We start from the raw sequence: 72,089 nt of genomic DNA, 5'->3' as shown, positions 1-72,089 counted from the left end.
GACAAGACAGGAGACAGAGCAGACAAGACAGGAGACAGAGCAGACAAGACAGGAGACAGAGCGGACAGGACACAGAGCAGACAAGAAGGAGAGCAGACAGGACAGGAGACAGAGCAGACAGAACAGGAGAGAGCAGACAGGACAGGAGACAGAGCAGACAGGACAGGAGACAGAGCAGACAGGACAGGAGACAGAGCAGACAGGACAGGAGACAGAGCACACAGAACAGGAGACAGAGCAGATAGGAACAGGAGACAGAGAAGACAAGAAGGAGAGCAGACAGAACAGGAGACAGAGCAGACAAGAAGGAGAGCAGATAGGACAGGATACAGGACAGGATACAGAACAGGAGACAGAACAGGAGACAGAGCAGACAGGACAGGAGACAGAGCAGACAGGACAGGAGACAGAGTAGACAGGACAGGAGACAGAGCAGACAGGACAGGAGACAGAGCAGACAGAACAAGAGACAGCAGACAGAACAGGAAACAGAGCAGACAAGACAGAGCAGACAGGAGACAGAGCAGACAAGAAGGAGAGCAGACAAGACAGGAGACAGAGCAGACAAGAGACAGAGCAGACAGGACAGGACACAGAGCAGACAGAACAGGAGACAGAGCACACAGAACAGGAGACAGAGCAGATAGGAACAGGAGACAGAGAAGACAAGAAGGAGAGCAGACAGAACAGGAGACAGAGCAGACAAGAAGGAGAGCAGATAGGACAGGATACAGGACAGGATACAGAACAGGAGACAGAACAGGAGACAGAGCAGACAGGACAGGAGACAGAGCAGACAGGACAGGAGACAGAGTAGACAGGACAGGAGACAGAGCAGACAGGACAGGAGACAGAGCAGACAGAACAAGAGACAGCAGACAGAACAGGAAACAGAGCAGACAAGACAGAGCAGACAGGAGACAGAGCAGACAAGAAGGAGAGCAGACAAGACAGGAGACAGAGCAGACAAGAAGGAGAGCAGATAGGACAGGAGACAGAACAGGAGACAGAGCAGACAGGAACAGAAGACAGAGAAGACAGGAGACAGAGCAGACAAGAAGGAGAGCAGACAAGACAGGAGACAGAGCAGACAAGAGACAGAGCAGACAGGACAGGACACAGAGCAGACAGAACAGGAGACAGAGCACACAGAACAGGAGACAGAGCAGATAGGAACAGGAGACAGAGAAGACAAGAAGGAGAGCAGACAGAACAGGAGACAGAGCAGACAAGAAGGAGAGCAGATAGGACAGGATACAGGACAGGATACAGAACAGGAGACAGAACAGGAGACAGAGCAGACAGGACAGGAGACAGAGCAGACAGGACAGGAGACAGAGTAGACAGGACAGGAGACAGAGCAGACAGGACAGGAGACAGAGCAGACAGGACAGGAGAGAGAGCAGACAGAACAAGAGACAGCAGACAGAACAAGAGACAGAGCAGACAGGACAGGAGACAGAGCAGACAGGACAGGAGACAGAGTAGACAGGACAGGAGACAGAGCAGACAGGACAGGAGACAGAGCAGACAGAACAAGAGACAGCAGACAGAACAGGAAACAGAGCAGACAAGACAGAGCAGACAGGAGACAGAGCAGACAAGAAGGAGAGCAGACAAGACAGGAGACAGAGCAGACAAGAAGGAGAGCAGATAGGACAGGAGACAGAACAGGAGACAGAGCAGACAGGAACAGAAGACAGAGAAGACAGGAGACAGAGCAGACAAGAAGGAGAGCAGACAATACAGGAGACAGAGCAGACAAGAGACAGAGCAGACAGGACAGGAGACAGAGCAGACAGAACAGGAGACAGAGCACACAGAACAGGAGACAGAGCAGATAGGAACAGGAGACAGAGAAGACAGAACAGGAGACAGAGAAGACAAGAAGGAAAGCAGATAGGACAGGATACAGAACAGGAGACAGAGAAGACAGAACAGGAGACAGAGAAGACATGACAGGAGACAGAGAAGACATGACAGGAGACATAGAAGACATGACAGGAGACAGAGCAGACAGGAGAGGACACAGAACAAGAGACAGAGGAGACAGAGCAGACAGGACAGGAGAGCAGACAAGAAGGAGACAGAACAGACAAGACGCAGAAGACAGGACAGGTCACAGGGATGGTACTGGTCCCATGAAAATAATAATATTTATCTAATAAGTGAAAAACAGCATGATCAATTATGGGCCTAGATAATACATTTGAGTAATTTGATAAAAGGTACTATATAGCTTACACCCAGACATAGGCTAGACAGCACCAGCAGACTAACATGGAATACCTACCCTGCACACCACACACTGCCAGTTGGATCCGCTGTCCCGGGGCTTGTACTCGTCAGACAGGCATTTGAGGTGATAGACACGGAAGCAGTTGTCACACACCAGCACGTCTCCGGGCAGGTGGCACTCAAAGCAATACCAGTCGTGGCTCTCTGCCTCCCATTCCTGAAACATACGGAGCACAGTGATCGGTGCCCCCCCTCCGCACCGACCTGACGGCTGGGCTGCTGGAGACTAGTCTACACCCCCAGCCAGGGGGCCACTCCTGGACCCACTTCACCAGCTGTTCCACAACACACATCACAGTTCTTTGATCTATGCATATTTATCTTATATCCAGGTCGCCCTTGGAAAAGAGGTCTTCTGACCTCAATTGGACTTCCTGTATAAATAAATGTTAAATAAAAACGTTTTACTGGTAGCCTATACAAACATTATCTCACAACAACAGTTATTGAATGTTTAGTTAGTGAATTCTGACTGACCTCCTCCTGCGGCTCGCTCTCCGTCTGCAATTAAACACCCCCATCATTGATTAATTAACTAGCAAATAAACAGTGTACGTACAGTGGATTGTGTAGCATAACCCCTGTGCAAGCCAATTATTTAAAGGGCAATCTCTTAAATAAACCTCTTGGGAAGGAAGGATGAGAGTATTACAGGCCTAAGGCTGATGTATGACCATTGCGGAAGCGCTTGCTTCCTGGAATGTAATTATTAGCACACATATCTAAGATATTTCGCATCAACTAAAGTTCCCCCTCTGTGTTCTGAGGCTAGATGAAGTATGCCTCCCAAATGGCACCCTATTCCCTATATAGTGCCCAACTTTTGACAAGAGCCCTGGTGGGCTGTGGTCTAAAGTAGTGCACTATAAAGGGAATAGGGTGCCATTTAGGAAGCAACCAAAGTTCATATTAAACCCTGATGTGGCCGTGCATGCATGAAAGGCTGATGGAAGCTCGGGAAGGGTGGGGGAAATTCCTGCCAACCTGAACCTGCTGCTCAAAGCATTACTCATGATTTACTATAGTCTAGTTACAGGTTTCACTAAGACGCATAGAGCTAGAAACCATCTGCCTGCCTGGGATTCAAACCAACAACCTCCTCATAGTCTTGAGTGGTAAAGGAAGTGAATAAGGACTTATTATTGCAACTAGCCTACACCTTCCCACAAAACCCTTTCTTTCAGATGAAGGAATAAAAACATCCTAGTTGAGGTGGTTAACACAGGACAACCTAACCTACGACACTCCATCAGTGCAGAATCCTTGTGTCCTTCCCTCCAACTCTATCCAGCCTCTGTTGCACATGCTCTGTTTAAACCTAGTGAGCTGGAGAGCACTCCATCACAGGGGAGCAGAGAGGAGGAGCCCAAACTAACACACAGAGCCATAAATAGTCATAAAGGACAAAAGGACAGTGCATAGACGCAGCAGTGCCACTGCCAGCCTAGAGGGAGAGCCTGATGTAAAGCAAGCTCTGCCAGAGGCAAATCATTTTTATTTAGGCCTCACCCCACCAAGGCCTCCACAAGGTCCCTCCATATCTTTTCCTGTCCAGGGCTATTTTGGATGGCTCTTTCCAGTTGAGACCTAGTCTGCTGGTGGTGTTCAGCCCTGCTAGATGTGCCTGGCCCAGTCAAGTGTAGAAGGGTACTTCACGGTCCATGCCGTGTCCCTGTCCTATTGTATTCTGAATGAAAAGGGTGAGGCCTATGGGGAAGCACTGTCTGATGATGCTTCCTACAGTGTAACATTGCCTACCTCACTTGGAGTGATAAATATCCCCACCACACTGGCATGATGTTACAGTGTGGTGGTTATTGCAGAGATTAAATCAAGTGAAGGACATCCAACATCCTCAAGTAAGAAAACAAAAGGCTGTTGCACATGTATAATAACACAAGGGAGAGTTCACATTTTTTTTATACAAATATATCATACGTTATTGACATTGTTAACCAAAGCAATTATATCTATTTTGAATTTTTATAATTGACCCCCTAAAACAGCAGAGGGGGAACTTTTAGGAGGGAGAATGAGCCTTGTCTAAAACGGTCAACAAAAGCAGAGGGGTTGTGAGGGGAGGTGCTAGCTAGTACCCGTAGGCCCGACCCAGTTTGGCTCATGCTGTCTCCCAACCCCAATAACACTGTCAAGAGTCTCAAGCTGGGACACGCCAGGCAGAGAGAAAGCAGGCTGAGCAGAGATGTGCCTGGAAGCACAGGTCCATCTATTACATAAGCCAGCCTGGGGATCCATCTTAAATAGCACCCTATTCCTTACATAGTGCACTACCTTTTACCAGAACCTTATGGGCCCGGGTCAAAAGGAGTTAACTATATAGGGAATAGGGTGACATTTTGCAGGCACCAGCACTCTGCACTGCAGCAGGCTAGCTGAGCCAACCTCCCTATAGACACACCACATACCCATTCCTCTCAGGAGAGCTGTAGAGATCATTACAAATACAGCCCACACTGCCCTCCCTGCATTCACAATACATAACCATGAAGCTACTAGCTAAGGCCAGACATGAAGACACTGTATGTGTCCCAAATGGCACCCTATTCCATATATAAAATAGCACTACTTTTGACCAGAGTGCTATGGGCCCTTGTCGTGCTTTAACAAGGGGAAAAGGGTGCTATTTGGCTTTCCCCACTGAGCTTCACCTCAAACACATCCATCAACAAGCCATTCTGCCACTCTCTTCTGATTAACTGAACAAACCAGGATATGGAATATCATAAACAAGAAGAGTCTAAATAATAACGATGGGCGTGCCTGGATTAAATCCACTCTGACTTTGGTCCATCATCTATTTACTTTGGAACGTATTTATCAAGGGTTGATCCTCGAACATGCTGACCAAACCGGCCATGTTGCGTGAGCGAGTGTTGCAAGATAAATTTACACAAACATGTTATTCAATCATTTCTTCCAAACTGCTGGGGCGCGTCTGCATAACCAGGCGCTAAAATAGAATTTGGTTCTGTTTTAGGCACTTGACCCGCTTCAAGTCCCACCACTCTCATCTACTCATTGGCTTCTACGAGCAAATACCCACGTGGGTATAAAAAATTGACCAAAAACGAACTAAGTTTCTCCTTTTCATCTGTGGATTAATTATCGGGAGTAGAGAACACACCATTTTGTAACACTCAAAATGAGTCAGAATTCTACAAAGATCCAGCAACAAATAAAAAGGACCATATGAATTTCAGTTAAAATAACAACCCAAAGTCTCCCAAGACAAATTAGCTAGCAACAGCAAGCTACCTAAATGGCCATGAATGTTTCATTTGTGTTTTGATCTGTCCCCAAATGAATATAGTTGGTTTTGGTATTTTAACCTGCGCGTCATGAACACATCTGGTGTGGATAGACAAAAGCAGCATGCGTACACAGACACACGCGCGGTGCCGGTTTGGTCAGCATGTACGTTTATGATCAACGGCGAGGAATATCAACAAATACTGCTGCTGTTGCGGAGGAAAGAAACATTCTTGCGTCTAAAATTGCACCCTATGGGACCGGGTCAAAAGTAGTGCACTATATAGGGAATAGGGTGCCATTTGGGATGCAATCCCTGGTCACTTCCAAGGACACAAACATGACAGTTGGATTGAATCCAGGCACTTGAGACAACGGAACTTCATAATGTACTGTAATTACGTCGACATTCTTCAGATACACAATACAAATGCGATGCTGACCTATGAAATCAGTCAGCTAACATTTCTAAGGACAGTCAGGCATAAATAGGCTGTATCCCAAAGGCCCCTATTCTATATAGTGCACTACTTTTGATCAGGGAACCCCATAGGCCCTGGTCAAAAGTAGTGCACAACATAGGGAATTTGAGTCCATTTGGGATGTAACCATAGTATAGACAACACACCACCATACCCCCTTGTTCATCAAACCAAATCATGCTGGAGTCACAGAGATAATAACACACAGAGGAATGAAGGTACACACCCCTCCCTGAGGAGTTACTACTGCTACCACCATCAGCAAAACTACATCTACTACACACATCATATATGCTTGCTACAAACCTGCGGCTATGCTGGCGTTGCTGGTCATTTCACGCAAAAGACATGACATTGAAATGTGCTACTATGATTCTGAAACTTTTTCTTCAGAGACTCTCTCTTTGGAGAATTGTTTTGAAGTATGTGTCAAACAAAGCCATGAAGACAACAGCTTTCACTGTATGGAACCCTGGCAATGTTTATTAGTTTTTTTAGCTGTTTTTAAAGCAACGTTACATGTGTAGATAAGTAGCGAGCAAATATTTAAAGGAAGTGACTGATCCATTCCGCAAGAAATTGGGCCACCGAGACAGCGCTACACCGGGCTTTCTGGAAGCTTTTCACATGGAATATCAGCATCTCTCGTGTTAAAACTACTGGCTATGACGTAAATGGTTAACCATTACAACTGAAAATACTTTTGATATCATATTTTTAAACAGATAATTCAATTAGTATTTTGTTGTCTGATTTTATGTTAAAGAGTATGCAGCTCTAAAAAGATTCCATCAAATCCCAGATTGCGCTGCAGAAGTGGCAAAAGTGATTTGAAGCGGAATGATGTTAGTAAAATAAATTAGAGATTTAAAAAAATTAGAAAACAACGATCCACCCTTACCTTGCTTCCTTCGGCCTTCGGCTCCTGTGTGATTGCAAGTGATCCAGAAAGCAGTGTTTAAAGTCCTGCTGCTCTAGTCAATTGAGTTCTCTTTGAGTAGTGCTAAATTTGACTGTACTGTGTGGGGCCAGTGTGTTTGGTGCATAGCAGAGCTACAGTACTAAAGGAATGTGTGCATGGTCATCATACCTATGACTTTAACAAGTCAGCCTCACATACAAATTGGTAAGGGAGCAGCATGACTTGAATCACCAGGTCGTTATAATCAATGCTGAATTCAGTGCTATAGTTCACAGCACCTCTGAATGACTGAAGTATTACTAAGTTGTCTAGCATAGCAGATATACAAACAACTCCTTACAAATAAAAGATGTAAAAACATTGAATAAAAGGGAGAATTCCTTGAACTAAGTACATTTTCTTCTGAACCATAGAGGTGTTGCTGAGGGAGATAGGAGAAATAGGTGTTGATGATGAAGAAACCAGCAAGGACTGCTGGGGTTTGGGTTATCACTACTGGGTAAAACCCCTCTCTTACCTGCTCGTCTCCAGGCAGCCAGTAGCCCTCCTGCTCAATGCCGGCCTTGGAGCCCTTACAGCCCACAGTGAGAGTCTCCACCACCAGGCCATCCTTCACTGCCAGACTCAGCTGCCTGGCTGTCTCCTTGGGGTGCATGCCAAACACACGGCTCAGGTACCTGCATAGGTACAACACACCAACATCACTGCCTCTGCCTGCATTCTCTAACAACTCAACCAAGGATAAACCCATTCACCTCAGAAGGAGCTGCCAAATATGCAATTCACAAGGAAATGGGCAAGAATAGAACAAAACAGAAGCAGACAAGAGTGCCAAAGACATCCAATTTTAAATCTTGAAGTAGGGCCTAGCCCCCAGAAAAATATTGCTACCTGCATTGGGACCACCACATCATCACAGTGCAACCCATTACATGGACTAGTTGGGACAAAACCACTAATGACTGTGCCGCCAACCGTTTTATGTTCTGCAGACAGACTAAGTCTTTCCACATCTAATGTAAAGAGATAACACAACCTCCCCTCCTGTACCAACTGCCTTCATTTTCATATTAAACTCTATTTTCCTGGACTCTCAATGTCACCACCTCATCCATTCAAATACAAAATGTATTTTAAGACATTAAGACAGTTCAGCAGTGCCTGCCATTGAATTTCATCGCTTTATCTCCATGACAACAGCCACTCTGTGTCATTCATTCTGCTCGTGGACAACTTCCAAGGCTCTCTGTTTGCCAGAGGATTCCAATTAGCCCTATTCCTATTCCATTAACTGAAAATAAGGACTTATCAGGCATAGGTTTCAGCATGAATTAATTTAGATTAGACTGTAAGAATATTACAAGATAATCATAAAACAATATAATAGGACCTAAATCAGTCTAAATAAATACAAATATTCATATAGGTGCTACAATGGAAGCTGCAATATAGCTTGGTTGAAATAATTTATGGTCTGAATGGCATTAAGCAAAGGGAATTTAATGTCAAGTATTGAACGATGAAACCATTTCACCTATTGATCAAGCATGACCCTGAACGCAGTAGCTAAGACCCACCACCATTCATCCATCGATCCAAACTCAATATGTATTGAAAGTGAATATGCATAGAAGGTGCATCACAAATGTAAACAACTGGAGACACCTTATCATTTAGTCTACAAAACGGCCGGGTGACTCCACTAATATTTAAGACAATTTTTGGGGGCGTTTGTGACGTCTCCACTTTCTAAGCGTCTTGGAATAGAACTAGAATGACTGGAATACTTACTTTGAGATCCTGTCCATGTTGGCAATTTGTTTCTGGTTGCGGATGACCTCAATGGCAGCCCACACGTACTGGACCACCTTCGGATCCGCCTGCCTCTTCTTCACCACACGCGACATGATCTCTTTATTCATGACACCTGCAAGGAATGGGAGAGAAGTAATGTTTCAAACCATTAGGCTACTTCTAGAGACACTGCGGAACATAGTTGAAATGCGTCAATTTCAAATCAGGAAATGAACAGCGAAAGTTGTTTTTCTTCCCCCTCTCAGCTCAAGTGAAGAAATCCTCATCATGCCGCACCACCCAGAGGGCATGGGTAAACTACACCTCCAGCCTAGCCTGGTGGAACCATCCTGATCGCTACGTTCACCATTCTATTTCACTGACGTCAACAGAACGGTGAACGCAGCGATCAGGATGGTTCCATCAGGCTACCTTTAACCATCTTCCTAGCCTAAACAGCCAGGATAAGAAACAACAAGAATCTGCAGGTTCCAAAGCCTTCCAGGACCAGGATTGGTCAACCCAATCAAGACAACAAAAACGATGTCTATTCCCATGTCAGAAAGACCTCAGAAACGTGCTTTGACTGGCCTAATAGATGTCCATTGTCCATGACACAACATTGCTCCAATGACCATGCGAGTGACACAGGGGGCTTCCCATGGTCAGCAGGTAGCCTATCGGTTAAGAGCGTTGGCCCAGTAACCAAGAATTTGCTGGTTAGACACCCTGAGCCAACTAGGTGAAAAATCTGCTGCTGTGCCCTTGAGAAAGGCACTTAACCCCAATTGCTCCTGTAAGTAGCTATGGATAAGAGTGTCTGCTAAATGTAATCCTAAAATACACTATTATGTATGGCCAAGTCTAGTTCTATTGGGCTTTGTTTATCATTCCCTTAAACACTGCAATGTAACAGGAATCAGCACTTAGGGAGCTGTAGTAGAAATGGCCAACATCTAGATTCCAGGCCCGGGGTAGGCAACCCTAGTTCTCGAGTGCCGCAATTAGCGGCACTCCAGGAACAGGGTTGCCTACCCATATTCTAGGCTATTCAGTGGAAGAAAAACAGAATACCCCCCCAAAAAATTTTTTTATTTTTTTTGCAAAAGAAATGAAGAAAGCTGTGCCATTTCACAGAACTATCATAGAACAAGTCTACTGTGAGGGAATACAATATTACTCAAGAGATTTTAAGGAAAGGAACAATAGCAGTTTGCCTCATCCTGTTATTAATAAATAACCTTATTTTAACTAGGCAAGTCAGTTAAGAACAAATTCTTATTTACAATGACGGCCTACCGGGGAACAGTGGGTTGTTCAGGGCAGAACTACTGGCTCAACGCTCTAACCACTAGGCTACCTGCCATCCCGTTAACTATGTTTCAAATCCAATTTTGCACATTACTCTTCTTAAAAGATGTCCTCCAGCATTTTTGTTTTTACTTTGAAATGTAAAATGTCAATTTAAAAAACTTCTGTTCCAAGCTAACCATATGCTAATGTTAGTCCACAGACTTCACAAACAGAATGCGAATCCATACATGTTTTAGTTCAACTAACATTTAAAGACCAAAGGACAAAATTATGTGTACGGTTTACTATCCGTTCACACCAGTTCACTGAACATTTTGGCACCTCATTGGGCCAGACAGGAGGAAATAGCCTAAATAGATATCATGTAGCCACTTCATATTTCGCTTCAATTCATCATAGTCAAATTAAAAAGCATGTGATATTGAAATGTGAGCCAAATTTCACAAATTAAGGTCTCGCACATCCACTACTTACAATAACCATGTCATCTTGTACGTGAAGCCTACATAGAGTTTACATTTTTATATATATATATTTTTTTAAAGTGATTTAAGCAAGCGAATCACTTCTCTAAAAATGTAGGCCTTCTAGTTAAAAACCTATAGCAATCATAGTTCAACACTTAACCTAACCAAGAGATTTTAGCCTATTGGAGGCTCATAGTTCAGCTATAATCCAAGAGGAAGTTGAAGGAAGAGGAAGCGAGACATCCCACTTGCAAATTTTTTATGGTTCATATAGAGTCAATAAACTAAGCAGACCAGATCAACCTGCTATTGCATTGGTGCCTATGGGAGAGACACACCTTTAAGACTGGAACTGACCATTTTTTTCAATGGTGTAAACAGCCTTAGGAAGACGTCTTCATTTATCCACCACCTAATGGTTGAGTATCTCTTTACAGGAAGCTTGAGAACATTATGTTTCCTATAATCACACCTTTAAAAAACAAACATTTTAAAATATTTTTTTAGAAAACAAAGAGGAGCATCTGTTAAACATTTAATTAAATGTGTACGCCTTAGCAAGACAGTAGAATATCTCAATTTCAGGCCTATACCACTCCCGCAGTAGGCTTATCTTGGGGCAAACATTTCACAAAAAGAAAATCACATTTCCTTGCAAACCTGAGGATTGACGACAGACTCTAAATCACTGTAATATCATGTCTCTTCCCATGTCTAACTTGCAGCCTGCTGAGAGAAGGTGAATAAGAACTGAGAGGAGTAGAGGTGACAGTGAGCGATGTGATATCCCATGCAATGCAAACCAGAGTAGGTGTTAATAAGAGTCACCAGTGCCTTGGTGCCAGGGCACTACTTAGTGCTCCAACTCCACATCCGCTGCCACCTTACAAAGGCAGCGTCCCAAATTCTACCATATTCCCCATATTTATTTATCTATCCATTATTTTACCAGGTAAGTTGACTGAGAACACATTCTCATTTGCAGCAACGACCTGGGGAATAGTTACAGGGGAGAGGAGGGGGATGAATGAGCCAATTGTAAACTGGGGATTATTCTGGTTAAAAGTAGATCACTAAATATGGAATAGGGTGCCATTTGGGATGCATCCAGAGGTAACAGCAACCGCTCACAGCTGCTACCTGAACACACCCCTATCTAGGGACTGACACTACATAATGTCATGACTACAGAGGTTCTACACTCCCCAATCAATTAGGCTGCTAGGTGTCCAGGAGCACAACACTCCCATCATCAAAATCCAGAGCTTAAAATCATACAAGGTAGGTCTAGCAGTGGCAATAAGATGAACTTTATTATTTAGAGTCTTTGTTTATCAAATGTAGCTATGAATCATGAATGTTGTCTTCCTCAAGGTCCAGCTGTGACTCTGTTTCCACTTTTACAACACAATCAGTGCTCAACAGAGGCAGACAAATTATATCTACTGTGTATATAGTATGGGCAAATTAGCCAAACAATCAATCCACTAATACGCGTGTCAAACTCAACATGAATAATAGTATGCGAGACAGACATCCTAAAGGAGAGGTCCTGTGAATGAAAATTCTGATGGGCTATTTTGAAGATGTAAAAAAAACAACAAAAAAAAACCAGCAGGATTAGCTTATTGGATACATGAATGAGCTTTTTCGTGGCTGTGTTTTAATTTTGTCTGACCAACTATTCGCACATTGATAGTGTAGTTGGGGCAGGCGGGTAAATGTGCCTTCTCTTCCCCAGACCAATCCCTGGCCTGATTTCCGGATTAAGTATTCAGCACAGTCCGTGGATATTTCAACAAAGGCGTCCAAGGCCACACGACCAAACTAGCTAACTGGTAGCTCCCACTCCCAGTTTGCTAGCTGGCTAATGTTGTCAGTTTGATAGTTAACTAGATAGCTAGTACTAGGGAGCTAGCTAACGTTTGGTTAGGGTAATCTCCAAAGCGAGTGTCAAAGAAAGCTTGTCAAAACGTTAGTTAGCTGGTTCGACAACATAATTGTTAGCAAGCTAGCTAACGTTAGCAGGATCTGGAAAGCAAAGCAGTTCTGTAGCAGCTACCTAGCTATTTAACGTACGCTTTCAAACATGCATTTATTAGCCACGTAGACAAATAAAATAGTTGTTAGACGGTAACAAAGCAACTACCAAAACGTATACAGAAAATATGAATGTTAGTTAGAATCGTTGTTTTCAGAACGCGCCATGTTCATAACAGGTACAGCTACAGTAGATAGCTAGCTGTTAGCTAACCGTAATATGTTAATTTCAGTAATACATTTGATATTAAATAAATGTCCAACTTACCGTCACTACAGTATTAATAATATATGTCACTGTATAAATCCGCAAAGGATTCAATGTAAGAAACTTTACATTTGTATTTCCGGGATAGTTTAGACTGTCTGAATTATGGTCAGGTTTACGTCCAGCTGGCCTGGCCACACAGCACAGGATTGGGGAGAGGTAAACACAGCGCCAACATTAAAATAGCAGGACAGATTTTTACACAGGAGAACTCTAGTGGTGGAATTACGATTTGACACGTACTCTTTTGTTTATGTTATTTTTGTGAGGCAATTTTTGAGAGTACATTTATTTTTAGTATTAGAACGGGCATCTGGCCAAATGGTGGAAAAAAAAGAAAATATCCACCTGTACAGGTATTTAACCAATTAACATTTTGTCACATTATCAATACTTCTCAATAGATTGCATAGCAATTGCAAGTGCTTTATACAGTGCAACATATCAGGAAATAATTACATACAAATGGTATTAAAGATATTCGGCAAAAACTATGGAAGCTCATTCTCGCCACCCCCAAAAATATGAGATAACGAAGATTTGTATAACTAAACCAAGATACACCACAGACAGCCGTTTCCGATGGGAACAAATGAGTCATAGTGGACAGAACAGGCATGGAGGTGGGCAGAGCCAAGCACGAGATAGCGAGATCCTATTGGCTTGTTCTAGCAAATATCTGTATATTTCCGTTAGATAACGCCTCCTCTGTGAAGTGCGCAGAGGATAAAGTCTATAAAAACGTCGTTCCTTCTGTTCATAACTAATTCTAGTTTTGGGAACAGAAAACTGTATTGAGATCAAATGTGTCCTCGATGAGAACATTTGCAGAATGTTGGTCAAAATCCATCTCGTTCCATCTTCTCCCAATGCCAGCTAGAGGGCTTCCTCTCACTACCATATTTGGTTGTGAGTGGAAACGCCAAGCAGATGCTTGGGGAAATTATCTGGGGAAATTTATGTCTCACAGTACTGTATCTCCACAGATAGAACAATCTCAATATTTTGAGATATGTATGTCAACATTTTGTTAGTGTATCTAAGAATTTTGAGATAGTAAGTCGAAATTTCAAGATACATACAGTACCAGTCAAAAGTTTGAACAAACCTACTCATTCCAGGGTTTTTCTTTATTTTGACTATTTTCTACATTGTAGAATAATAGTGAAGACATCAAAACTATGAAATAACACATATGGAATCATGTAGTAACCAAAAAAGGGTTTAAAAAATATATATTTGAGATTCTTCAAAGTAGACACCCTTTGCCATATGTGTAGTGGTACTGTAAGTCAAACATCTTGGATACTAAGTTGATATTTCAAGATAGTACATCGGAATTTTGAGATGGAAATCATTTTCTATATATGATCTACAATCTATTCATGGACAGGAAATGTTAACAAACACTGTATAGCCTTAAAACTACATGTCTATCAATTTAAGAATGGTTACATTTCTCCAACCCCATCCCTCAGCTTTTTAACAGAACAGTGGCGAGGAGGACGCTTTATTGTTTCAACTGCTGATTTCAACTGAGATGTGATCTGAGAAATAATAAGAGCCAACAGAGTAAGTTCACAACAGCCACAATGTCCTTTTAAATACCAGAAGAGACATAATAGAACTGTATGTCCTCACATTTTGTTTATGACCCTAAAGGAGATCCTTTCTTCAATAGTATGAGTTTAAAAGTGCCAAACTCTGGGTGACATGGTAGGTCATGTCATGGTCATGAACATGGTAGGAAAGGAGGACTGATGTATTATGTGAGTAATTTGCAACCCTCTGTATTGTGTTTAGTGTCAAAGCAACCTTATTGCTTTATTCAATAAAAACAACCAAACTTTTTATTATAATAATTTTAACGTACAAACATGGTCAATAACATTGTTTCAAGGACAAGAATCTCAAACTGGCACTATATCAGGTTTTGTTCAGCATGAACAATTATACAATTGTGCCAATTCTCACTCTTCTATACCTAATTGAACAATTGTCGAGCTGATCTACTGGACTACAGCACAAATTGGTTTATATTAAAACTTCAGGTGGCTAAGCTACCTAGACATTTTCACTACAAAATGATTGACTGGAATTAATTGACCAACACAAGCATGATGACATACTGTCTGAGTAACTTATAAATCGCAGATGCAAAGGCCTACACAATGCAACCATGCATAAAGCAAGCTCAGCCATATTAGTTATATTGTCCAGTTGCAGTTGTTGTCACTTTGGCTGGAAAGAGAGTGGGGCAGCGGTCTAAGGCACTGCATCGCAGTGCAGGAGGTGTCACTAGAGTCCCTGGTTCAAATCCAGGCTGTTTCACATCTGTCCGTGATTGGGTGTCCCATAAGGCGGCGCACAATTGGCCCAGCGTCGTCAGGGTTTGGCCATCATTGTAAATAAGAATGTGTTCTTAATTGACTTGCCTAGTTAAATATATACTGTATATTTTTTAAATATGCAGAATGACTACTTTTAACAATTTCCACAGAATTTTTTTCCAAAACACATTTACTTTGAAGAAGAATGAATGCAAAGTTTGGCAACAGAATCACGGTTTGTGCTGTTGGTGCCTTCATTCGGTTAACTAACTTTGCAACTGAACTGTTCTTCAAGTAAATGTGTTTTTGTAAAACATTGAGTGGAAATTGTTTAAAGTCATCCTTGTGCATAGAATGTTTTGATTAGTTTAACGTTGCAATCTTTGGGTTTGTTTGACATACATGTGAAAGATCTATCCTAGCATCACTCTGTTATCAAGGAATTGCCCTATTTCAAAACTAAAGTAACTGGGGTTCTCATGCGAGAATCAATCACCACTGGGCGGCGATATAGTAACACTGAATGACATGCATTACACTGCACATGGGGCACGTTCAGCAGGACACAACATTTTGGAATGTTCAGATAGAAATTCAAGGAAAGGCAAAGGGGGATACCTAGTCAGTTGTACAACTGAATGCATTAAACTGAATTGTGTATTCCACATTTAACCCCCCCCCCCCCCCCCCCCCCCCCCCCCTTTCCAGCCCTGACTTTGCTACTTTATTGAGGAAGAGTGTACTTACTATGCCTGTGATATGTGGTTGTCCCAGCTAGCTATTTAAAGATTAATGCACTAACTATAAGTTGTTCTGGATAAGAGTGTCTGCTAAATTGTAAAAATGTAAATGTCTGTTACCAAACGTTTTGCAACGGGATCCGATTGAATAAACTCCTGGGGTGTAATTATTAGTCCAAAACATTTTGCAACAGGAACCGTTTACTCCAGACAACTTGTAATAGACTGAATACTTAAATCTGCCATCAATGAGTTTGACATCAATGTGAAACTGGGTGATTGGGCCCAGTCATCACAAATGGGTTATGTGAATATCAGTGGAGGCTGCTGAGGGGAGGATGGCTCATAATAATGGCAAACCATGTGTTTGATGTATTTGATACCATTCCGCTCCAGCTAGTGTCACGAGCCCGTCCTCCCCAATTAAGGTGCTACCAACCTCTTCTGGTGAATATATATTCACTCAAATGCTTACAGTATGTCAGATTCAAGTGCCCAGTGTCAGATTCATGTGACCGGCCTGGTGCTTGCCAACCAGGCATTTGAACAGACTAAATAGACAGGGAAATTAAACTCATACAGAGTCTTTAGTACACATTTTTCATATTAATACGGACATATTCATCAATAGCATTTGATTCAAAAGCTATTTTGTGGGTTGGGGGGGTTACCACTCAGTTCAAGTGATCTCTTTGACATTCATATGTCTGTGTTTCAGTTGTGTCCCCTGTCCCCTTATACTATTCAGATATGTCTGACTAAGGCACACACAAATATACACACACACACACTAACACACAGCTTAAATGGTAACCCAGTCTGTTTAGTATTTATGGGTCTTTCAGAAGCCCTCTATCCTTACAAGGAAACAAGTATTACTTGACATAGTGCTACACTTTGTGCTCAGCTCGTTTGTGAGAAAGACATGTTAAACACAACTTTTCTTACAGGACAATAGAAAATAAAAAAGGCTCTGTTTCAGTAAACACAGAACCCTGTAGTAAGTCAAACTGGAGTGTTAAATTATTCTGTTGGCTGACAAGTCCAGTCATTTGTATTCTGCAGTGCAGAGTTTCAAAGTTGTATAATTTTCTAATGAACTTCATGTAAGCCGTTTGGTCAGTTCACATTGCGAAGTCATCAAAGTTTTACGGAATAGGGTAATACTGTTCAGACTGTCATGGCACTCCATTTGGAGTGACAGTATAACGGCCCTGCTACACTACAGTCATCAGCCATTGAGGGAATGCTTCTTTTGAAATCAATGAAAGCTTCTATCTATAAGAATTGTCAAGGTTCAATTCTCGATGTCTGAGGCGCACGTTCATTCTATCTTGTGAATTGAAATAATGAGGTTGGTTTTGGTTTGTTTCTGGTGTAGCAGGTAGAACGTCCCATTGACATGATGCTGATGGAAATGCAATGTGATGGGTGTAGTGTAGCTGAAGTATCAGGGTTAGGGTTGCAACATTTTCCAGAAATCCTGGTTGTAGGATTCCGGAATTTCTGCTTAATCCCTCCTGATTCCGAGTATACTCCAACCCGTGATTTGGGGAAAACCAGGGAATTTATTGTATGAATTAGGGCCATAGGCATACTATAATAGCACTTAGGGTCATAACACTGCCACTACCTCGCTCTCCAAACAAGGTGTATAGCACTTAGGAAACATGCAAATGATTTTTAACATTGATGTTAGAGGGTGTCAACAAAGCACTAAGCAGGAGACAATGTATCTGTTTTTTGAAGAATTTTACTTCATTCAAAAGTCAGACTGACACACAGGAGGCTGCTGAGAGGAGAACAGCTCAATAACGGACGGAACAGAGCAAATGGAATGGTACCATGTATTTGATACCATTCCGCTATTTTACTCCAGCCATTACCACGAGCCCGTTCTCCACAATTAAGGTGCCACCAACCTCCTGTGGACTGACATTACATCCTCTGCACTTCACTAGGTAAACGCATTAGAGGTCTGTATTGTTCATTCCACAACCTCTATGTTCCAAAATCTATTGCATTGTAGAGAAAGTCTGCAAATAATTTCACACCACTACAAGCTATAGCGATCAGTGCTTACACAGGCAATCGTCTAGTATTTTCAAGCCCCAAAAACTATATTCAAACTTTGGGAGTATTTGAGCTATTCAGTGGCAAATCTTATTTTCACTACCATAGATGTCTCCCATTTACATCAATGTATGACTAAGTAAAAATGTATCGAATTTAGGATTTCGGACAGTTTAAAAAAAAATATTATCCATTATGTAAATTGTGTATGTATTCATACTCAATGCTCTACATAGACCATCATGAACAGACATGTGGGCTATGTTTGTCTGACAATTTCAGATGATTACCTCCTATGTTGAAGGGCAGCTACGTACCAACTCCTTTCTCAAGGCTTCTTCAGAAGTATTATATTTCCATGGCCTCTGATACTGTAGCTACAGTGCCTTGCGAAAGTATTCGGCCCCCTTGAACTTTGCGACCTTTTGCCACATTTCAGGCTTTAATTTTGCACGGCCAATTTTTCAGTTTTTGATTTGTTAAAAAAGTTTTAAATATCCAATAAATGTCGTTCCACTTCATGATTGTGTCCCACTTGTTGTTGATTCTTCACAAAACAATACAGTTTTATATCTTTATGTTTGAAGCCTGAAATGTGGCAAAAGGTCGCAAAGTTCAAGGGGGCCGAATACTTTCGCAGGGCACTGTATGTCTGCACTGCTTTGAACTAGAGAAAGGAAATGTAATTAGTTTTCTTTTTTCGTAGAGAAAAAGCACATTCATTATATTTCCCAACATGAGTAGCAGGCCTTCATTGCTTGCTCTCGTAACGATAAGCCTAAGTACGAGGGCCGCAATGGAAATTAATTTTATCATGATGATGTAAAAATCACTCGGCGTTGTTTTATTTGGGATAGTTGAATCCCTGTAGTACAGCTCATTACTTCACATGATATTTACACTTCATGTGACTTTAAAAGTTGTTAAATTGTGAAAGGTCAAGAAATGTATCTCAATGTGATAGACTCAGAATATATATCATGTATTTCCCTGGTGTACAAAAGTCTTTCATTCCCCTTTACAGCAAGCTAAATACACTAGTTAAATGAACTATAGTTTTATGAAGGTATGGCTCCACATATTTATAGCCCAGGTGGAGTATTCACACATGTATTTTTATTTAACCAGACAAGTCAGTTAAGAACAAATACGGCCTACGCCAGCCAAACCTGGACGACGCTGGGCCAATTGTGCACCGCCCTATGGGACCCCCAATCACAGCCGGATGTGATGCAGCTTGGATTCAAACCAGGTACTGCAGTGACGTCTCTTGCACTGAGATGCAGAATCTGGGACCACTGCGCCACTCAGGAGCCCCTGGATCACACAAGATCCAGCATTTACTCTGTGAGATTTGCGATTAATTACTAACATTTAAACAAAACCCATATCATGAGTGAAACCTCCTCATTCCAAAGTGTAATGGTTTGGGATATAGTCCAGCTGCATATTTTAAAGTAATCTTTCAACTCTTTATCAGTGCAGACAAAGGTCTCATATTAGTGGCCTGTCTACATTGCTCTATTTCAAACTATTGTCTGGATGCTGGAACTTCTCAGACATTTTTGGTCACCACCCAGAAAGTAAATTAAAGTATCTGAATGTATAGTACTATTCAGTTACTATATTTACATCAAAACACATTTAGACAAGGTGGGAGACGTTATACAGTTACACATGGTACTATGTTTATCATGGCAGGGAATCATCAATCTTCCTACATTAACAGGGGGACTGGTCATTGCCTTAGTGGACCTCACTTAGTAGATAATATAGTATTCTCCCAGACTTCTGGTATACTTACTCAATATTATACAAGAGTACTGTCTAAATACATGATAAAAGCGTGTTATGGTTTAGTACTTTGCTGAAATAAACGTTTAACCCACTTGGAATGTTAGCTATGTTAGATAGCTACATATTTAGCCATATATTATTACATTTTGCACTAGCTCATTTTGTGAATCTGCTTCCGAGGTACCGAGACTCAATTGATGAGAATAGTATACAGCTTCTATGTAAATGGTAGCTTGATATAAAATGGATACATTCTAAAATGAGAGGAGTGAGGAGTCTGAATTGGAAGTTTGCCTGACTTGGAGGAGGGTTAATTCGAATGTTTAGTCTAGAAACCTGAAAAGTTATTTTAAGTACATTTTGGAGAGGTGAATATGTTCATACACTGTACCTCATCATGGGAAGATATTGTTGAACTAACTGACAAAGCTTTTTATGGCAGTGAATAATGCAAAGCAATAAAAAACATTACAGTAATGTGATACAAATGGAATGACAATGACAAGTCTACAAAACGTCTAGTCTAAAGCCAAAGTATTTTTATCTCAGGACCACTAAAACAGCACCCAGACACAGATTTGAGAAAAAATCCTTAGATTTGGGGGAAAGTGTTCAACTTTAGGAACAAGAGAAGACAGAAAAGAACTCCTTCCAGCCATGACACCAGATGGTGCAGAGAGGAAAGGATCAATGTTCCCTGAGCTGCTCCTCTTCCCAGGGGAAGATATTACTTCCATAAATGGGTCAAGTTGTCCTCCTTTAGGGAAGGGTTATTTGAGTAAAATGCAGTTCTTACAGTGGGGTCCAAAATTATTGACACCCTTGACAAAGATAAGCAATAATGACTGTATAAATGAATCATTAAAATACTGAGCTATATTGTATACAAAATAAATAAATGGGGAAATTTTGAGTTTATACTAATACAATTGCTCAGAGAAAGATTTAGTTAAACAAGTCATATTTTTTCAAAGATCACACCCCCAAGACATGCTAACCTCTCACCATTACCAATAACAGGGGAGGTTAGTATGTCTTGGGGGTGTGATCGTTGACCCTCTAACTTCTTCACTCATCATTTATTCACGATACATTCAGGATTATCCGTAATCATGGTAGCATCCACATTAATGTAGAAGTGTTTAGAAACATATTATACTCTTATTTACAATAAAAGTGACTCCAAAATGACACATTTTGAACCACTCATTTCTATTTGGCACAAAATTATCTGAAAAACCAAAACTAACAGCAAATGCATCCAGCAAGTAATTTTTAAGAATCTTTAGGGGTGTCAATAATTTTGACCCCTACCTTTTTATGACCCCTACCTTTTTATGACCCCTACCTTTTTATAACATTTATTGCTAAACAAAAATCTTTCTCTGAGCAATTTTATTAGTAGGCTTATAAAATAATACAATTTCAAAATGTTTTGGAGCATACCTCAGTATTTAAATGATGTATTTTATATTTATTGAGGGTGTCAATAATTGTGGACCCCACTATGTTGTTAAGAAATAGCTGTTAGAGTAACAGGTGTTTGGATCTAATGTTGTCCCATCAAGCACTACAACTAATGATTTATTTCTCATTATGGCATTAATCTTCTTCTTGTGGTTTTGTATTGAGTTCTTGTTTTTCAGTGGGGAAATGCCATCCAACAGAATAACAGCAGAGTTCTCCGAATGGGCACAAGTTTTTCAACTCATTTATTTGACTCCACTCACTGAACTAACTATCTTACTTTTTGGGCCTCCTGTGATTTATTAGTGTTTAATTACGTGCATAAAATAAACATTAGATAACACACAAAGTTTGGGGAATTTGTGTAGTTCTATGTTTGAGCCTTCAGTGGGTTACAGGCTGGCTAACCTTTAGTTGATTGAATGTTCTCTTTCATGCTCACATCTTTTATTTTTTGAGGGGGTGAAACTATTTTGGACATTACAAATACAGCACAGTTAATGGAGCCATTCCAGAGTCCCCATGCAATTGACAGACAGGTGTTTAAATTAGAGCCTCGAATCGAAGGCCAACAAAGTCTTCATTCAACCAATGCAAGGTGGTTGGTCAGGCATTTTGGATCCCTTTTTTTAGGGTGACTGATGTAAGGTTAGTGTCTCATCTACCTGTTCAGCTCTTCTGGAGTTTTTCAATGAAAAGCGCTCCACTTCAAAGAAACAAAGTTGTGAAATGACTGAAATGTCCCCCTGGTGTCTAGTTGTGCTGACTGTTGACAAGCCTTCAAATGAAATAACCTCCCTTTGTACTACATCCTTTACCATTGGAGAAAATGTGTGCAGACATCTTCTGATATCCAGGTTCTCCACCGGGGTCAAACCAATCATATTAGAGATTAGTCCAGGTCCCACAAACAGAAGACTCATCTGCCTCTGTGGAGTGGAATCGATTGCTATGAAATGCATCCCCCTCTGAATAAACATGATGGCTTTTACATTTGAAAATATCACATTTTATTCTCACATATGATCTGGCATATGGAGGGTTAACAGTACCAGTTTGAAAATGCATTGCCTTAAATGCTAAATAGGAATGGCAAAATTATAAATAGATTTTTCTTTTCATTTTAGTGTGCATGAGTCATGCCACAATTAAATTGCAAAGTTAAAATGAAAACAGAAAATCGTAAATGCAAAATGAAATTTAAAGTGTCTGTTTTCATTTTCCAACTATCCAATTAAGCATTTTTTCATTTTCAAAAGTGTATACAAATTGCTTCTTGGAGGCGTGAACCAAGAGAGCAACACACCCATATGTAATAGTACATCGTAGCCATGACAGGCTCTCTGTACATTGATTTTAGACTAGTGTAAACAGAAAAGCTTAGGCCTGTTAAACTGAAGCCTAGCAATTGACTCACGGAGCCAATGCAACTCTTCAGGTCTCAGACAGGTAGGGCCTACTCATCATGCATGTGTGGTAACTGAACCACCTCAGTTACAATTCACCATCTTTTGACCTCTTCCTCAGAGACCCATCTGAGCCACGAAACAAATATGACAGGGTTCAAACAAGGCTATTCTGCACATCAGAACAGCAGATTAGCCCGCTAAACCAAAGCCTATAGCCAATGCAACTCTTCAGGTATCAGGCAAGGTTACTCATCATGCGAACAAGTAACCAGGAAGAAATGATTTGTGACCATGTGATAAGTAACCTTGCCTAATGTTGAGTAACTTTGCCAGGGACCGGACAAATTGCATTAGCTCCCCAAGCTAAATTGCCTAGGCTTTGACTTGGCAGGCTAAAATGTTCTTCTGGTGTACAGCACACCAGGTTTGAAACATGTCAGTTACACAAGTCTAAAATCAATGCACATAGGATGTATTACTGCATGGTGTTGTCCTGTTGCTCTCTGGTTAATGCTTCCAGGAAGAAATTTAAATAAATGTTTAAAATAAAAAGAGAAAATGCTAAATTGGGCAATTTGAAAATGAAAATAGCCAGTTTCCATTTCACTTTGCACATTCATTTGACTATTTTCTGTTAACCATTTTCTGTTTTCCATTTTAATTTAGAATTTCCATTAACCATGTCCAATATTCAATTAGCCATTTTCAATTTTCTTTTTAACATTAGAATTGAATTGTGTCATGAATCATGCATACTGAAATTAACATATTTAAGCATTTTCGAAATGGCAATGATCACCCTCCATACTAACACGGTAATAGCATAACATGTGCTCCAATAGGTCAATATAATTCACGTTTTTTTAACTTGCGTAACAGCACAGAGCTGGCTTCAGTCATTTCAAAGTTCATAAGGAGAAAGCATCCCTCCACGGACGCCAGTGCTGCTGTAGCCTACCAGCACACAATTGCCCCGTACGTGCAGATAGTACTCTGGTTCGATGGCTTCAGGGAAAATGAATTTCTGCATTTGAGCCTCAGATCGGTGATTCGGGACTTACTAAAGCTTTCAATGTAATATTTGACACGGCTGCTGCAGACCGGTGACTTCTTCCCGAAGACCAGACGAAGTGTCAAGTGATGCCAAAACAGTGCGCGCGGACAACCAATCAGTGCGTGTTTCTCTCTCTCTCTTTATCAAGGATTTGGATTTGGCAAATCAAAGCCTTTCAAGGTTCATTCCTTCAACTAACTTCATGGTTTGCTTTAATTCTTTTTAACTTGGAATATAGGATTTTTTCCTTCTTCATAAAAACCCTTTTAGTCACTTGAATGGGATTGTGACCTCTCATCAATGAAGTCCGGCAGGTGACCAACGAATTAAATATGAGAAGTTTGATTCTTTTTATTCTGTCTTTATCAACGTGTCTGTCAGTGGTAAGTACTACAACAGTACTTTTAATGTATATTTCGTTTTGTGTTAGGCCTATGCACGATGATAAAATGTGCACAAGGATGAAGAGAAGGGCGTTCTATTGCTTGAAAATATAAACTAACAAACGTGTGGCATTATGATTAATGGATTTGGTAAGAAGAGGGCTTTGTCCATATAGGGTAGCCTAGTGTACAATGTTCTACTTGCTTACTCTCATTTATTACACCAATTTGCTCTCTGCAGTTTACAGAAGTTGAACTCTTGATTTAAGCATGCAGCATGTTTCACAGTCCAAAGAGATATGGTATAAACACAGGCAGATGTAGGATCTTAATTTGAGCCAGTTTGCTACAGCAGGAAAATAATCCTGCAGCAACAGAACATTTTAATTGTTATGTGGAGTCGTCTAATTAATAGACATTTTTCTTAAGAGAGAATCAAGTAAAAAATGCTAAAGTGGAAATTCCAAACGTCAGAAGCCTTTTTAAACCTCAAATAGACTACAACTTTTACAATTCCTGCATTGCAGGAATGTTCTACAACAGGGTGATCACATTAAGATCCGACAGCTGTAGCAGTAATGAATAGGCTTGTGCTATTCAAAGTATCAAGATCTAATTTTGCCATGAAGCTGTCATTGGAGTGCTCTTTACAGGGCAAATGATAGTCTAGGTAATTTCATATTTCCCCTAAATGTGTGAGGTGTGATGCAGTGGATTCTGATGTAATGATTTGACTGAAATACAGCTATTTAAAAAAATATTCTGCAACAACGTGGAAAGTAGAACCCAAATAGATTCTATATGCAACTCTGATAGAATGCCTTTCACACAGGATGTTGTTGACCTCTGAATAAATTGTTAAATTGGACTGTCTGACTCTACTGTCTGCATGGTCTTACAGACTTTTATAGTTACAGACTTTGATTTTTACATTGTTTGGAGGCACAAATAATATGGGTCACCTGAAACCCTCCACTGTCTATCTCAGAGGAGCTACCCAGGAAAGGGCTGAAAATAGCCCATATTAATATATGTAGCCTTAGAAATAAGGTTAAAGAAATCAATAACCTTAGATAATATTTATATATTAGCCATTTCTGAGACTTAGATAATTTGTTTGATGATACAGCAGTAGCAATACAAGAATATAACATCTATAGAAGGGACAGGAATGCTTATTGGGGAGGTGTTGCTCTATATGTTCAGAGCCATATCCCTGTAATGCTTAGGAAGATCTCACGTCAAGTGTTATTAAAGTGCTGTGGTTGCAGGTTCACCTGCCTCATCTAAAGCCTATTATTTGGGGGTGTTGCTATAGGCCACCAAGTGCTAACAGTCAGTATCTAAGTAATGTGTGTGAAATGCTTGATAGTATATGTGATGCAAACACAGGTGTTTACTATCTTGGGGACCTGAATATCTGTCCGCTCAAGAGGAAGCGTTTCACTGTAACCAGTGCCTATAATCTGGTTCAGGTTATTAATCAACCTACCAGGGTGTTTACAGACACTACAGGGACAAGATCATCCACATGTATTGATCACATTTTTACTAATACTGTAGAACTTTGAAATTATCACAACATAGGTTGCAAATGTCTTTTTTTAATGGCTTGGCTTCCTTAGTGATTTTACCCACACACTGCTACGGTTTCCTGGATATAGCCCCTTTGTGATCACTGCACCAATGGGTACGGATACAGCTCTAGAACATTGTTTGCTCTATAACCATAAATTCATACGCCACCGTGATATACAATAAGGCCGTGACAACAAAAAGACAACAGTCACACAGTGGCCGACTAAATTAAACTACACATGTTTGTTTCATCACAAAACCAGAAAGCCTCATCTGTCCGCTGATGTCCACAAAGCAAATATTGCATTCAAACAGTTATATGGTCAAGCAAGTTAATGTTTTCGACAGTTCACTAAACAACTACTGATTTAGAACCAAGGAGTTATCTCAAGTCAGCACAAAGACAACAGGAGCACTGCCTCTGCTATTCCAGCACCATTTCAACTTAACAATTTAAACATCAAATCAACAAGGCTATATATGTTTAGTTTAATACACTGAAAACAAACCTCCACAAGTCTGGTTCATCCTTGGGAGCAATTTCCAAACACCTGAAGGTACCACGTTCATCTGTACAAACAATAGTACGCAAGTATATACACCATGGGACCACGCAGCCATCATACCGCTCAGGAAGAAGATGCGTTCTGTCTCCTAGAGATGAATGTACTTTGGTGCAAAACGTGCAAATCAATCCCAGAACAACAGCAAAGGACCTTGTGAAGATGCTGGAGGAAACGGGTACAAAAGTATCTATATCCACAGGTAAATGAGTCCTATGTCGACATAACCTTAAAGGCCGCTCAGTAAGGAACTGCTTCAAAATACTTTGCAACTGCACATGGGGACAAAGATCGTACTATTTGGAGAAATGTCCTCTGGTCTGATGAAACAAAAATAGAACTGTTTGGCCATAATGACCATTGTTATGTTTGGAGGAAAAAGGGGGAGGCTTGCAAGCCGAAGAACACCATTCCAACTGTGAAGCACGGGGGTGGCAGCATCATGTTGTGAGGGTGTTTTGCTGAAGGAGGGACTGGTGCACTTCACAAAATAGATGGCATCATGAAGATGGAAAATTATGTGGATATATTGAAGCAACATCTCAAGACCTCAATCAGGAAGTTAAAGCTTGGTTGCAAATGGGTCTTCCAGATGGACAATGACCCCAAGCATACTTCCAAAGTTGTGGCAAAATGGCTTAAGGACAACAAAGTCAAGGTATTGGAGTGGCCATCACAAAGCCCTGACCTCAATCCTGTAGATGATTTGTGGGCAGAACTGAAAAAGCAAGGAAGCCTACAGACCTGAATCGGTTACACCAGCTCTGTCAGGATGAATGGGCCAAATTCACCCAACTTATTGTGAGAAGCTTGTGGAAGGCTACCCGAAACGTTTTACCCAAGTTAAACAAAGGCAATGCTACCAAATACTAATTGAGTGTATGTAAACTTCTGACCCACTGGGAATGTGATGAAAGAAATAAAAGCTGAAATCAATAATTCTCTCTACTATTAATCTGACATTTCACATTCTTAAAATAAAGTGTTGATCCTAATTGACCTAATATGGAATTTTTACTAAGATTAAATGTCAGGAATTGTGAAAAACTGAGTTTAAATGTATTTAGCTAAGGTGTATGTAAACTTCCGACTTCAACTGTTTGTATGTGTGTGCGTGCGTGCGCCCTCAAGTATTTGTAGACTAGTTGAACGCCAATGCCGTCCTCCTCTCTTCATGTTGGCAAAATGGTCTATGGCTCTGTCCAGTGGCAATTTTAGTATGTAAATCTTTGTGCGGCAAACTATTTTTTTTAGATGCATGCCAGCAAAGCCACTACACAACATTAACATTACATTTATTGGACTATAATGGTGACAAACGGTGCCCACAAACTGTTAGGGCCCACATAAAGCTGTCCCAACAGCAGAGTCCCAACAACCGTCCCAACACCTTACCACCGCAACACATGGCTATCAGCGGAGCAGTGAAACAGTTCATTCAGCCTCTTTTTTTATTTATTTTTTATTTTATTTAACCTTTATTTAACCAGGTAGGCAAGTTGAGAACAAGTTCTCATTTACAATTGCGACCTGGCCAAGATAAAGCAAAGCAGTTCGACACATACAACGACACAGAGTTACACATGGAGTAAAACAAACATACAGTAGAAAAATAAGTCTATATACGATGTGAGCAAGAGAGGTGAGATATGGGAGGTAAAGGCAAAAAGGCCATGGTGGCAAAGTAAATACAATATAGCAAGTAAAACACTGGAATGGTAGATTTGCAGTGGAATAATGTGCAAAGTAGAAATACAAATAATGGGGTGCAATGTAGCTAAATAAATAAAATAAAATAAAATAAATTCAGTAGGGAAAGAGGTAGTTGTTTGGGCTAAATTATAGGTGGGCTATGTACAGGTGCAGTGAGCTGCTCTGACAGCTGGTGCTTAAAGCTAGTGAGGGAGATAAGTGTTTCCAGTTTCAGAGATTTTTGTAGTTCGTTCCAGTCATTGGCAGCAGAGAACTGGAAGGAGAGGCGGCCAAAGAAAGAATTGGTTTTGGGGGTGACCAGAGAGATATACCTGCTGGAGCGCGTGCTACAGGTGGGTGATGCTATGGTGACCAGCGAGCTGAGATAAGGGGGGACTTTACCTAGCAGGGTCTTGTAGATGACATGGAATGAGAGCGTACAGGTCGCAGTGGTGGGTAGCATATGGGGCTTTGGTGACAAAACGGATGGCACTGTGATAGACTGCATCCAATTTATTGAGTAGGGTATTGGAGGCTATTTTGTAAATTACATTTAAAAAAACATAGCTGATATGGCTGACTTGTTTAAACAAATGTGGTTCCTATTGACAATTGAGATGTACAAACTATGGCATAAGAGGATGTTGAGTGGATAAGAGGCAATCCGTATTTTCGATTAAGACAATGAGCTAGGACAGACGCAGTCAATATAACTATTTGTTCAGCACTTTTGAAATGCACAGCGACAGAAGGGGCTGTTCTTCCAGTATTCTCCCTGTACACCAAGTCAGAGCTGCAGGATAACTAAAGGGGGCATATAAGCAGACATTGAAAGCTCTTACAATATTCGATGATGACATTTCTCTAAAACAGGCTATAGGCTACATGTGCACCACCAAGTTCGAACAGTAGGCTAAATTATGAGGGGAAAAGGGACTGAATTATTAGGGTGAGGCACATGGGTGACTAACAGCTTACTATACAGCATACACTTACTATACAACATACACAGTATTACTTTCTTAGCTACATTATACATATCTCCCTGGCATATTACATGCATCAGCATACAATATATTTTTGGACTCACATTGTTGTGCCAAGCTCACTTCAACAGGAAGGTGAGACGGTGGTCCTTTTGAGGGCAAGTTTTGTCATCAAAGTCTGTCATTCTCTGGATTTATTGTGCTTTCAAGTCACCTGGGAACAACAACAAAAAAACAATGTTGAATAATGATGTTAGTAATCTTCAGGTCGGAGCTCTAGACTTGGAATTTGTTAACTTATTTTCCCAGTCGGAGCTTGTTTTTTTCTGAGTTCAAAGTTGTCTTGAACTCACTAAAGACTGAGATTTCCCAGTTCCGAGTTTCCAGTTGTTTTGAATGTGGCAGAAGTCATGCTGGATTGAAAGCATGGCCAATTTAGAAAGTTTATCTTTTCAAGCTTGGAAAAGAGACCCTTAAACCCAGACATGGACCACACATCCCCTCCACTGAATAGCAGGCTCATGATTGCTTTGCAATGCTTGCAGTTAGCCACTGATTCCTTCCAAACCCCTCATTGTTGAATTTGCGATTTCCAACTTGTTTAATGTTTGTCTAATGGCCGATGAGCAGAAAAAACTGAAATACCTTATTCACATAAGTATTCAGACCCTTTTTCTATGAGATCCAAAATTGAGCTCAGGTGCATCCTGTTTCCATTGATCATTCTTGAGATGTTTCTTAAACTTGATTGGAGTCCACCTGTGGTAAATTCAGTTGATTGGATATGATTTGGAAATGCACACACTTGTCTATATAAGGTCCCACAGTTGACAGTGCATGTCAGAGCAAAAAAAAGCCATGAGGTTGAAGGAATTGACCGTAGAGCTCCGAGACAGGATTGTGTCAAGGCACAGATCTGGGGAAGGGTACCCAAACATTTCTGCAGCATCGAAGGTCCCCAAGAACACAGTGGCCTCCATCATTCTTAAATGGAAGACGTTTGGAACCACCAAGACCCTTTCTAGAGCTGCCCACCTGGACAAACTGAGCAATCGGGGAGAAGGGCCTTGGTCAGGGAGGTGACCAAGAACCCAATGATCACTCTGACAGAGCAATAGAGTTCCTCTGTGGAGATGGAAGAACCTTCCACAAGGAGAACCATCTCTGCAGCACTCCACCAATCAGGCCTTTATGGTAGAGTGGCCAGATGGAAGCCACTTCTCAGTAAAAAGGCACGTGACAGCCCGCTTGGAGTTTTCCAAAAGGCACCTAAAGACTCGCAGACCATGAGAAACAAGATTCTCTGGTCTGATGAAACCAAGATTGAACTATTTGGCCTGATGGCCAAGTGTTACGTATGGAGGAAACCTGGCACCATCCCTTTGGTGAAGCATGGTGGGGGCAGCATCCTGCTCTGAGGATGTTTTTCAGCGTCATGGACTGGGAGACCAGTCAGGATCAAGGCAAAGATGAACAGAGCAAAGGACAGATAGATCCTTAATGAAAACCTGCTCCAGAGCGCTCAGGACCTCAGACTGGGGCTGAGTTTTACCTTCCAACAGGACAATGACCCTAAGCACACAGTTAGGACAATGCAGGAGTTGGCTTCGGGACAAGTGTCTGAATATCCTTGAGTGGCCCAGCCAGAGCCCAGACTTGAACCTGATCGATCTCTGGAGATACATGAAAATAGCTTTGCAGCAACACTCCCCATCCAACCTGACATTGCTTGAGAGGATCTGCAGAGAAAAATGGGTGGAACTCCCAAAATACAGGTGCGCCAAGCTTGTAGCGTCATTCCCAAGGTATCATACCCGAGGCTGTAATCGCTACCAAAGGTGCTTCAACAAAGTACTGAGTAAAGGGTCTGAATACTTGCATGAATGTGATTTTTTTAAAACATTTTATTCTAAAAGTCAGCTTTTGCTTTGTCATTATGGGGTATTGTGTGTAGATTATTCTAATTTTCATAAATCTCTCAAAGGTGTAACGTAACAAAATGTGGAAAAGTCAAAGGGTCTGAATACTTTCCGAAAGCACTGTATTTAATGTGATTTGATGTCATTTTATCTGTGGCCAATGACTTTGAGGCTTCTTGGATGGACACTTCTAATGTAACTCTATGGCAGCACCCAAGGGGTTTGAATTTTTGAGCTCTCCCCATAGATGTGGCGGTGACGTAATGTCCTCATGAGTGACAGACCACTGAGCCAATCACGGCGCAACTAGAGAACATTACCAACCCATACGCTCAATATTTTCCTCTGGCTGCCCCACCACCACGGAAAGCACTGAGCTAGGCTGAAACACCAGCATTTTGGAGTTGCCTTACTCAAGAAAGCAAAAAATACCATGTTTGTATGCAGCTTTAATAACTCAATTATTTTCTTTTTTTCATTGTTTGCAAACTGATATGTGACAGGTATTAATGCGAAAATAACATGCAAAACATGCTAAACAGGTGGGCTCTGCCCCACCTGCCCTGAAAGGCAGATCGCCACTGGCTCTGTCAAACAGTACACTTTTTAAAGTTTTTGTCATAGCTAAAATGCTTGCTAGCCTGACTTCCTTGCATGTGCAACAATGAACCAGCATGTTAGTTAGCTAGCTAGCTAGCTAGTTTATATGAGCCTACTATCATCTCAGGCCAGTGGCACAACATATTTAGTTAAAGGTAGATCAGAATCGGCGTACAGAGAATTAAGTCAAAAACACAAGTCCAAATCCCAATCTCCATCCATGACTTAGGAAAGGGACGATTTAGCAGGCTAGCTACTGTAGGACATCAACACAAGCAGACCAGAAACCTTTTTCTGAAAATGACATTTTGTAAAGGAAGTAATTTGATTGGTCTGAAGCCAAATCCAAACTGGCCTCCCTTGGGCGTTTTGCTGCACCAGGACAACTCACAGTTGAGTTCAGCTAATTATTTTATAAAATGTTTTATCAAGGGGAGCCAAATGCTTGCTGGCATCAATCAATCAAATGCTATGGCGGCAACAAGTTATACTCTTTTGGTCCAGACAGTATCAGATACATGGGTTTCCCATACTGAGACAGATGGGCACTGTTTCCCTTGCTCAGATGATTTAAGCCACTTGCGAATTGATGGAAAATTATGAAAACAGAGAGAGAGACTAAGAGAAATTATGGGCAGAAAGACTAATTCAACTCCATCTTTAATCGAATCAGATGGCTTATTAATCACAACCATTTGATGTTGCCAATTATTTGAATGATTACTTCATTGGCAAAGTGGGCAAAATTAGGCAGGAAATGCCAACAATGAACAGTGAGCCGTCATACTCATGCATAAAAAAAATGAATAATGAACAAAAAGCATTTTTGAATTTTGTAAAGTTAGTGTGGGAGAGGTGGAAAAATGATTAATATTGATCAATAATGACAAACCTCCTGACATTGACAACTTGGATGGTAGCTGACTCTATAGCCATTCCTATCTGTCATATCAAAGCCTAGAGGAATGTCTTTGTCCTCAGGCCTGGAGGGAAGCCAATGTCATTTACTGGTTCTAACACTGGCATTAAACAAAGCCTGTGTGTCCATGTATGCTGATGATTCAACCATATGCATGTCAGAAACCACAGCTAATGAAGTCACTGAAACTTTTAACAAGGAGTTGCAGTCAGTTTTGGAATGGGTGGCCATTAATAAACTGGTTGTGAACATCTCTAAAACTAAGAGCATTGTATTTGCTACAAATCATTCCCTAAGCTCTAGACCTCAGCTGAATATGGTAATGAATGGTGTGGCTGTTGAACAAGTTGAGGAGACTAAATTACTTGGTGTTACCTTATATTGTAAACTGCCATGGTGAAAACATATAGATTCAATAGTTGTAACGATAGGGAGAGGTCTGTTCATAATAAAGAGTTACTCTTCTTTTTTGACACCACACTCCAAAAAGCAAGTCCTGCAGGCTCTAGTTTTATCTTGATTATTGTCCTGTCATGTGATCAAGTGCTGCAAAAAAAGACCTAATTAAGCTGCAGCTGGCCCAGAACAGAGCGGCAGGTCTTGCTCTTCATTGTAATCATAATATGAATACTATGCATGTGTCATGACGTTGGCCTGGGGGTAGGTTTATGACAGTCATAAATACCTCTTTCCCCCTTTTTTCCTCTCTACCCTACTGATGTTACATTTGCAAAACCCTTGGTTAACTTAGAGATTCTGGGAACATCAGAAGGTGGGGGGAAATATTCTGGTAATCCGACCAATTGAACATATGCGGTTGTACTTAATGAATATGATGTCAGTTCGGTTGTCATCTGAGAAATTCTCATCAATGATAAGATGACAAACTCTACAGTGGAAAGTCTACACATCAGAGTTATCGGATTCACATGGAATTGTTGTTCAATTTAAATGTTTGAATATGAAATTATTCGGGATGAGATGTGATTTTAGCTTCTAAAATGTGAGATTTGGGTTTTCATAAGGTAGGGCTCTGCTCAATCAGTGGCCCGCCACTGTGAAGGGACATGGGCTATAAAACTTTTCAAACACGCCTTCCTCTCCCTTACTATATAAAGCCTTGACGACAATATAACCTCCTGTTCCGAGGATGTGAGGACGACAGTCCGATGTCAGAATGGTTCAGATAATAACTACAGAACGAAGCCAACATCAGCGTGAGTTTGGTTGCGAATGGTATGAACTTTGAACTCTTATTCACTACAGAAGTGATACCTCCTAGCTGTTGAGTTAGCAGCAGCAGCAGCAGCTGCAAATGCAGGTTAGGAAGGAACAGACAGAGTATGCCGTCCACCACACAACGACGTTACTACAAGGTATCCAATTTACCACCAGAGACATTCTTCAAAGGACAAAGGACTCGGTTTGGCAACACGGCCTTCCATCTACTACCAACCTACCGAAGCGCAGCTCAGAGTAAATATTGATTGCATTTTCCTTTTCCAAATGGGCGGTAATTTAGAATGCGTAAGATACTGTATTTACGATAGCACAGCTTCTTCCTTTGTTACAGTCTTCCCGCTCTTTCACTCAAACCCAGCCCCTTTTCTTTTGTGTAACAAGCTGTCATATCTGTTCCGCCCGCTAGCGACGTTTTCCTTTGTGACGTAATTTGTATTCGAGGTATAGTTCATTCTTTGTATATGTAATTCTGTGTGATTAGTTAAGTATTTAGTAAATAAATATTTAAACCCAATTTTTGTATTGCTGATTCAACTTGTTAGCCAGGGTTCGTGCAGATAACCAAGAATTTACAACTTTCAGATGAGACTGAATTAAGGTAACGATTAATATTGACTGCTATTGATGTAAAATATTACTAGGTCTTTAAGAGTTTATTTGGAAGATAACAGCTCTATAAATATTATTTTGTGGTGCCCCAACTCACTAGTTAATTACATTTACATGATTAGCTCAATCAGGTAATATTAATTACGGGGAAATAATTTTACAGAATAGCATGTCATATCACTTAATCCGGCATAGCCAAAGACACGACACATGCTAGGCTCTCTTGGCTAAGAGTTGAGGAGAGACTGACCGCATCACTTCTTCTTTTCATAAGAAACATTAATGTGCTGAAAATTCTAAATAGTTTGCATAGTCAATTTACACACAGCTCTGACACACACACTTATCCCACCAGACATGCCACCAGGGGTCTTTTCACAGTCCCCAAATCCAGAACAAATTCAAGAAAGTGTACAGTATTATATAGAGCTATTATTGCATAGAACTTCCTTCCATCTCGTATTGCTCAAATAAACCGCAAACCTAGTTTCAAAAAACAGATTAAGCAACACGTCACGGCACCACGCCTCTCCCGTATTTGACCTAGATATTGTGTGTATGTATTGATATGTGTGCCATTTTAAAATTATATGTAGTTCTGTCCTTGAGCTGTTCTTGTCTATTAATGTTCTGTATTATGTTATGTTTCGTGTTTACTAATTGGTCTTTTCATGAATTGGAGTAGCTCTGAAAAAGATCTGATGTGAAAAGACCAATTAGTGGAAAAAATATCAGAATTGGGCTGGCTGTGTAAACACAGCCTGTGTGCCCCAGCCTAATCACTGTTGGTTTGGTATGGTGCCAATATGCTTGATGCAATTAGGGCAAAATGGGAAAGAAACTGTACTGTATCATGAAAGAGCTAGAGGACTTTTTGCCAGGGCAAATGAACCCCTTCTCTCAAAATATGTTGAATATTTGATGTGTAATAACTTTTCTTCTCCATCAACCAGATGCTAGCAGAGCAGAGTGAATAATCATTAATTTATCCCATATTAATATGGGTTATAAAGATTCAACAATTTCAGTAGCTACTGAGAATTTTGACGAGTGGAACTGTCTGAAATACATTGAATTCAATATATTTAATACATTGAATTCAATAATTGTAATGACTAAGCAGAAACAAACTTGAGGAAAGTTTCAGAGCCTCTAGATAAGAGATGTTTAGCTATACCTATTTTGTGTACTCCATCTGTATACAGTAGAGTGATGTCTTAGACATACTTAAGCACAGTATGTTGAGCCAAGTATGAAGCTCTTGATAAGCTCTTGGGCTCCCGAGTTACACAGCGGTCTAAGGCACTGCATCTCAGTGCAAGAGGTGTCACTACAGTCACTGGTTCAAATCCAGGCTGTATCACATCCAGCTGTGACTGAGTCCCATAGAGTGGCGCACAATTGGTCTGGGGTAGGCTGTCATTGTAAATAATATTTTTTTCTTAACTACTTGCCTAGTTAAATAAAGGTTAAATTAGATAAATAATATAGCCTGTCTATACAGTAGGTATTAATGTTTAATACAACGCAGTGCTTCCTTCCTTCCAGTGCTTCCTTTGTAATACATGTACTGCACAGAAATACCTATCTGAGAATAATTTGTATGCACTGTCTGTAGGCATCTACAGAGACTGTTGCCAAAACAGATGTGGTAATAGGCCTTCTCTTTTCCAAGTGGACTCTTTTCAGGTCATTAGCAAAAGCTCATAATTATCTTGTACCTCAATCAACAGATCAAGATCAACAGCTGCCTCAAATGCGCAATTAACTTATATATGACATTGAAGTGGTTGCTTATTGCAATGATATGTCCTTGACTCCCAAGTATAAAGCACATTGGATCCGTCACACACAAAGTAATTCTGTCTCATTCAATAGTCAGTGCCCAGTTATCTCATTGATGAAAGGGATTTTTTTCAGGAAAACAGCTAACTTCCTGCATTTCAAGACAATTTATGTTGAAAAAAATTGTAGTTTTATAATGCTATTCTACACTTTTTGCTGTGATTCAGAGAGAAAAATTGTCTGTTATCGCTCATCTCATGCCGTTGTTCATATTTTGCCATGAGGCTGAGAATTTAATTAAGCTAGTTTCCTGCGATTTACAGCTGATTTGCTATCTGAGGGTCCCCCGACCTCCATGGGGCCCACAACCCCCGAAAAAACATTTGGTTGGTGGACCCCTGGAGGTAGGGGCACGTGCTCTGAGTGCCTGTTTGTTAATCTGGACCTGAAAATAGTAAGGTCTAGTCACTGCCTTTCATCAAATTATAACAGATTGAATACGGTATGTGGGTAGTGGGTTAGTTACCACCCATACGTAAAATGCATGCATGGCTGTTTGTTGCTTTGGATAAAATAATCTACTACATGGCATATATTATTATATACCAGTCCTGGGTTCACAAGTCCATCTGTTTATAGACAGATATAAACCATTTTAAACAGGATCACTGGACACAGATTTATCTGTTAGGGGAAAGGGGTAAACATTAGGGTTTTATTTGATATTATTGTATGGATCATATTATGCTGCAATTCGAATCATAACAATATTGGATAAAGGATAATCAAATAAAAAGCTACAGAGGCTCACTGTGTGTCCCCAGTGTTTGTGTTTTTAACATTAGTTACAAAATCAGCTGTGGGATACACAGTAGTAATATTAGAAGTTTAGGCTTTCACATTTTAGCCTGAAAGTCTGCGTTGAGTTGCATTTACTAAAATATATTACATTTGGAATGTATCTACTCTGCATCTCCTTTCTCTGACAGAATACTAGAAATGAATCATAGCAATATCCTACAATGCCAATGGCCTTTCAATGAATATGTCTGTCTGCCACAATTTGGTTTAGCAAAGAAGCGTTTAAAAAATACATTTGGTTTAGCAAAAAATAGATAGGATTGCTGCATTAACATAACTAAGGCCACACACATTAGTAGTGACAGCCGAGTTGACGCTGGGTGAAACCAGTAATTAGTGGATGAGTGCTGAGTGCAGCCTCATTTAAAAGGCCCTTTAGCATGCTAGGAGTGAGTCACTAACTCTCTCACAGAGATGCATGCCCCAGCCACTGACCTGGCAATCTCTTCCATTTTGGGCAATGCTGTGAGAGTCCCAAGTCAGAGTGATTATTTCTGCTCACACGAGACCGCATACTCACGAAAGGTAGTAGTGTCCTCAGTGCCCATCCTAGCTACCCAGGGGAAACGTTCTGTTTAAAATGAAAACACTGCTTTTAAGGTTTCTCTCGGCCTGAAGGGAGAGAAAGGAGAGGAGAGAAAGAAGACTTGCGTCCCAAATGGCATCATATTCCCTTTGTAGTGCACTACTTTTGGTCAGGGCCCTTAAGGCTCTGGGCAAATGTAGTGCACTATGTAGGGAATAGGGTACCATTTGGGACACGATCAGAAGGACCAGTTGCCAGTCAGTTCCACAGTGCGATGTAGTTTCTTTGGATGCGTTTTGGACTGTCAGTGTAGATACAGTAGGTGTGTTTGCCTTAACAGAGGCCAGGGGGTCATATCAGTCATTATTTGTGTCCCAAATGGACCCCTATTCCCCATATAGTGTACTATCAAAAGTAGTGCACTATGTTGGGCATAAGGTGCCATTTGGGATAAAGCATTAAGGGCCCATTGACCCAGTGCGAGGTCTCTTCCGCTTGGTGCCCCCGATTGTTTGTTAACGCTTCTGTAGCCTTTTTATAGACATTGCTGCCTGATGCCGTACTGTGTGTGTGTGTTCCCCCTGAGGCACGCTCTCTGTGTCAGACTCTTTGGCTCTCACCCTTTCTGTCACATGCCACTTGTTTCTCCTGGCAGGGATTGGGTGCGTTTAACAGAAAAAGACTAACGTGAAACTAAAGTTAATTCTGACATAGTTTGTTTTCAAGCCACTCTCTTCCTGCAGCACACTGACCAGTTTGACTATTATGTTCTTCACACTCAGTCCATCATCACCTTTGTATTATGACTTGACTCCTCCTGAAGAGACTAACATGTCGGTAACATACTTACACACTCTCTCACACAAAAACCCTTTTGGGATCTACGGGAATGTATACAGTTCCCATTTAGGGTGCTGAAGGTGTTTGTCGAGGAATTCTCTACTACCCTATGTCCCATAACCACCAACCTACACAGAATATTTAGAGTGCAAATTCATGACGTGTAGATACATTGGTTATTATTTTTTTATCCCATTCTTTCTCCGAATTTCAATTCCGATCTTGTCTCATCACTGAAACTCCCCAACAGGCTCGGGGTCGAGTCATGCATCCCCCGAAACATGACCCTCCAATACACATTCTTTAACACCAGCCCGTTTATCCCGGAAGCCAGCGGCACCAATGTGTCGGAGGAAACACAGTTCAACTGACGACACAAACCCTCCCCTAACCCGGATGACGCTGTGTCAATTTTGAGCCGCCATATGGGACTCCCGGTCACGGCCGGTTGTGACACAACCTGGGATCAAACCTGGGTCTGTAGACCGCTGCGCCACTCAGGAGGCCATTATGTTGGTTATTCTATCCATCTGTCCATTTACTTTATTTTTTATTTAACCTTTATTTACTCATGGAAAAAAAATCACATACATTTGATTCTATTTGTAATATAATGGAAATCTTTCCCCTCCAGTAAACCTACTCATTATTTTATTAATTTATTCCCTGTCTCAACTTCGCATGTAGTTAGGAAGGCAGAAATTCGGTGCTCAGATGTCATGCTTTTTTAAAAACAATTTAAAACAAGATGGTGTCAAAGCACCTTTAACATGAAACATACTGTAGATCAGGGATCATCCACTAGATTAAGCCGCGGGCCGAGTGGATGGTCAGGGGGGCTGGAATATAATTACAAATCATTTGTAGACCGCAAGTAGCCCAAACAGATATAATATTTGACTGAAACATAATCATTTCAAACCTTGCTTACATTTGTACACAATCACGAAATCCCTCTCTATTATGCGTCAGAATACTTTATAGAACAGATTCCCAAAAGGAAAATCACTTGGAGCTGATTTTCTGACATATTTAGTCTTTTATGCCCCCGGCCAGATTTGTCCCACGGCACGCCAGTTGGATTAATGTCTTGTTCACTGGTCTTTGCCTGCCATTCTGCTGCCTATAAGATACGATGTCCTATGAATAATTCATTGAATTCAGAATATGAATGTGCATGAATGTAATTACTGTACACCTTTCTTTCTACTACACAGCGGACCTATTAAAATACTAACATCTAAGGATGAGTTAATTAAAGTTAATCAAACATTGAATTTCTTTTTAATTAGGTGAGTGGAAGACATCCAACATGTAACTTCCTTCTGGAGCTTGAGAAAGACCAGGAGGAATGTCTTGTGAAGCTGAGGGAACAAGAATCTTCAAATGCCTCCAAAGGTGACACCATTACGGCATATTTTGATTATCACATTTATCTCCTCATCTGACAGTTAAGATAAACCGTGGCTTGTGAATAGATTTCCGAATATTCCGGGAATGGAAACAGACTGCATATTTTGGTGAATGGTGCAAGATTATTTTTTTACATCGATGTTTTAGGTCACTCGCCTAAATTATTTTGATGAAACTTTTAAAAGAATGTGAAATCTCATCTTTTCAAGTGCCTTTGAAAGTAATGGAAAGTAAATCCCATTTGCTACTCCCCATTGCCTCTGTCAAATTAAATGAAGACTTTCAATAGTTGTAAAATTGTTTCTTAGTCCAGATAAGCATCACAACTCAGATTGTGACCACGAACTTTGATGCATTTTCAATTTCCATTAAAACCTGAATGGCTTGCACTTTAACTATCTTGAAGTAAATGTTGAACATGTTGAAGGTTCTACAAAACGTTTTGCCTGCAAGCCCCACCATCCTGCCGATTTACGATGTTGAAACTTTACTGTGAGTTATAGCCAAGGCTGTGCTACATAAATTAAACTAATTGGGTAGAGAAATAATGTTAATTGTCAAGGGAATTAGTGTACTTTATCAAAGACAAGACACTCAGTCTTTGGCTTTCTCTTGAGTCCCGACACAAAAAAACAATGTGTATATTTCTGAGCCTGTGTTTGTGTAATGTTAATTTAATATTCGCTGTCTAGCAGACACCTTATCCGAAGCGACTTACATCAGTGAGTGCATACATTTGCGTATGGATGGCCCCAGTGGGAATCGAACCCACAACCCTGACATTGCTAGCGCCATGCTCTTACCAATTAAGTCAACTGTGCTTCGAAAGCATAGAGAGCATCCAGGTCAACATTAAAGGGAGAAGATTTTTCATGCATCAGTTGACCTAGCCTAATATGATTATGAAACATTTAAGATAAAAAAAAAATGGTGTTTGTTAGCGCCGGTAAACACTTTGGGTGGCATTATGCGCAACATTTTTATCTTAGTGTGGTACTGCACTGCCATTGTCATACACTGTATCACAGATATGGAGATACCATAAAGCAGGAGCTGCACTTGAAATAATATCACCAGAGCCCTAGGCACGATAAATGGAATAGGGTGCCATTTGAGACACCGAGAGACACATATTATACCACTAAGAGAGTGCAGAGATACTCATGTGGGTCGCATCGTGAATATGTATTTTGTTGTCCGTTTTTCACAGTGTGTTTTCATTTCATTAATTATATCTGATGTTAATAGCTTTCTTTTTATAGAGCTAGCAATGTTGTTTACATATGGAGGCTTTCTCTGCAGTCTCTCTATCTCTGGAAGGGAGCGGAGCTATGTTTTACTGAGCTAAGGCTAAGTGGTCCATTTTCACAACTAAGATGTGGCAAGTGACACTTTGCTTCTTGAATGTCCAATATCTTGAAAACTTGACTGCTGACATGCAAAACATTTTGGGACTGTATCAAAAGTGGACTATTGAAGAAAACACATATCGTATTTTGTGGACTTTTCCTTTGTACACCCTTTTGTTTAATTAATAACAACATATTTCAGGAGTCTTCAGAGAGGCTTTCTCAGCCTTGGCGTTCCTCCTGACATTGGTGAGACAAATAGATTCACACATTTAGCCACTTCACCCCCACACGGAGAGTCTATCATAGTCCATTAGGCTACTGGTACTATGAAACTCTATCATTCATTCTGAAAGAGCCTAGTGCATTGTATGCTGTGCATACACTATGTATGTGAGGCATTTATCACATTCAATACTGCTACAGTATGATGCTATCCATAATGAACAACATGTAGGGTGATAGTATGGTCTTGAATCCCCTATGGCAAAGTAGATTTGCTTTGGGAAATTGTTGCATGAGGTAGGCAACTACAAATTTCACAAATATGAGACAAACAAACTGTCTTGAATCGTTGTATTTATATTAAAACTCTGCTGTCTAATCTCTTGACAGGAGCGGGATGCAACGCTATCTGGGATAACATAGCATGTTGGGGCCGTGCAGAGGTTGGAGAGACCGTCTCTAGAGAATGTCCCAGAGTGCTCAAGACATTCTTTGGCAGAAATGGTACAGTATTTTAGCCTATAGTTTTCTTCATATATGAATTTCAATGTCACATTTCTGGGTGGATTTCTGTAAGTGTTGTGTTCCACATCATGCAAACGTTAGAGACGTTTGAGATTTTCCTCAAGCAATGTTCTCATATTGTCTGTAATGACTACAGCTCAGTAGCGGCGCGTGAGTAAAATCACCGGGGAAGGCAAGCCAGAAAAAAATACATATTACAACATACACTACCAGTCAAACGTTTGGACACCTACTCATTCCAGGGTTTTTCTGGAAGTAGTCACCTGGAATGCATTTCAATTAACCGGTGTGCCTTAAGTTCATTTGTGGAATTTCTTTCCTTCTTAATGCATTTGAGCCAATCAGTTGTGTTGTGACAAGGTAGGGGTGGTATACAGAAGATAGCCCTATTTGGTAAAAGACCAAGTCCATATTATGGCAAGAACAGCTACAATAAGCAAGGAGAAACAACAGTCCATCATTACTTTAAGACATAAAGGTCAGTCAATGCAGAACATTTCAAGAACTTTGGAAGTTTCTTCAAGTGCAGTCGCAAAAACCATCCAGCGCTATGATGAAACTGGCTCTCATGAGGACCGCCACAGGAAAGGAAGATCCAGAGTCACCTCTGCTGCAGAGGATAAGTTCATTAGAGTTACCAGCCTCAGAAATTGCAGCCCAAATAAATGCTTCACAGAGTTCAAGTAACAGACACATCTCAACATCAACTGTTCAGAGGAGACTGCTTGAATCAGGCCTTCATAGTCGAATTGCTGCAAAGAAACCACTACTAAAAGTCACCAATAATAAGAAGAGACTTGCTTGGGTCAAGAAACAAGAGCAATTAGACTGGGGAAAATCTGTCCTTTGGTCTGATGAGTCCAAATTTGAGATTTGTGTGATGGTGCTTTGTTGGTGACACTCTCAGTGATTTATTTCGAGGCACACTTAACTAGCATGCCCACCACAGCATTCTGCAGCGATATGCCATCCCATCTGGTTTGTGCCTAGTGGGATAATAATTTGTTTTTCAACAGGACAATGACCCAACACACCTCCAGGCTGTGTAAGGGCTATTTGACCAAGAAGGAGAGTGATGGAGAGCTGCATCAGATAGCCTGGCCTCCACAATCACCCAACCTCAACCCAATTGAGATGAGTTGTTTCGCAGAGTGAAGGAAAAGAAGCCAAGAAGTGGTCAGCATATGTGCAAACTCCTTCAAGACTGTTGGAAAAACATTCCAGGTGAAGCTGGTTGAGAGATTGCCAAGAGTGTGCAAAGCTGTCATCAAGGCAAAGGGTGGCTACCTTGAAGAATCTAAAATCTATTTTTATTTGTTGATCACTTTTTTGGTTACAACATGATTCCATATGTGTTATTTCATAGTTTTGATGTCTTCACTATTATTCTACAATGTAGAAAATAGTAAAAATAAAGAAAAACCCTTGAATGAGTAGGTGTCCAAACTTTTGACTGGTACTGTATGTGTTGTGATAATTGCTTTGTTTGCTCTATAACCTGTTAGTTCATATGCCTTGTGACCGTGATATATATGCCTAAGGCCGAGACAAGAAGACACAGTGGACGAATATATTCAACCACACCTTTGTTTTAATCACAAAACCGGTGAAGTCCACAAAACATATTGCATGAAACAAACAGTTACATGACCTACAGTGTGGTCAAGCAAGTTAATGTTTCTGACATTTTTGGACTACTTAACAACTGCTGATATAGAACCGCTATTCCAGCACCATTTCAACATCATCTAATCACTTATGCTTAGTCTAGTACAGTGACTACTAAAAGATACCAAAAATAATTTAGTCCAATCAACGTAAGCTAAATATGTGGCTGTCCATAGTACTGATTTATGTGTGTATGCGTGCATGTAAGTAGAAAAAACATGTTGACTCACCCTACTTGTAGAGAAACGCCAATGGCATCCTCCTCTTTCATGTTGCCTAAATTTGTCTGACTCTGTCATACAGTACACACTAAGTTTTTGTTGTCCTTGACTACCTGGCTAAAATGCTTGCTCACTAGCCTTAACTTATTTTCATATGGGCAACAATACGCCAGGACAGCTAGTTAACATTAGCCTAAAGTTGCTACATCTAGCTACACGCTGAACTTCCATCCTCTCAGGACAGGGGCGCAATGTATGAATTTATGGAGAGTTAAGTAAAACCAAACGTCCAAATCCCTATCTCCATTAATGGCTAATTTAGGAAATGGACGATTTTAGATAGCTAGCTAGCCGCCGGAGGACAACGACACAACGAGCTGTAACAATTCAAGTTCTCTGTCTGACATTTGACTTCTATTGTGATTGGTGTGAAGCCAAATCTAAACGGGCTTCCTTTGACACATTTTTTTGTTGGTGCGCCAGGACCATTCAAAGCTGAACTCACTCAGTTTAGCCCTGATAGGCTTCTATTTTAAATATTTGTTTTATCATGGGAGGGGCAATGCTCGTTGGCTTCCCTTGTACTCAATGCTGCAGGTGATCAGAATGCATAGATGGGCTACACATAGTAGACAGAGGGGTGCTGTTTAGTTTGCTTGGATGCTTTCACCGGTGAGATACATTGAACCTCTTGCGAGTTGAAGTACATTTATGAAACACAACGAGATGAGAAATTAATTTTGATTATTTTTTTCCCTGGTCATCTATGAGTACAAGCCACTGCTACAGCTACACTACAATGTTAATGTTATGTGTGCATCTTTTCGGGTAGAGCTCACACAATTTTCAGGATTTGCATTCACACCAGACCAATGTTCCTAATTTCACAGAATTACAGAGATGCACAGACCAGTGTAATGTAGATTTTCTACAGTTGGAGTGCATTGAAAGCCAGAAACATAAATGGGCCCCAAGTATACAGTGCATTCAGAAAGTATTCAGAACCCTTGACTTTATTCCACATTTTGTTACTTTACAGCCTTATTCTAAAATGTATTAAATAAATAAAAAATCCTCAGCAATCTACACACAATACCCCATAATGACTAAGTGAAAAAAGTTTTTTGAAAAGATTCAAAATAAATAAACATACCTTATTTGCACAAGTATTCAGATCCTGTATTCAGCATCCTGTTTCCATTGATCATCCTTGAGATGTTTCTACAACTTGATTGGAGTCCACCTGCGGTAAATTCAATTGATTAGACATGATTTGGAAAGGCACACACCTGTCTATATAAGGTCACACAGATGACGGTGCATGTCAGAGCAAAAACCAAGCCATGAGGTCGAAGGAATTGTCCATAGAGCTACGAGACAGGATTGTGTCGAGGCACAGATCTGGGGAAGGGTACCAAAACATGTCTACAGCATTGAAGGTTCCCAAGAACCCAGTGACCTCCATCATTCTTAAATGGAAGAAGTTTGGAATCACCAAGACTCTTTCTAGACCTGGCCAACCTGAGCAATTGGGGAGAAGGGCCTTGGTCAGGGAGGTGACCAAGAACCCAATGGTCACTGTGACAGAGCTATAGTGTTCCTCTGTGGAGATGGGAGAACCTTCCAGAAGGACAACCATCTCTGCAGCACTCCACCAATTAGGATTTATTGTAGAGTGGCCAGAAGGAAGCCACTCCTCAATTAAAGGTACATGACAGCCTACTTGGAGTTTGCCAAAAGGCATCTAAAGGACTCCCAGACCATGAGAAACAATATTATTTGGTCTGATGAAACCAAGATTGAACTCATTGGCCTGAATGCCAAGCTTCACATATAGAGGAAACCTGGCACCATCCCTATGGGGGAAAGATGAACAGAGCAAAGTACAGAGAGATCCATAATGAAAACTTGCTCCAGAGAGTTCAGGACCTTAGACTGGGGCGACGGTTCACCTTCCAATAACGACCCTTAGCACACAGCCAAGACAATGCAGGAGTGGCTTCGGGACAAGTCTCTGAATGTCCTTGAGTGGCCCAGCCAAAGCCCGGATTTGAATCCAATCTAACAGCTCTGGAGAGACCTGAAAATAGCTGTGCGTCCAACCTGACAGAGTTTGAGAGGATCTGCAGAGAGGAGAGAAACTCTCCAAATACTGGTGTGCCAAGCTTATAGTGTCATACCCAAGAAGACTCGAGGCTGTAATCGCTGCCAAAGGTGCTTCAACCAAGTACTGAGTAAAGGGTCTGAATACTTAAGTAAATGTGATATTTGAGTCTTTTAGCAAACATTTCTAAAAACCTGTTTTTGCTTTGTCGTTATGGGGTATTGTGTGTTTGAAAAATATGTATTCAATTTAACTAGGCAAGTCAGTTAAGATCAAATTCTTATTCACAATGACGGCCTAGGAACAGTGTGTTAACTGCCTTGTTCAGGGGCAGAACAACAGATTTTTACCTTGTCAGCTTGGGGATTTGATCTAGCAACCTTTCGGTTACTTGACCAATGCTCTACCCACTAGGCTACCTGCCGCTGTGTGTAGAGTGTGTGTCGATTTGATGAGGGGGAAAAAACTATAATCAATTTTAGAATAAGGCTGTAAAAGTGTCAAAGGGTATGAATACTTTCCAAATGCACTGTCTATCGTTCTTTTGTAACCTATATACTATGGCAAAATTCTCCATTGAATCATGTTGAATTGCACCAAGCCAAATTGCGCCAAGCCAAGAATGATACAGTATGTTCTGCACTGCATGGACTAGAGGCAAAATTAATAATGTCTGCTCACTCCACAATCTCCAATGGCCCATGTGGCAGACTAGGATTCTGTGGAGCTCTCGTCCTACCCATCACTACTGGTGACAGTCTAGACGAATCTGTACTGCCACTTCATTCATTATAAACTAATTACCCAGACAAAGAGTGTGATAGATTACTGTAAGATCATTGTATTTACATTAAGACAGGTTCCAGTCTTATGATGAACACCCCACATTCAAGAGACCTCCGACTAAATGTAGCTGTGTGAAATTGAATTGGAGAGGATGAGTTGGGCATGTAAATTGGAAGATGTATTTGTAACAGAAACCTCTGGGATCCCTATAGCACCCGGCAAGTCTACAAGTAGGTAGTCTGCTGTGGCAGGGTCTGTGTAGAGTAGACTGATGGAGTGTGACACTCAAAGGAGCGGAGAAAGAAAGAGGCCTGTGGTTGTAGTCCTAAATCGTGTGTAGTAAAGTACATTACATACAGGGTTCATTCAGTACTCAACTAAGTCGAAGGCTTCTTTGAATAAACATGGAACCCTTTTGCTTCCCAGAGAGAGAAGTTTTTGCGAAGAAACGCTGAAAATGACATCTATTTGCTCCTTAGAAGACTGTCTGAATGTTTTTTAGAATAATTTGACAACACTGTAAACAAGAACCAGTTGAAACTTTAATGGAAGCCATCATGCGTCATGCTCAAAATGGAATCACAGCCACTGAGCAATCACTTAGGGTTGTGTGTGTGAAGCCATGTGTAGCAAATCACACAAACTTTTTTGGTCAACTTGAGTGGGCATACAAAGGAGGATCATCTTAGCAGAATAAATATCATTCATCAGACTCACTTACCAGAGAAATCAAATAATTGTGTCTACAAAAAACATGCTGCAATTTTCTTTGACTATGATTTATGAAAGGAATAACCAAGTCTTTTAGAGATGGGGCAATACAAACATTTAACTGACAAAAGCAATGTTTTTCTCCTACCCACAGGAAACATAAGTAAGAACTGTACAGAGGACGGATGGTCTGAAGTTTTTCCCCAAATAACCCGTGTGTGTGGGGCAGAGGAAAAACATGATAAGGTAACCAGGGTGATGTTCTCTGAGAGTTCTAGGTCTCTGGTCTCTCTGGTGTTTTAGATCTCTAGGTTTTTGGTCTCTCTGGTGTTCTAGATCTCTAGGCATCTGGTGTTCTAGATCTCTAGGTCTCTGGTCTCTCTGGTGTTCTAGATCTCTAGGCATCTGGTGTTCTAGATCTCTAGGTCTCTGGTCTCTCTGGTGTTCTAGATCTCTAGGCATCTGGTGTTCTAGATCTCTAGGCATCTGGTGTTCTAGATCTCTAGGTCTCTGGTCTCTCTGGTGTTCTAGGTCGTTGGTCTCTCTGGTGTTCTAGATCTCTAGGTCTCTGGTCTCTCTGGTGTTCTAGATCTCTAGGCATCTGGTCTCTCTGGTGTTCTAGATCTCTAGGTCTCTGGTCTCTCTGGTGTTCTAGATCTCTAGGTCTCTGGTCTCTCTGGTGTTCTAGATCTCTAGGTCTCTGGTCTCTCTGGTGTTCTAGATCTCTAGGTCTCTGGTCTCTCTGGTGTTCTAGATCTCTAGGCATCTGGTGTTCTAGATCTCTAGGTCTCTGGTCTCTCTGGTGTTCTAGATCTCTAGGTCGTTGGTCTCTGGTGTTCTAGATCTCTAGGCATCTGGTGTTCTAGGTCTCTGGTCTCTCTGGTGTTCTAGATCTCTAGGCATCTGGTGTTCTAGATCTCTAGGTCTCTGGTCTCTCTGGTGTTCTAGATCTCTAGGTCGTTGGTCTCTCTGGTGTTGTATAATTATTCAAAGTTTGAGCAAGAAACAATACATGATGACATGCAAGTAGCTGTGTTTGGAAATACAATACTGTAGTCTATCATATATCAGAATGCAATCAAGGTATTGATACAATGGACATTATAGAGAGGAACATGACAATGTTATTGTGAGTGATTTTCGATTGTTTTTATATAACGTTTGATTTAGTTTGGTCTGATTTCTGGGTGTGAAGGCCCTCATGCTGATAATGAAAACTAGCCGTATAACCCTTTGCTAAATGCATGTAAATTCTGTCCTCGGTCTGGTGTAGTGTGTTTTTGTATGTGTGTGTGTTTTTGTGTGTGTGGTGGGTGTGCGTGCGTGTGCTCAATTCCACCCGATGCCTTGAAATACAGAAATACAGACACAGGTGCCTTGAAAGCTAAATAAAAAATCCTGTTCACCGTGGCACCCAGCTGTCTCCTCAATCTAAACACTGCACCATGTGTGTCCCAAATGGCACCCTGATATTTCCTATATAGTGCATTGCTTTTGACAAGGGCCCTGTGGGGAATAAGATGCCATCTGGGACACAGACTCCAAATTACTGTCCGGGTTGGCCCAGTACAGCAGATGTTAATAAGAGGCCAAGTAGCAGCAATGTTCCAGGAGGAAAAATGAAGACGACTGATGATTCATACTGCTATTCCACTGCCCAGCATTTGATCAGAGCAATCTTCTTTGAAGAAAGCTGAACCAGAGATAAGCCTCGCAAAAAAGAGCAATGAAACTCAAATGACCCATTAATTTAAGGTCATTTAAATAATACTCCCAACAGTAATTCTTGTTTGGCAAACTGACTGTAGTTAAATTGCTGGCCACAATTCCCTACGATTCACTTGCTTCATTCAGATTGAGGAATGACCTCGAACAGCCTATTGTGCTCTCTGCGCTCTATTCTCTTGGAGGTTATCTAAGAGGCCCCACTGGTCTGGATCACAGAGCCACCGGTGGCTCTCTACTGATCTCCATATGAAAATAAAATGCATACTTTCTTAAATATTTAATGCACTAAAATGTTTTCCTCTAACTGAGTGGCCATTAATCTGTGAAATTCACCAACTGTACTCTCACCCAAGCCTTTCCCCCTGTTTGCCCATGTTAAGGCGATGTCCAATCTTTCGAAATGGAAAATTCATCTTCTCTCACTATGAAAAATAGATAGGAACACATGTTTCCTCTCTGGCTTGTTTCACACAGAGAGTTCAGAACTTTTGCAATGCCTGCAATAGTGTAGTGAAGCCAGGAATTCTTGAAATTGGTAGAGGGGCAAGAAGTACCAAACGATGCCCCTGCCATTACCAATACAGTGCAACCCCCTTCTAGGATGTAACCTCTAGTCCGAGTGCCAGTCAGTTTATGCTCTAATGCCAACTCCTTGTCAAGCCAAACACAAGGAGTGACAATGAGAGAGATCACCTAAATATTAATTGGCTTTCATCAAGCCGTCCACTCAAGAAAAAGCTGTAACGTGGTTCAGGTTATCAGTCAACCTACCAGGGTATTTTTAAACAGCACAGGAATGAAATGGATCACATCATTACCAATGCTGCAGAAATCTGCTCCAAAGCAGTATCCAAATCCACTGGATGTACAGTAGTGATCATAATACTGTAGTCATATCTATAAAAAACTAAGTTCCAAAGGCTGGGCTTAATATAATGTATAAGAGGTCATACAATGCGTTTTGTAGTGAATCCTATGTTGAAGATGTAAAGAATATTTGCTGGTCTCTGGTGTGTAATGAGGAGCAACCAGACACTGCACGTGACATGCTTATGAAATCTCTTATTCCAGTTACTAATAAGCATGCACCCATTAATAAGAAAATGCACAACCAATTGGTAAATGTACTGTAAACTGAGAAATCATGTTACTAAACTGAACAAAAAGGAGAAACTGTACTATGAAACAAACATAAAAAAGATGAAGGGCTCTATTTTAAGTGCTCCATGGCAAAATGTGGTTGCTTCAAGTTTGATGTATTTTATGTATTTCACAGTCTTATGTCTTGCCTTGGAATCAACTCCAATTCCAATGTTAGTCCGTTACAGTTTGTTAAATGGCTTACAGAAACAAAAATCAAAAGGTAGACATATCTTTTCTAAATACATGAACTTGAATCCATTTGCAGTCCACATTGTTCTAAGTAATTACTTATACTGACATAGGGGCTAGGCCTACTGTACATGTCATTATGGCTGAGCATGGACATGGAAAACATGGGCAATAAGCAACATTAAATGAATGATAAGGCCTAAAAAGAGAACAAATAATTCTAATCAAATTCTGAACAAAATAACAACTAGTTTTAAATAGGCTATATAGTATGTCACACTTATGGGAACCAGAATTTCTCCCTCTGGGCATATAATATTAAAACAACACAGATTATGGAGGGTTTTATGCACCTCCAAACTTTTCACAGTTGCTGGACAAAGATCCAATAAAAATATATAGATCGGGGGAATGTCCACTCACCGTTATACTGCTCCCAAAAAGGCCTGTTTTAATGAACATAATCAGAACCATTTTACAGATCAGATCGCATTCACACATCTCCAGAAGTTGCATTGCAAGCGCACCACGGACGTTGTCACCATAAAACCAGGAAGGGGAAATATTAGAATAAGTTAGGTTGTAATAAAATTAAACGAAAAACAAGCAGGTTTTATAAATACTATGTAAAATGTAATGATATTATAAAATGGTCAGGATAAAAAAAAAGACTTCATCAAAGTAGGCTTAAGGGAGGACTCAGGTTTTGAACAGATGAAACAGAAAACATGCAATTTTACGAGGTTCACCGGTATTCAGAGGTTGAAATCTCTCGTTTCAGGACGGGCGTAGATACCTGAAGAGACACACGCGCACATGATAACATATGCACTATACACACATGCCCACATGGAGATTGTGTTGTACTGTAGATGTTTGGTAGTAGAGTAGTGGCCTGAGGGCACACACTTAATGTGTTGTGAAATGTTATTGTATATACTGTGCATGCTTGTTCTAAAATGCATATATTTGTTTTTTTCCCTCATCAATCTACACACAATACCCCATAATGACAAAGCAAAAACAGATTTTTAGAAATATCAATTTTACATAAGTATTCAGACCCTTTACTCAGCACTTTGATGAAGCACCTTTGGCAGCGATTACAGCCTTGAGTCTTCTTGGGTATGATGCTACAAGCTAGGAACACCTGTTTTTGCGGAGTTTCTCCCATTCTTCTTGACAGATCCTCCTAAGCTCAGTCAGGTTGGATGGGGAGTGTTGCTGCACAGCTATTTTCAGGTCTCTCCAGAGATGTTTGATCTGTTTTGGCTGGGCCACTCAAGGACATTCAGAGACTTGTCCTGAAGCTACTCCTGCGTTGTCTTGGCTGTGTGCTTAGGGTCATTGGTCCTGTTGGAAGGTGAACCTTCGCCCCAGTCTGAGGTCCTGAGCGCTCTGGAGCAAGTTTCATCAAGGATGTCTCTATACTTAGCTCTGTTAATCTTTCCCTCAAGCCTGACTAGCCTCACAGTCCCTGCTGCTGAAAAACATCCCCACAGCATGATGCTTTCCTTCCGTTTGGCATTCAGGCCAAAGAGTTCAATCTTGGTTTCATCAGACCAAAGAATATTGTTTCTCATGGTCTGAGAGTCCTTTAGGTGCCCTTTGGCAAACTCCAAGTGGGCTGTCATGTGCCTTTTACTGAGGAGTGGCTTCCGTCTGGCTACTCTACCATAAAGGCTTGATTGGTGGAGTTCTTCAGAGATGGTTGTCTTTCTGGAATGTTCTTCAATCTCCACAGAGGAACTCTGAAGCTCTGTCAGAGCGGCCATTCTCTCCCCGATTGCTCAGTTTGGCCGGGTAGCCAGCTCTAGAAAGAGTCTTGGTGGTTCCAAACGTCTTCCATTTAAGAATAATGGAGGCCACTGTGTTCTTGAGGACCTTCAATGCTTCAGAAATGCTTTTGTACCCTTCCCCAGATCTGTGCCTCGACACAATTCTGTCTCAGAGCTCTACGGACAATTCCTTCAACCTCATGGCTTGGTTTTTGCTCTGACATGCACTGTCATCTGTGGGACCTTATATAGACAGGTGTGTGCTTTTCCAAATCATGTTCAATCAATTTAATTTACCACAGGTGGAATCCAACCAAGTTGTACATACATCTCACGGATGATCAATGGAAACATGATGCACCTGTTTTCAATTTCGAGTCTCATAGCAAAGGGTCTGAATACTTATATAAATAAGGTTTTTTAATGCATTTGTAAAAATGAAATGAACAGTTCTCACCTCATTATGGGGTACTGTGTGTAGAGTGATGAGGAAAATGTGTTTATTTAATACATTTTAGAATAAGGATGTAATGTAACAAAATGTGGAAAAAGGGAATGGGTCTGAATACTTTCCTAATGCACTGTATATTTATTGTAACAGCCTTAATTTTGCTGGACCCCACGAAGAGTAGCTATTGCCTTGGCAGCGGTTAATGGGGATCCATAATAAATACCAATACAAAATGGCAGCAGTGGAGTTGGCAGGAGCACAAACAGATCAAGGACTGATGTCATATCAAATGTTGTGTGCGTGCATGCACGTTTTGAAGAACAATGAGCAATGGATAGTGTGAAGTGCAGGTGTAGAAGAGCTCGCTGCAGAACAGGAGCTTTCTCCATGCTTTTAGAGAGAATGATTGTTTTCGTAAGATAATGTACATTTGGCCCTACCTCAAACTGGGAGTGTTGGTGCGTTGGTAGGGTCCTAGTCTGACGTTTTCAAGAAAGTCACTGTTTTTCACTAGACAGTGGTAAAACGGTGGAAATCAAACATTTGACACATTTCCTGGGGAAACAATATTAGAGAGCAGATTCACACAGGTCCTTTTTAAGATTTCAATCTCTTTGAATCAACCTGTGAATCACCCTTTGAGCGGGTTGAAATTATTTAGTATTATTTAGTATTTAGTAGTACTTTTTTTCACCCATCTCTACAGTACACTTTTGTGAGTTTGAAAAGGAGTCTCTAAATGTCTCTCAAAATGTCTCAAGGATTCTGTACCTCTGCTTTTCCTACCTCTGCTCACGCAGATCCTTTTAATGGCATAGTAAATCCCTTTTGAATCAATGTGTAGGACTAGCAAAAGAGAGAGAAGAGATAAGAAAAAGCAGGAGCACGGGAAAACCCATGCTGGTTGACTTGACAAGAAGAACTGGCAACAGAGAGACAGGAAACACAGGGATAAATACACCGGGGGAAATAAGCGACACCTGGAGGGGGGGGAGATTATCATAAAGACAGGTGAAACAGATCAGGGCCTGACAGAACAGGACTGGCAATCCCTCGGAGCCTGGTTCCACTCTAGGTTTTTTCCCTGCCTTCTAGGGGATTTTTCCTAGCCACTGTGCTTCTGCCTCTGCCTCTGCATTGCTTGCTTGCTCTTTGGGATTTTAGCCTGGGTATCTGTAAAGCACTTTGTGACAACTGCTGATGTGCTTTATTTGATTGATAAAATTGAAGGAGTTGGATTTTCTGACGCATGCCAGTTTCATGGAAGAATGCTTTAGTATTTGTAATGATATGTTTACCTGCTGAGGATGTTTAGAAACTATTACAACCTATAATCTGTCCTTCCTTGTTATTCATTTGATGTTAGAATCAAGTACATTCTGAAAGTACACACAATGTTAATATTGCACATGACTTGCACATGTTCTTTATTCTAACTTTGCTTCTATATATGTTGAAGTAATTGCCCATAGTTTTTTTTTACATTTAATTGAATTGAATATATACAGCTTTGATACTGCCAATAACTGTACTGTTTGTTCTCTTTCCTATAGCTGGTCTTCTTTATGGTGGTGAAGACTCTGTACACCCTGGGCCACAGTTTGTCTTTGATCGCCCTCACAACCGGGAGCGCCATCCTCTGTGTATTCAGGTGAGAGTTAGGATGCATCTCAAATGGCACCCTATTCCCTATATAGCGCACTACTTTTGCCAAGGGCCCTGGTCATAATTAGTTCTTAATATACGAAATAGGGTGGCACTTGGGACACAGCCTTAGTTACGTACAGTAGAGAACACCCTCTGTTCAGAGCAGCAGGATATTGGATCAACACACCAGAGATCCTCTGCTTAATAATTACCTCTGCCACCCCCTCTATAGAAAACTCCACTGCACGAGGAACTACATTCACCTCAACCTGTTCTTTTCCTTCATCCTGAGGGCGGTGGCGGTCCTTGTGAAGGACGACATCCTCTTCTCTCGCAGCAATCAGTGTTCTGAGCTGCCTTCACTGGTGAGCCAGGAGGTTTATCAGCCTGCATATCTCTGGTTCTTATAGTTCATTCACAATTCAGACTGATAAGTATTTGTACAGATTGGTTGGAAACATGTTTCTTTCACATATTCTTTGAGATTGAGGTACATAATTCAGTTTCCATTGGACACATTTTGGTTATTGTACCTTCAGTTCACTCTGATTATGTTTGTGTGGGTATACTTTAGAAATGTGTGTTTTCCACTTCTTCGTGTATCAGAATAAGGACATGGAATTCAGTTTCCATATAGACACACACGTTTGTTCTTTGTGTTGAGTGTCTGGTAATTTCTCTTTGTATAGCAGCACAAGTGATGTACTACAATGTTGTTCCAGATTGGATGCAAGGCAAGCCTGGTGATTTTTCACTACTTTATCATGGCCAACTTCTTCTGGTTGCTGGTTGAGGGCCTCTACCTCCATATGCTGCTGATTGTCATCTTCTCTGAAAATAGGCACTTCATCGTTTATCTTCTCATTGGCTGGGGTAAGCTACTTAAGCAAAAAGTCCTGAGGGGGTGTGGTATATGGCCAAAATACCATGGCTAAGAACTGTTCTTATGCGCAACGCGAGTGCCTGGACACAGCCCTTAGCCGTGGTATATTGGCCATATATCACAAACCCCCGAGGTACCTTATTGCTATTATAAACTGGTTATCAACGTAATTAGAGCAGTAAAAATAAATGTTTTGTCATACCCTTGGTATACGGTCTGATATACAACGGCTGTCAGCCAATCAGAATTCAGAGCTCGAACCACCCAGTTTATAATTAAGCAATAAGGCATGAGGGGTATGTGTTGTATGGCCAATATACCACGGCTAAGGGCTGTTCTTATGCACAACGCAATGTGGTACACGGTCTGATATACAACAGCTTTCAGCCAATCAGCATTTAGGGCTCGAACCACCCAGTTTATAATCATTAATATATACTGTGTGCAATGTATCAACAACAGTGAGGAACATACAGTACAATCAATCCATTTATACTTTCAGATGTATTCTCCTCTCTGTTTCAGGAATCCCAACAGTGTTTGTTTCTGCATGGGCTATTGCAAGGGTTTATTATGAGGATACTGGGTGAGTTACCTTGGAAATCATAAATGTACATGATTGATGTGTTGGATTCTTTTCCTATGTGATTGCCAGAACGATGTTTGTCTTGGTTTGCATGTTATAATCTGTGACTTCAGATTCATGTGATTATCAAATTAATCAAGCATTTGGCAACCTTTATCATTTTGATTTAATGCTCAAATCATTTTGACCAGCACAACGTGCTGTGCTTAGATTAGTATGGGCAGGGATGCATGGAACGTGTTTACTAACATTCTCATGTGGGTTTTTCCTATTTCTTCAGCTGCTGGGAACAGAATGATAACCCAATCCCAATGTGGGTGATCAATGTGCCCATAGGAATCTCCATCATGGTGGGTATCCAACATGACCCATGACCCATTGCTGCTGCTGTAATTCCCTTTACCACATGCAGGATCCAACTGCTGCTATATCCAGGCATTAACTAAACAGGTGTCCAGATAAGTAAATGTCATACAGAGGATGCGTCTCAAATGGCACTCATTCCCTATATAGTGTACTACTATTGACCAGAGCCTTATGGGCCCTGCTCAAAGGTAGTGCTCTGAAAAGGGAATAGGTTTCCATTTGGGATGCAGACAGAGAATATTCAGATCTGTCAATCTAGCGCATACTGGGAGCTGATAGGACTGTAATAGCAAGAGCATGCTACATTTATGTAGTTACTCTGCATGCATGTGAATTAATGCAGTTCCTGGAGATAATTCAAGGTTGATCCTGGCCTTATCGACATTTCTCCTGTCCAAACATAGTTATTCTTTTTTTTATTTAACCAGGTAGGCTAGTTGAGAACAAGATAAAGCATAGCAGTGTGAACAGACAACAACACAGAGTTACACACGGAGTAAACAATAAACAAGTCAATAACACAGTAGAAAAAAAAGAGTCTATATACATTGTGCGCAAAAGGCATGAGGAGGTAGGCGAATAATTACAATTTAGCAGATTAACACTGGAGTGATAAATGATCAGATGGTCATGTGCAGGTAGAGATACTGGTGTGCAAAAGAGCATAAAAGTAAATAAATAAAAACAGTATGGGGATGAGGTAGGTAAATTGGGTGGGCTATTTACCGATGGACTATGTACAGCTGCAGTGATCGGTTAGCTGCTCAGATAGCAGATGTTTAAAGTTGGTGAGGGAGATAAAAGTCTCCAACTTCAGCGATTTTTGCAATTCGTTCCAGTCACAGGCAGCAGAGAACTGGAAGGAAAAGCGGCCAAATTAGGTGTTGGCTTTAGGGATGATCAGTGAGATACACCTGCTGGAGCGCGTGCTACGGGTGGGTGTTGCCATTGTGACCAGTGAACTGAGATAAGGCGGAGCTTTACCTAGCATGGACTTGTAGATGACCTGGAGCCAGTGGGTCTGGCGACGAATATGTAGTGAGGACCAGCCGACTAGAGCATACAGGTCGTAGTGGTGGGTGGTATAAGGTGCTGTAGTAACAAAACGGATGGCACTGTGATAACCTGCATCCAATTTGCTGAGTAGAGTATTGGAAGCTATTTTGTAGATGACATCGCCAAAGTCGAGGATCGGTAGGATAGTCAGTTTTACTAGGGTAAGTTTGGCGGCGTGACTGAAGGAGGCTTTGTTGCGGAATAGAAAGCCGACTCTAGATTTGATTTTAGATTGGAGATGTTTGATATGAGTCTGGAAGGAGAGTTTACAGTCTAGCCAGACACCTAGGTACTTATAGATGTCCACATATTCTAGGTCGGAACCATCCAGGGTGGTGATGCTAGTCGGGCATGCGGGTGCAGGCAGCGAACGGTTAAAAAGCATGCATTTGGTTTTACTAGCATTTAAGAGCAGTTGGAGGCCACGGAAGGAGTGTTGTATGGCATTGAAGCTCGTTTGGAGGTTAGATAGCACAGTGTCCAAGGAAGGGCCAGAAGTATACAGAATGGTGTCGTCTGCGTAGAGATGGATCAGGGAATCGCCCGCAGCAAGAGCAACATCATTGATATATACAGAGAAAAGAGTCGGCCTGAGAATTCAACCCTGTGGCACCCCCAGAGACTGCCAGAGGACCGGACAACATGCCCTCCGATTTGACACACTGAACTCTGTCTGCAAAGTAGTTGGTGAACCAGGCAAGGCAGTCATTAGAAAAACCGAGGCTACTGAGTCTGCCGATAAGAATATGGTGATTGACAGAGTCGAAAGCCTTGGCCAGGTCGATGAAGACGGCTCCACAGTACTGTCTTTTATCGATGGCGGTTATGATATCGTTTAGTACCTTGAGCGTGGCTGAGGTGCACCCCGGCTCGGAAACCAGATTGCACAGCGGAGAAGGTATGGTGGGATTCGAGATGGTCAGTGATCTGTTTGTTGACTAGGCTTTCGAAGACCTTAGATAGGCAGGGCAGGATGGAACAGTTTGTCTGTAACAGTTTGGGTCCAGGATGTCTCCCCCTTTGAAGAGGGGGATGACTGCGGCAGCTTTCCAATCCTTGGGGATCTCAGACGATATGAAAGAGAGGCTGAACAGGCTTGGAATAGGGGTTGCGACAATGGCGGCGGATAGTTTCAGAAATAGAGGGTCCAGATTGTCAAGCCCAGCTGATTTGTACGGGTCCAGGTTTTGCAGCTCTTTCAGAACATCTGCTTCTGGATTTGGGAAGGCATGGCCAGCCGTTGAGAAATGCTTGTTACCTAGCCTCAGTGCAGTGGGCAGCTGGAAGGAGGTGCTCTTGTTCTCCATGGACTTTACAGTGTCCCAGAACTTTTTGGAGTTTTTTTCTTTTTTTTCTGCTTGAAAAAGCTAGCCTTTGCTTTCCTGACTGACTGCGTGTATTGATTCCTGACTTCCCTGAACAGTTGCATATCGCAGGGACTATTCGATGCTTTTGCAGTCCGCCACAGGATGTTTTTGTGCTGGTCGAGAGCAGTCAGGTCTGGAGTGAACCAAGGGCTATATCTGTTCTTAGTTCTGCATTTTTTGAACGGAGCATGCTTATCTAAGATGGTGAGGAAGTTACTTTTAAAGAATGACCAGGCATCCTCAACTGACGGGATGAGGTCAATATCCTTCCAGGATACCCGGGCCAGGTCGATTAGAAAGGCCTGCTTGCAGAAGTGTTTTAGGGAGCGTTTGACAGTGATGAGAGGTGGTTGTTTGACTGCGGACCCGTAGCGGATACAGGCAATGAGGCAGTGGTCGCTGAGATCCTGATTAAAGACAGCGGAGGTGTATTTGTAGGGCCAGTTGGTCAGGATAACGTCTATGAGGGCTTTATAGTTAGGATAACGTTTATGAGGGCTTTACAGCAAGGGATTTATATGTGACGGCTTCTACTGTTTCCTCTTATCTGACTGCATCACATTTCCCTCAAATGTATACCATTACTGGTCATAGATGACCTAAATGCCCTTCAAAAGCAATGCAGTGAACAAATTTGACTAAATATACAAATATGTGTCATATTTATATGATATTATATATCATGTCTGTTGACTGGCTTTCCAGGTGAACTTCCTCCTGTTCATCAGTATTATAAGAATCCTGGTTCAGAAACTGAGGTGTCCTGATGTGGGTGGCAACGACCAGTCACAATACAGGTATGTGCTCTTGTACCCAAGTAGGCATGTGTTACTGCACTCAGGCAAAAGACAATGAGTACTCAACAATGGAGTGTGTCAACATTCCTATGTCACCACACTTAAATGCCACAGTATACAATTGCATGCCACTGACGTGGTATTTTAGTTGCCTTCTCAGGCCAAAGACATGCAGCCTGAAGGTGTTCTATAGTGCAGACTGCTGAGTGACGCAAGATTCAGGCTTAGCTATAGAGGTGGTCATCACAGCACGCCTTTACCTTCAGAAATATTCCCATCTGTTCAGCGAGGGGATTTTAGGGATAAGAGGCAGGTGGTGATGCTAAGACTGGATGAGCTGGTGTCTTTTGTTACAGCATAATCCACCTTAGTGCTAAGAATCACAGGTTGGCACTTGGCAGTCAGTATCCCTTAACGATTTAGGAGGCATTTCAAATGGCACCCTATTCCCTACAGGGTCCAAAGGCCTCTGGTAAAAAGTAGTGCACTATATAGGGAAAAGGGGGTGCAGCCTTTACTCTCACTGCAGCACAAATCCATCCCTGAGTTCAGACCAGTCTGCTGATGACTATCTGCTTCCCTGAAAATCTTCTGAGGAAATTCTCAGCAGCCAGAAGGGTGCCATCACCAAAAGGGAGTAATACACTCTGTAATCTGTGCAGTCTGTTGAGGTTTTAGAAAGGCTAAGATGCTGCTTCTTCAGAGAAATATATCCCTAAGAATATATGTACATCTGAATGTCTGCTCTTGTGGCAAAAGGCTGTGGAATGATGGGTAAAAACTTAGATAAAAACTCAGGTTTATTTTGGGTGCCCTTTTGTTGGTAGGATATTCCCTATGCCGCTCTATACACATTGCACGTTATTGATCTGCATATTTATGGGATTCTAGAGAGACTCCAGACATGCTTTATGTAAAGAGATCATCAACATGGGAATGTGGAAATAAACCATGATGCCAGGTGTGATGTTGATCTGACATCAGTGGAGGCTGGTGAGGGGAGGACGGCTCAGAATAATGGCTGGAATGGAATGAATGGAATGGCATCAAACACGTGTTTGATACCACTCCATTCCAGCCATTACACACCATCATTATGAGCCGTCCTCCTCTCACCAGCCTCCACTGCCTGACGTGCACTGGCACAGCCCCTTGTTGATTATCCCTTCCATTGATGTGTATATGTACAAAAAAGCATGAGGACGCACACCAGAAATAGTTAGGGAAGTGCCAACTCAACAAAAAATGTAAGGAAGTCTTATACACTGCATGCTCTCAATCATTTAAATGGGAAAAGACCAACGTTTCGGTACCAAAGTTTTGTGGACATATAACCAGCAATTATTATTATATTAAACAGTATATTATTGAATATACGTGTGTAGTCTCTAGGTCCCCTGCATACAGTATCTCTGTAATATTGTGTGTGTTTTCAGGAGGTTGGCCAAATCCACTCTCCTGTTGATCCCTCTGTTTGGCATCCATTATGTTGTCTTTGTGTCTCTCAATGAATCCATGGTAGATTACAAAATCTTCTTTGACCTCGCTATCGGATCCTTTCAGGTAAAACGGATCATTTTTGCATAATTTAATCATAGTTAATATATTCTGGCTATATTTGGCAGTTTAGTTGGGAATTGTTTGTGTTTTTGGTTGTCTCTCATTTACGGGATTTTCTGTTGATGTTCTATTGGCAGGGCCTGGTGGTTGTCATCCTGTACTGTTTCTTAAACAGTGAGGTAAGCCGTTGTCTTTAAGCTCTTGACTTAATTGTTGTTTCTTTTTTTTCTGGAATTAAAGGGTTGCCTTGGGGACTAATGGCTCAATGAGGAAGACAAATAGCAGTGTAAATGATTAGTGAATCAGTGTTGACAGTGTCTTCCTTGGGTCAATTTGGGAAGAAAAGTGGGGGCTTTTATGAAAGCTATTTTGGAAAACAATGTTTTAACTGATTTAAGAGACATTTTTACAGTCTAATTAGGGAGGTCTTTTATTAGAAGTTGATAAACATTGACATTTTAAATGTTGTCTGCTTCCTTTTCATTGTAGTAAATCAACGAGGACAGGATTATATTGAAACATTATATAGTATAGCTATGAATTGACAGATGTTGACTAGTTTTCCCTTTTGTGCTAAGAGATTTATCTTCCTACTTCAGGTTCAAGGCGAACTGAAGAGAAAATGGCAGAGTATATGCCTCAACTGCCATATGGCCAGAAACTACACCCAGCACAACACCTATGCCTCCAGAAACGGCTCAGAGAACATGGCTCAGTTCCAACGTAACTGTCGGGCCCAGTCCTTCCTGCAGACAGAAACTACTGTACTGTGAGGGCTGCGGGTAAAGAGGCATCTGTCTCCATTAAAATGCTATAAAACTCTGCTATTGGCCTAAATACACACTACAGCAAGCATAGGCTACAGTTGTGGGCACTAAAAAGTTAGGTTGGCCCACAGTATTGGCAGAACAATTACTGAAATGGCTCTAGGATCTTCTAATGAGTTTGTCTATTAAACCTGTACCCTTTATTGTGCCTGCAACTTATGGCAGATGTCATAACAGGGTATTTTTAACAGATATGAATACATTGGTCTGTCTGCAGTAATGTCAATGTTTTTAAGTCATTGGTTAGTTTAAATAAACCTTTCATTAAAGGATGCCAGGGAGAAGTGCTGTGCATGGCTAGTATACTTATCCCTCTTCCTCTCTCTTTCCCTCTCCCTCTTCCTCTCTCTTTCCCTCTTCCTCTCCCTCTGTGGTGAAATGAATTTCACACTGTGCTTAATGACCTCATGCAGCCCTCCACCCATGTGTTCTGACACTAGTCTACATGAACAATGTCTTTCAAGTTAATACCTGAGTCTCAAATGGCACCCTATTTCCTAAATAGTGCACTACTTTTGACCAAAGCCCTATGGGCCCTGGTCAAAAGTAGTGCACTAAACAGGGAATAGGGTGCCATTTGGGACATTGACAATATCATTTGAGTCATTTGTGATGACTTTCAGAGTGAAAAGAACTAAAGGGTAAGAGATTTCTGGATTCAAATTAACAATGGTTTCATCTTGACCGTTAAACATTGTATCTACTTTTGTAAATGTAAAACAATTGTAGCATAGATTTCGTTTTCTTCATGGTTCATTTGCTGTTTAAACAATTAAGCAATGGGTTGTCAAACTGAACTGGGGTTCTAGTAGATCTAATTTTGTCAAACATGATTACAAGGAGACTAGGATTGTCATGGCAAAGATGTATAGATAGATATACAGTATGTACATTTGACATGTTGCTTTGTATTACCGTCGAGAAGATTAAAATGGATATAGAGACTTAAATGAGATAGTTGAGAACAAGTACAATATGAGCAGGTAGGAGAGGAGATGAATTGTAAAGGACCATTGTGTATATTAGAGGGTCTATTGACCTACTGCAAAGTCTAAAGTACTGGTATGTCATTTTTGCTAAGATATTACTCAGCATTATTTTCTGCAAAGACACCATGAATGTCATACCACAACATGATTGATGAACAATCTCTTGTTAGTATTGTATCATGTGAATGTAATTTTCCTCTTTATATTTTACAGTATGTTATGCTTTTGTGTGTGTTCATTCCTCACTAAGACAACCAACCAAAGCCATCTCTGTTGTAAGTTATCTACATATGCTGTCTATTTAAATGTTAACTCAAGGTATGAGTTCTGTGGTAGATCCATGCTCCTGTCTGGACTGCTATACACACATCTATCCGGCTGAACAAACTGACCCTGAACCAGACCGGGATTTCAGGTGCTTCGTGTAGATATGGAAGACAGATAGGAAATGACTGCTGATTACCTTGGCATTTCCCTCACAAAGGTGTTTCCACTGACAAGATGACAATGTTTAGACTTGAGGTCATACTAGAAGGAGACCTAAGCTCCAACACGGTCCTCTTTTGTGTTTCCTAGAAAAATCCGCCCAAATGTACTATTATTCCCTGATCTCCGAAGACATTTCAAATGTTAAGCGAACTCATGTATTTGCCATGTAGAAATCTGCCAGGATTGTGTTTTTTGCATGTTTGTCATTGATGTAGTCAATCAAAATGTTAACAGTGCCTAATACTTTCTATTTCATCTTAGTTATTTTATTCTACATTCTGTTGCTGTCTCCTTCCCAAATGGCACAATATCCCCTACATGGTGCACTACTTTGACCATCTCTGGTCAAAAGTAGTGGACAATATAGGGAATAGGGTGCCATGTAGGGTGCATCCTATGTGTATATTAAAGATCCAAGGAGATGGAGAAGTGGAGTAATATCTGTAATGTCATAGCTACCACAGTTAATGTGTTCATTTTGTGAACATTAGTGATGTATCCTTGTATTGATGAGCCTGAACACCAGTCTGTTTGTGTTTTCATGCGCATTGTCATTGGCTTTACATGGACCGCCATGGAGTTGGCAAGAGCATAAACAGATCTGGAACCAGGCTATGTATTGATGTCCTTATGAGAACAAAATTTATTTTTGCCTTTATGGTCGAGATATTTCCATGAGCTGATTTCTCACCGCTATACAGTGGACATGCTCTAAGGTTGCATAACAAACAGTTTTATATATTAGCAACATGCTTTTGAATGATGCTTTGTTTAATGTCTGGGTATGTATGTTATGAGCACATGATGAATAAACTTGACCTTCAATATTTAATATTTTTATGACTTCCATATTGATGAGACTAGTTCTTAAATAAATGTTATTGTTGTACAGTAGAAATGTTCTCTGATTAAACCTTGGCCATTTTGCTGGTTCATAGACGGTGTACTGTCAGAGCTCCAGCTTACTTTAGTTTCCAGGACTGTATTCCAAATAGAACCCTATTCCCCTTATTGTGCGTCAAGGTAGTGCACTATTTTTGGAACAGGGTGCCAATTGGGACGCAAGCCAAGATTCGGGGACGCTAGCTGAACGTGTCGCTGACTCTGAGATGAGGCGCTGTGATGATCTGAGCTGACAGAGCTGCTCCGGGGCGGAGGCAGCAGCACTAATTGGAAGAGAAGATGCTGTCCAAGAAAGAAACAACCTCTGATCCACACTGGAGTCACTCTATTTCTCTACACACCCTGATTGTATTCTTACATTTGGGATATGAGTGGATGGGATATGTGAATGAGTGGGTTTAATTACTTCTTCAAAAGGAGAATGGGTTCATTCTGGGACAATATTTTGGCAAAATATCTGTGTCAAAGCTTTAATGAAGAATGAGAGGCCTCAGGCCAAATATCATTATTAGCATACATTTGAGCCACATATGGAGACCTCTAACCTTAAAGGTCAAATGTAAACTCATAACAGTGAGCTCGTACTGGAGAAATTGGATAGAAAAAATGGAATGGGTGGAGCGGAGCACTTTTCTGCTCTTTTTCCTTTGTGACCGTCAGTCTAAAAGTTATCTTCTTGTTGTACTTCATCCTCAAAGCTGTTGAGAAGCCTCTTTACAGCTTGAGTGAACCTCCCACATTACTGGCTACACTCAAGGATGTCGAGCAGCAGAGACAAAACAAGAGGCTCCTCAGGAATTATTGCAAACAGGTAATGTACAGTTGGATTTGGAAGTTTACATACACCTTAGCCAAAAACATTTAAACTACATTTTTCACAATTCCTGACATTTCATTCTAGTAAAAATGTCCTGTCTTAGGTCAGTTAGGATCACCACTTTATTTTACGAATGTGAAATGTCAGAATAATAGTAGAGAGAATGATTTATTTCAGCTTTTATTTCTTTCATCACATTCCCAGTGGGTCAGAAGTTTACATACATTCAATTAGTATTTGGTAGCATTGCCTTTAAATAGTTTAACTTGGGTAAAATGTTTCAGGTAGCCTTCCACAAGCTTCCCACAATAAATTGGGTGAATTTTGGCCCATTCCTTACTCCCATTCCTCCTTACTCACACACACTTTTCAGTTCTGCCCATACATTTTCTATAGGACTAAGGTCAGGGCATTGTGATGGCCACTCCAATACCTTGACTTTGTTGACCTCAAGCCATTTTGCCACAACTTTGGAAGTATGCTTATGGTCATTGTCCATTTGGAAGACCCATTTGGGACCAAGCTTTATCTTCCTGACTGATGTCCTGAGATGTTGTTTCAATATATGCACATAATTTTCCTCCCTCATGTTGCCATCTATTTTTGAAGTGCACCAGCACTGCAGCAAAGCACACCCACAAAATGATGCTTCCACTCCCCTGCTTTACGGTTGGGATGGAGTTCTTCGGCTTGCAAGCCTCCCCTTTTTTCTCCAAACATAACGCTGGTCATTATGGCCAAACAGTTCTATTTTTGTTTCATCAGACCAGAGGACATTTCTCCAAAAAGTACGATATTTGTCCCCATGTGCAGTTGCAAACCGTAGTCCGGCTTTTTATGGCGGTTTTGGAGCAGTGGCTTCTTCCTTGCTGAGCGGCCTTTCAGGTTATGTCAACATAGGACCCGTTTTGCTGTGAATATAGATACTGTTGTACCTGTTTCCTCCAGCATTTTCACAAGGTCCTTTGCTGTTGTTCTGGGATTGATTTGCACTTTTTGCACCAAAGTACATTCTTCTCTAGGAGACAGAACGCGTCTCCTTCCTGAGCGGTATGACGGCTAGGTGGTCCCATGGTGTTTATACTTGCGTACTATTGTTTGTACAGATGAACGTGGTATCCCAAGGATGAACCAGACTTGTGGAGGTCTACAGTTTTTTTCTGAAGTTTTGGCTGATTTCTTTTGATTTTCCCATGATGTCAAGCAAAGAGGCACTGAGTTTGAAGGTAGGCCTCGAAATACATCCACAGGTACACCTCCAATTGACTCAAATTATGTCAATTAGCCTATCAGAAGCTTCTAAAGCCATTACATAATTTTCCAAGATGTTTAAAGGCACAGTCAATTTAGTGTATGTAAACTTCTGACCCACTGGAATTGTGATACAGTGAATGAAAAGTGAAATAATCTGTCTGTAAACAATTTTTGGAAAAATTACTTGTGTCATGCTCACAGTAGATGCCCTAACCGACTTGCCAAAACTATAGCTTGTTAACAAGAAATTGATGGAGTGGTTGAAAAACGAGTTTTAATGACTCCAACCTAAGTGTATGTAAACTTCCGACTTCAACTGTAAGAGGGGGAGGTGGCAAATACCATCACTCAAGCTTATCTGCACTTGAGGAACAATGTTACAGGGATTACCACAAATATGGATGTTTTATTTCATCCTCTTCAAACAAACTCAAATTCATAGACAAATTCCACTCACAAAGTTGATTCTCAACTGCAGAGGCACAAGTTCCCTTCACTTAGAACGCACTGTGCTGTTCATAGTTCCAATATGGATGTTTTATGTTAAATAAGATATGTCATTAAATGTATATGAATGTTGTTTATTTACCTGCATTTGGGTCACAGACAAAAATCTGTGTATTTTGGTTACTCCAAAGGGAAAATATTACTGTATTACAGATGATGGAATTTCCCACTTTAATTAGTTGTAAAACTATGCTTAAACATGACATAAATGAACAGATAAATGCCACTGCAGAAGGCCATTTGTTAGGTAATATTCACCTGGACCTGCCTAGATAATTGATTCCCCACAACTTGCCGGCTGTAGTCTCTGACTCAGTCCCAACATGCTTGAGGGGTCAGTTAATTTCTTTGAAAAACACCAGCCAATGAGTTCACTGCTGACATTTAGAACTTATTATGATCATGGCAACCAAATGGCTGCAATGCAACAGAGGGTTGGATGTCCACGGGTGCGTCCCATAGGGACAATGTGTTGGCGCCGGAAGGCTGTCGTCTTATCGGCTCTTAACCAACCATGCTATTTTCACCTGAGGTAGAGTATCTCATGATAAGCTGTAGACCACACTATCTACCTAGAGAGTTTTCATCTGTATTTGTCGTAGCTGTCTACATACCACCACAGATCTATGTTGTCACTAAATCCACACTCAATGAGCTGTATACCGCCATAAGCAAACAGGAAAACGCTCATCCAGAGGCGATGCTCCTAGTGGCTGGGGACTCGTACTACACTGGCTCCGACGTTCGTCGAATGTGGCAGGGCCTGCAAATTATTACAGACTACAAAGAGAAGCACAGCCGAGAGCTGCCCAGTGACACAAGCCTACCAGACGAGGTAAATCATTTCTATGCTCGCTTCGAGGCAAGTAACACTGAAGCATGCATGAGCGCATCAGCTGTTCCGGACAACTGTGTGATCACGCTCTCCGCAGCCGATGTGAGTAAGACCTTTAAACAGGTCAAAATTCACAAGCGGCAGGGCCAGATGGATTACGAGGATGTGTACAACGAGCATACGCTGACCAACTGGCAAGTGTCTTCACTGACATTTCCCTGTCTGAGTCTATAATTCCAACATGTTTCAAGCAGACCACCATAGTCCCTGTGCCCAAGAACACTAAGGTAACCTGCCTAAATGACTACCGACCTGTAACACTCACGTCCGTAACCATGAAATACTTTGAAAGGCTGGTCATGGCTCACATCAACACCATTTCCCAGAAACACTAGACCCACTACAATTTGCATACCGCACCAACAGATCCACTACCTGCCCTCCAGGACACCTACACCACCCGATGTCACAGGAAGGCCATAAAGATCATCAAGGACATCAACCACCCGAGCCACTGCCTGTTCACCCCGCTATCATCCAGAAGGCGAGGTCAGTACAGGTGCATCAAAGCTGGGACCGAGAGACTGAAAAACAGCTTCTATCTCAAGGCCATCAGACTGTTAAACAGCCACCACTAACATTGAGTGGCTGCTGCCAACACACTGACACTGACTCAACTCCAGACACTTTAATAATGGGAATTGATGGGAAATTATGTAAATATATCACTAGCCACTTTAAACAATGCTACCTTATATAATGTTACTTACCCTACATTATTCATCTCATATGCATACGTATATACTGTACTCTATATCATCGACTGTATTCTTATGTAATACATGTATCACTAGCCACTTTAACTATGCCACTTTGTTCACATACTCATCTCATATGTATATACTGTACTCGATACCATCTACTGTATCTTGCCTATGCTGCTCTGTACCATCACTCATTCATATATCCTTATGTACATATTATTTATCCCCTTACACTGTGTACAAGACAGTAGTTTTGGAATTGTTAGTTAGATTACTTGTTATTACTGCATTGTCGGAACTAGAAGCACAAGCATTTCGCTACACTCGCATTAACATCTGCTAACCATGTGTATGTGACAAATAAAATTAGATTTGATTTGATTTGATTTGACAGATGGTGCCATCTCTATTGCACCACACTGCCCTTTCACACCTGGACAAAAGGAACACCTATGTGAGAATTCTATTCATTGAATACAGCTCAGCGTTCAACACCACAGTACCTACAAAGCTCATCACTTTTTATTTTACCTTTATTTAAATAGGCAAGTCAGTTAAGAACAAATTCTTATTTTCATTGAAGGAACACTGGGTTAACTGCCTTGTTCAGGGGCAGAATTACAGAGTTTTACCTTGTCAGCTCAGGTATTTGATCTTGCAACATTTCGGTTACTAGTCCAACGCTCTAACCACTAGGCGACCCTGCCGCCCCATCACTAAGCTAAGGACCCTGGGACTAAACACCTCCCTCTGCAACTAGATCCTGGACAGGTGGTAAGGGTAGGTAACAACACATCCGCCATGCTGATCCTCAACACGGGGGCCCCTCAGGGGTGCGTGCTCAGTCCCCTCCTGTTCACTAATGACTGCACGGCCAGGCATGACTCCAACACCATCATTAAGTTTGCTGATGACACAACAGTGGTAGGCCTGATCACCAACAACGATGAGACAGCCTACAGGGAGGAGGTCAGAGACCTGACAGTGTGGTGCAAGGACAACAACCTCTCCTTCAACGTGATCAAGACAAAAGGAGATGATTGTCGACTACAGGAAAAGGAGGACTGAGCACACCCCCATTCTCATCAACTGGGCTGCAGTGGAGCAGGTTGAGAGCTTCAAGTTCCTTGGCGTCCACATCACCAACAAACTAACATGGTCCAAGCACACCAAGACAGTCGTGAAGAGGGCATGACAAAACCTATTCCACCTCAGGAGACTGAAAAGATTTGGCATGGGTCCTCAGATCCTCAAAAGGTTTCACAGCTGTACCATAGAGAGCATCCTGACAGGTTGCACCACTGCCTGGTATGGTAACTGATCGGCCTCCGACCTCAAGCCACTACAGAGGGTAGTGCGTAGGGACCAGTACATCACTGGGGCCAAGCTTCCTGCCATCCAGGAAGGATGCTGCTACTCACTGTTATATCTATGCATATTCACTTTAATAACACTACCTACATGTACATATTATCTCGACACCGTCTCCCCCGCACATTGACTCTGTACCGGTACCCCCTGTATATAGCCCCGCAATTGTTATTTACTGCTGCTCTTTAATCATTTGTGATTATTCTCATTATTTTTTTGTTGTATTTTCTTAAAACGGCATTGTTGGTTAAGGGCTTGTAAGTAAGCATTTCACTGTAAGGTCTACTATACCTGTTGTATTCAGCGCATGCAACAAATCAAATATGACTTGATTTGATAGGGCTCTCTGGTCAAAAGTAATGCATTACGTAGGGAATAGGTTGACATTTTGGGACACATACTATGCAATGGATCTCAACACATTATACCAGTCCATTCCCTCCATTCGTTCTATAGAAATGAGCAGGAACATAAGCATCCCTGTGCAACTGAGGAGACTTTATGGAAATATTGCATAACAATACAGTGGGGCAAAAAAGTATTTAGTCAGCCACCAATTGTGCAAGTTCTCCCACTTAAAAAGATGAGAGAGGCCTGTAATTTTCATCATAGGTGCACTTCAACTATGACAGACAAAATTAGAAAAAAATCCAGAAAATCACATTGTAGGATTTTTTATGAATTTATTTGCAAATTGTGGTGGAAAATAAGTATTTGGTCACCTACAAACAAGCAAGATTTCTGGCTCTCACAGACCTGTAACTTCTTCTTTAAGAGGCTCATCTGTCCTCCACTCGTTACCTGTATTAATGGCACCTGTTTGAACTTGTTATCAGTATAAAAGACACCTGTCCACAACCTCAAACAGTCACACTCCAAACTCCACTATGGCCAAGACCAAAGAGCTGTCAAAGAACACCAGAAACAAAATTGTAGACCTGCACCAGGCTGGGAAGACTGAATCTGCAATAGGTAAGCAGCTTGGTTTGAAGAAATCAACTGTGGGAGCAATTATTAGGAAATGGAAGACATACAAGACCACTGATAATCTCCCTCGATCTGGGGCTCCACACAAGATCTCACCCTGTGGGGTCAAAATGATCACAAGAACGGTGAGCAAAAATCCCAGAACCACACGGGGGGACCTAGTGAATGACCTGCAGAGAGCTGGGACCAAAGTAACAAAGCCTACCATCAGTAACACACTACGCCGCCAGGGACTCAAATCCTGCAGTGCCAGACGTGTCCCCCTGCTTAAGCCAGTACATGTCCAGGCCCGACTGAAGTTTGCTAGAGAGCATTTGGATGATCCAGAAGAAGATTGGGAGAATGTCATATGGTCAAAATATAACTTTTTGGTAAAAACTCAACTCGTCGTGTTTGGAGGACAAAGAATGCTGAGTTGCATCCAAAGAACACCATACCTACTGTGAAGCATGGGGGTGGAAACATCATGCTTTGGGGCTGTTTTCCTGCAAAGGGACCAGGACGACTGATCCGTGTAAAGGAAAGAATGAATCGGGCCATGTATCATGAGATTTTGAGTGAAAACCTCCTTCCATCAGCAAGGGCATTGAAGATGAAACGTGGCTGGGTCTTTCAGCATGACAATGATCCCAAACACACCGCCCGGGCAACGAAGGAGTGGCTTTGTAAGAAGCATTTCAAGGTCCTGGAGTGGCCTAGCCAGTCTCCAGATCTCAACCTCATACAAAATCTTTGGAGGGAGTTGAAAGTCCGTATTGCCCAGCAACAGCCCCAAAACATCACTGCTCTAGAGGAGATCTGCATGGAGGAATGGGCCAAAATAACAGCAACAGTGTGTGAAAACCTTGTGAAGACTTACAGAAAACGTTTGACCTCTGTCATTGCCAACAAAGGGTATATAACAAAGTATTGAGAGTACTTATTTTTTGAGTACTTGTTTTCCACCATAATTTGCAAATAAATTTGATTTTCTGGAATTATTTTTCTAATTTTGTCTGTATATCTGCCCAATTTGCTTATGCAGGGGTGGAATTTGAGAAAAATCACTCTGAAAACCTATAACTGTAAAACACCAGGAATGCAGCAAAACCTTTACATTTCATCCCTGCATCTACAGTATAATTAAGCAATAAGGCCAGAGAGGGTGTGCTATATGGCCAATATACCACGGCTAAGAGCTGTTCTTATAAGCACGACGCAAAGCGGAGTGCCTGGATACAGCCCTTAGCCGTGGTATATTGCCCATATATCAAAAACCCCCGAGGTGCCTTATTGATATTATAAACTGGTTACAAATGTAATTAGAACAGTAAAAATACACGTTTTGTCATACCCATGGTATTTGGTCTGATATACCACAGCTGTCAGCCAATCAGCATGCAGGGCTCAAACCACCCAGTTAAAATATACAATATACTATTATGTCAAGAAATTGGAATTAGGCTTTACTCATGGGCCAGGTTATGAGAAAAGGACAAGTGACTTGTCATTTTGGTCAGAAATCCTGATGCAATAGCTAGAAGAAATTCAAAAACATGATATCTACCCAAACCACTCCAAGCCTT

General features: G+C 41.2%; 2 protein-coding genes across 9 annotated transcripts in view; one reads left to right on the top strand and one right to left on the bottom strand.

The window, feature by feature from the left end:
* Nucleotides 1–13,069, bottom strand: part of zmynd11 (zinc finger, MYND-type containing 11) — a 24,188-nt gene extending 11,119 nt beyond the window's left edge. For 2 of the 8 annotated variants that reach the window (XM_036966911.2, XM_036966912.2), the window contains exons 1-6: nt 12,856–13,057; nt 8,764–8,899; nt 7,490–7,649; nt 6,952–6,975; nt 2,776–2,799; nt 2,294–2,455 (exon numbers count right to left, since the gene is read on the bottom strand). In XM_036966911.2, coding sequence (XP_036822806.2) covers nt 2,294–2,455; nt 2,776–2,799; nt 6,952–6,975; nt 7,490–7,649; nt 8,764–8,894 — 501 coding nt within the window. In that variant the 5' untranslated portion in view covers nt 8,895–8,899; nt 12,856–13,057. Of the gene's footprint in view, nt 1–2,293; nt 2,456–2,775; nt 2,800–6,951; nt 6,976–7,489; nt 7,650–8,763; nt 8,900–12,855 lie in introns of all 8 variants that reach the window. The other 6 variants (XM_036966913.2, XM_090224791.1, XM_036966914.2 and 3 more) reach the window with 5 other exon arrangements.
* A 10,496-nt stretch (nt 13,070–23,565) lies between these two features.
* LOC110508186 (vasoactive intestinal polypeptide receptor 2-like) lies at nt 23,566–63,918 on the top strand. The gene is made up of 13 exons (XM_036966916.2): nt 23,566–24,108; nt 39,521–39,626; nt 41,606–41,719; nt 47,385–47,476; nt 54,073–54,170; nt 54,399–54,531; nt 54,889–55,039; nt 55,575–55,635; nt 55,916–55,985; nt 59,130–59,221; nt 60,658–60,784; nt 60,919–60,960; nt 61,381–63,918. Exons 1-13 carry the CDS (start codon nt 24,058–24,060, stop codon nt 61,552–61,554), a joined length of 1,311 nt encoding a protein of 436 aa, XP_036822811.1. The 5' UTR covers nt 23,566–24,057; the 3' UTR covers nt 61,555–63,918.
* Nucleotides 63,919–72,089: the final 8,171 nt, after the last annotated feature.

This window comes from Oncorhynchus mykiss, chromosome 28 (assembly GCF_057628025.1).
Source record: "Oncorhynchus mykiss isolate SJ-2025 chromosome 28, ASM5762802v1, whole genome shotgun sequence".
Lineage (NCBI taxonomy): Eukaryota > Metazoa > Chordata > Actinopteri > Salmoniformes > Salmonidae > Oncorhynchus > Oncorhynchus mykiss.
Note: the sequence above shows the minus strand (reverse complement) of the source record. Positions and strands in the feature narration are given on the sequence as shown.

What these genes read in the sequence shown, in the direction of transcription:
- LOC110508186 (XM_036966916.2), top strand. Translation starts at nt 24,058, where the DNA reads ATGAGAAGTTTGATTCTTTTTATTCTGTCTTTATCAACGTGTCTGTCA. An exon ending in CAGAGGAAAAACATGATAAG is followed by an intron (nt 47,477 to 54,072) that starts GTAACCAGGGTG and finishes TCTTTCCTATAG; the next exon opens with CTGGTCTTCTTTATGGTGGT. An exon ending in GCCATCCTCTGTGTATTCAG is followed by an intron (nt 54,171 to 54,398) that starts GTGAGAGTTAGG and finishes CCCCCTCTATAG; the next exon opens with AAAACTCCACTGCACGAGGA.